Here is a 71,718-nt window from a genome sequence, read left to right on the forward strand (position 1 = left end):
CTTTCACATCCATACATGACTACTGGAAGAACCATAACTTTGACCACATGGGCTTTCTCAGTGAAGTGATGTCTCTGCTTTTTAATATGCTTTGTCATAGCTTTCGTTCCAAGGAGCAAGAATGTTTTAATTTCATGGAAGTCTGCAGTGATTTTGGGGCCCAAGAAAATAAAATCTGTCACTTTCCATTTTTTCCCCATTTGCCATGAAGTGATGGCATCCTTTATGAATACTGACACCAAATTCCTCAACAAAATACTAGCAAGTTGAATCCAGCAACATGTAAAAAGAATTATACACCTTGACCAAGTGACTTTTATCCCTGGAATACATGATTGATTTAGCATGTAAAAATTAATATATTACACTACAATCAATAAACTAAAGTACAAAATCCATATGATCATTTTAATAGATGCAGAAAGAAGATTTCATAGAATCCAGTACCCTTTCATGATGGAAAGGCTCAACAACTAGGAATAGTAGGGGACTTCCTCAACCTGATAAAGGAATCTATGAAAGACCCACAGGTAACATCATTAATGTGAACATTCACTTAATGGTGAAGACTGACTGAGCTCTTCCTAAGATCATGAGTACTGCAGGTGCTAGCTAGGGAAATCTGGCAGAAATGAAATGAAATGCACCCAAAATTAAAAGGAAGAAGTAAAATTATTTCTATCTGCAGATGATATGATATTGCATAAAAGAAATAGTAGGGCTTTACTAAAAAAAATTAAAAAAAAAACTAAAAAACTATTGGAATTAATGCCAAGTTGCAGGATTTAAGAATGATATAAAAATTGCCCTTCAATACACTTTATGAAAAATCTAAAAAAGTAAGAAAACAGTTTATTTAAAACAGCATCAAGATTAATAAAGCAAGATTATAAATTAATACTAGGAATGAATTTAGCAAAAGACATATACATTTTGTTCTCTGAAAACTGCAGAATATTGTTGAATGAACTTAATACCTAATAAATGGAAAGCTTTCCCATGTTCATGGATAAGAGAACTTGTTATTGTTAAGATGTCAATACTCCATACATTGATACAGTCAATATACCTAAAAATTGAACAGAAATTGACAAATGAATTCCAGAATTCATATATACATGCAAGGTACCCAAAATAGCCCAAACAACCTTGAAAAAGGAGAAGAAAAATTTGAAAGATTTATACTTCCTGATCTCAAAACTTAGTAGAAGCCTCAGTAACCAAGACAATTCAATGGGGGAAAGAATAGTCTTTTCAAGAAAGTGATGCTAGGGCAACTAGATTGTTGTTGTTTAGTCAGTCATGTTTGACTCTTGTGACCCCATGGACTGCAGCCCCCCAGGCTCCTCTGTCCATGGGATTTCCCAGCCAAGAATACTGGAGTGGGCTGCCATTTCTTTCTTCAGGGGATCTTCCCGACCCAAGGATTGAACCCACATCTCCTGCGTTGCAGACAGATTCTTTACCACTGAGCCATCAGGGAAGCCTTGGGGCAACTAGATATCCACATGTAAAAGAATAAACTTGGACCCTTCCTCAATTCATTCATAAAATTAACTAAAAAATGGGCCATGGATCTAAATTTAAGGACAAAGTCTATAAAACTCTTAGGGAAAAAAACATGGGGATAAATTTTTGTAACATTGGTTTAGGCAAAACCTTCTTAAATGCAATACTCAAACACAAGCAATGAAAGAAAAATAGATAAATTCAGTTCAGTCAGTTCAGTCACTCAGTCATATTTGAGTCTTTGCAACCCCATGGACGGCAGCACACCAGGCTTCCCTGTCTATCACCAACTCCCGGAGCTTGCTCAAGCTCATGTCCATCAGGTTGGTGATGCCATCCAACTATCTCATTCTCTGTCGTCTCTCTCTCCTCCTGCCTTTAGTCTTTCCCAACATCAGGGTCTTTTCCAATGAGTCAGTTCTTTGTATCAGGTGGCCAAAGTATTGGAGTTTCAGCTTCAACATTAGTCCTTCCAATAACACCCAGGACTGATCTCCTTTAGGGTAGACTGGTTGGATCTACTTGCAGTCCAACGGACTCTCAAGAGTCTTCTCCAACACCACAGTTCAAAAGCATCAATTCTTCAGCACTCGGCTTTCTTTATAGTCCAACTCTCACATCTATACATGACTACTGGCAAAACCATAGCTTTGACTATGGTTAATATAGTATAATAATATAATATCATAGATAAATTATATTTCTTAAATTAAACACTTCTGTACTTCAAAGAATACCATAAAGAAAATGGAAAGATAGTTCACATAATGTAAGATAATATTTGCAAATTATAAAGCTTATTAGAGATTTATCCAGAATATATAAAAAAAGAAACTTTTAGAACTCAATAATGAAAACAACCCAATTTTCTTAAAAGAGCAAAGGATTTGAATAGACATTCTTCCAAGGAAGATATACAAGTGGTCAATAAGTGCATAAAAATATGCTCAACATCATTAGTCATTAGGAAAATAGACCACCACCTCACATATAACCAGAGCCCCTTCTGACCCTCCCCTCTGTTGTCCACCATCACTTTGATCATCTCTGAGACCTGGTCTTGCCACTGCTGCCCTTCTCTGGACATTTGAGTCTCTCCCAGTCTCCTGTGCTCTCTTTCCTCTGGCCAGTATATCAACGTGTCCAATTCATCTGTGCTTTATGAACCCTTGGAGAAGGAAATGGCAACCCACTCCAGTGTTCTTGCCTGGAGAATCCCAGGGATGGGGTCTAACAGAGTTGGATATGACTGAAGTGACTTAGCAGCAGAGATATGATTCTAGCATTTCTACCACAGTCCTACCCTATTCAGGGCTCACAGATACTCCAGGAATGATGAGGACTGGTTGGAAGAGTAGAGATAACTACTCTACATGATACCTAGAATAGCTACTCCTTCTAACTCAGGTGGTCCCAGTTTAGACACACTTCTTTATTCCTGGTCATGTGCTCTCTAGGGGGCCGTCTGGAAGTCCTTACTGTCCTGCCTCTCTCAGGGTTCTCTAGTTCACAGGATAGCCTATATATTTCTGAACTCCAATTACAAACAAGGTTGAAGTTCTTTCTAACTAGTAGCGTGACCAATTCATTCCAGTTTGCTTAGGATTTTCCCAGTGTTAGCACTGAAAATCCCATGTTCCCAAGGCCTCCCCAGTCAGTCCCAGGCAAACTAGGGTGATTGGTGACCCCACCAACCTGGCTCCTGGACCCCAGAATGACCCCACTAGAGTAGCTGAACATCATTTAATTGCCCTCAAATCTTCTATGGCAGCTGAGAAGCTAATGCACTCAGTGCACACACAAGACCCTTAATGGGACAGTATTGCTTATCTTTATTGTTGTTGTTATTTAGTCATGTCCGACTCTTTGCGGACCCTATGAACTACAGCCCACCGGGCTCCTCTGTCCATGGAATTTCCCAGGCAAGAATACTGCAGCGGGTTGCCATTTCATTCTCCAGGAGATCTTCCCAACCCAGGAATTGAACTCACGTCTCCTTCATTGGCAGGCAGATTCTATACCACTGAGCCAGCCCATTGCTTATGTTTACATGCCGTCTACTGGCTAGACCTTGAGAATAAAATCAAGAAATTGAGAATTACAAAACACAAAAACTTTGGACCCACAGTCCATTGAAGAGTCTGACCTAAATCTGAAAGAAACAATTCTTCTTGGCCAACATGAAACACATCTATCCAGTTCTTAGCCAGGACTTGAAGAATCTTCAGGTCCAATCATTTGCATAAAAGCAAGACTCCCAGGGAAGTGAGCCAGGTGAGGAGAACAATCACAGATCATCACCAAAGACATTGGCAACAGACAGCCTGAACATCCTGGTGACCCATCACAAGAGATCCTGGAAGGCTCAATTCTTTAGAATGAGTGTCAACCAAGGAGAGAAAATTTTCACTCTAATGCCCTGAAGCTTGAAGTAAACAGGTTGGATTGGCTAAAGTGCATTCAATTAGGAGGTTCATTAACATTAGAATGAAAGCTGTCAAATAATAAAATACTAACTAGCCCATTATTCTCAGATGATACACTGTGAACAGAACTGATTTTAGGTAGTGGTCCTTAAACACAGTAAGATGAAGAACAGTCTGAAGTCAAGGTATTGCAGCAAAAACAAGCAAGCAAAGAACTCCCAAAACAAAAAAACAAAGTCCCCCCCACCCAATACTACTATACTAAACGCTTACTAAACAAATACATCTCTTCTGATACTAGATTTTAGAATAATTGAGAGAAATAATTTTGAATGGAATCGAGAACATTTTTTCCCATGACTTCCTTTTTTTCTGGGAATATTTCACAATTTGGCTCAAAGTCAGTTTAGGAAGCCTTCTTGTTTATGGAATAAGTAGGAGGTGAACTTGAGAACCACTGTTCTAAGGAACAAGTAGAACTCATTAGGACTTGTGCTTTGGCTTGTTTTAGATCTGGTTTCTTAAGTTAAACATTTCCTACCACCATGATCTTTGCTTTGCTCTTCATTTACCTTGCAAATCCTGTTATTTGCAAGCTCAAAGATGTCCAATTTATTGAGCATTTACTGTATGGAATGAGAGCTAGTTTCTCCTTCTTTAGCATGATCCTGTTTACTTACTACCCTAGGCTTCCATTTTTTCCCCCAGGTGGCTACCAGAGGGATCCAGGGTGGTTGTGTATATTCTCTGCAATGCATGGACTTAGTCCCATAGTCAACAAACCTCACTCAGCAACTAGGGAAGTGAATTATCGGCGATGGGGGAGGGGGATAGCAAGGCTGTTGCAAGTAAGCGTCCTATGACTCCAAATGGTGGCTTTGGAAAGAACCATCAGTTCTTCCCTGCTGGGTGGCTTGGCTTACCATCTGGAAAACTGCTTTGCCTAGATCCTATCAAGCTCAGTTACAACCCTTTTGCAGCAGGAAAGGTTTCAGGGAAATGGGTTGATGGTTTCCTACTGTAGACCCATTTGTTCTGGTGTTGGCAACAGGCAAAACTCAGAGCGTGGGCAAAATGTCCCACTATTTGCCCTGGTTAAGCCATATCCACTTTGTCCACCCCCAATATCCAGTCCGCTCTCTTTCTCTATTGGTTTACAACATGAAGGGTGACCTTGGCGAAGTTCTTAACCACTTATTCAATTTCCGTGGAAGTAACATCATCCCACCACACAGGTGTTGATCAGAAGAGGCCACATGCAGGTGGCTTGTAAAAAAGTGTATTGCTCTAAAGTATGTTCATCTTGGTCAATTCTTCCTGGAGGATGAAACAGAGAATTGAACTGAGTTCTGTAAATCTCCATTAGGGGGCGCCCTTTCATTCCAAATTCCCTCAGCTGTTCTAAATTCAGCAGGTTGAATGCCAACGCTTTTTTCTTAGTTTTAAGTGGCAAAGAAATGGAGGTGTACTCATGAGATGTACTCATGCTTCCTCAGTCTAGAAATTGGACACAGTTCTCTTTTAATTTTATGACCAGAAAGAGTCGTTTTTCTTTAGCAAACAATACCCTAGGAAATCTATTGATTTTGAAGCCTATTTTTAATGGGATAATATTACTGCCAACACTGCAGAAAAATAAATGATAAACAACATATTCATATGTATCAACTACAGTAGAGTGTGGTAATGGGGTGCAAGCCACTTGCGGCGGGGGGTGGCAAAGCCACTTGGGCAGAGACAGGAGTAGTTGTTTAAAGTTGATCTTATGTTAGGTGTTGTACAGATGTTATTTCACTTAATCCTCTATAACATGGGTGAGAAAACTATGACCCCAAGGTCATATTCGTCTGGATGACTGGTTTTGTAAGTGAAATGTTTCTGGAACATGGCCGTGCTCATTTGTTTACCAGTTATCTATGTGCCTTCATCGCAGAATGGCAGTGACCATATGGCCCACCGAGTCCGAAATATTTACAATCTGGTTCATTACAGAAAAGGTTTGCTGACTCCTGCTTTATAACCAGGTGAGACGGGAATTTCTGATGAATAAACAGCAACTCAGAAAAATTCAGTCACTAGCCAAATTCACAGTTAGAAAATTACCGAGTTAGACTTTGACTCAAAGTTGACCTTCTGTCCAACGCACTTGCTCTTTCTGCACAACAACCCCGGTGGGTGATCAAGTGCCTACACAGGCCTGGTGTTTCCCACCGTGGATCTCATTTATTATCATGATTTCCAACTGCTCTGTATTGTTTTCCAGGATCTGCACCATCTGATTTCAGCTTGCCTCTCCTGCTTCATCTCCTACCTCTCCCCCAGTGAGCCTCGCTCAAGTGACCTGGTGCCTTCACTGTTTTCCAAACACATCTTTTGCTTCTTCGTTCCATATTTCCATTTCATGATTTCACTACCTCCAAATGAATACCCTCTCTGCCTCTTGAGATCCTGCCTCATCCTTCAGGAATCCTGCCTTGACCGTCTATTCAGAAGTGATCTCTCTTCCAACATGAACAGCAGTTCTGTGTCCTGTTGATTTAGCCCTTATGATCTGCTGCCTTGGATACACTTTGATAGGCCTGTCTTATTTTCTAAAGGAGGTTATAAATCTCCTAAGAGTGAGAACTGTATGCACCCCACCCCCTGGGAGACTGTATCATTCACATAGGGACCATGTAATGGCACGCTCATTGATCCATGAACATTCTTCCACAGACATAAATTCTGTTCACTCTTCCACTCAACTCAGCATGTCACTAAAAGTGCAGTATTGGCATCTGAATATGAGGTGTGAATGTGATAAAGTGAAGAAAACTAGGGAAAGGAAATAAGCAGCTAACCCTTACTTTTTAATCTAGGATCACAGGATGGGGTGTCCCTTCTGGTACCTTTCCTAAGACAACATGGGAAATAGCAGCATGAGGTCTGGAGTCAGACCCTGGATTTGAAATCTGACCCTGTTACTTGTTGTTGGCTGTGTGACATTGGGCAAATTACTGAGCCCTCTGAGCTTCAGTGTCCTCACATTACAATAGGGAAAGCAGTAATGACGAATTGGTTTGCTGTGAGGAATGAAGGGGGGCTTGCCAGGTGGTGCTAGTGGGAGTGTCCGCCTGCCAATGCAGGAGACCACTGGCAGGTGACAGTCCGTATGCTGAAAAGCGAGATACACTTAAAGCTCTCTGCACAGTCTCTGCATGTATGAAGCTCTTAAATTATTCCCAGCCATTGTTTTTCCAAAGCTCTGTCCTTAAATGGGCACCAGATCTCAGCATTTAGGACTGACCCGGTCCTGTTCACCCTACTTCTGTGCATTAGCCATCATCCTGACCAGGTCAACAAACAACACTACAGACTTCAGTTCAGTTCAGTTCAGTCGCTGAGTTGTGTCCAACTCTTTGCGACCCCACAGACAGCACGCCAGGCTTCCCTGTCCATCACCAGCTCCCGGAGTTTACTCAAACTCATGTTCCCTGAGTCGGTGATGCCATCCAACCATCTCATCCTCTGTCGTCTCTTTCTCCTCCTGCCTTCACTCTTTCCCAGCATCAGGGTCTTTTCCAATGAGTCAGTTCTTGTGTATTATATGGCCAAAGTATTGGAGTTTCAGCTTTAGCACCTGTCCTTCTAATGAATATTCAGGACTGATTTCCTTTAGGATGGACTGGTTGGATCTCCTTGCAGTCCAAGGGACTCTCAAGAGTCTTCTCCAACACCACAGTTCAAAAGCATCAATTCTTCGGTGCTCAGCATTCTTGACAGTCCAACTCTCACATCCATACATGACTACTGGCAAAACCATAGCCTTGACTAGATGGACCTTTGTTGGCAAAGTAATGTCTCTGCTTTTTATTTTTTTATTTTTCTATTTTTTTTAAATATTTTATTTCTAAGGGGGGCAGCCTTCGCCTGAAGGGGGGGCTCGGGACGCCGCTCACATTGGGAGACGAGGGGATCCGCCCGGGCCGGCCCTTCAAGCTTCTTATTCCTCCCGCTGGGCTAGAGGCCCCCAGGAAGTGCAGGCAGAGCGCCCAGAGGCTGGAGCAGCCTGCTTCCGGCCGCCGCCGACCCCCCCCACCCCACCCCGCACCGCCCTCTCAGCTTTTTAATATGCTGTCTAGGTTGGTCAGAACTTTTCTTCAAAGGAGCAAGTGTCTTTTAATTTCATGGCTGCAGTCACCATCTGCAGTGATTTTGGAGCCCAAAATACATAAAGTCTCTCACTGTTTCCACTGTTTGCCATGAAGTGATGGGACCAGATACCATGATCTTAGTTTTCTGGATGTTGAGTTTTAAGCCAACTTTTTCACTCTCCTTTTCACTTTCATCAAGAGGCTCTTTAGTTCTTCTTCGCTTTCTGCCATAAGGGTGGTGTCATCTGCTTATCTGAGGTTATTGATATTTCTCCTGGCAATCTTGATTCCAGCTTGTGCTTCTTCCAGCCCAGCATTTCTCACGATGTACTTGGCATATAAGTTAAATAAGCAGGGTGAAAATATACAGCCTTGATTTGGAACCCCTTTCTCGATTTGGGACCAGTCTGTTGTTACACGTCCAGTTCTAACTGTTGCTTCCTGACCTGCATACAGGTTTCTCAAGAGGCAGGTCTGGTGGTCTGGTATTCCCATCTCTTGAAGAATTTTTGAGAGTTTGTTGTAATCCATACAGTCAAAGGCTTTGGCATAGTCAATCAAGCAGACGTTTTTCTGAAACTCTCTTGCTTTTTCTGGAGGAGGCAATGGCACCCCACTCCAGTACTCTTGCCTGGAAACTCCCATGGAAGGAGGAGGCTGTAGTCCATGGGGTCACTAAGAGTTGGGCACGACTGAGCGACTTCACTTTCACTTGTCATTTTCATGCATTGGAGGAGGAAATGGCAACCCACTCCAGTGTTCTTGCCTGGAGAATCCCAGGAACGGGGGAGCCTGGTGGTCTGCCATCTATGGGGTCGCACAGAGTTGGACACGACTGAAGAGACTTAGCAGCAGCAGCAGCTTGCTTTTTCTATGATCCAACAGATGTTTGCAATTTGATCTCTGGTTCCTCTGCCTTTTCTAAAACCAGCTTGAACATCTGGAAGTTCACGGTTCATGTATTGCTGAAGACTGGCTTGGAGAATTTTGAGCATTACTTTGCTAGCGTGTGAGATGAGTAGAATTGTGTAGTAGTGTGAGCATTCTTTGGCATTGCCTTTCTTTGGGATTAGAATAAAAACTGACCTTTTCCAATCCTGTGGCCACTGCTGAGTTTTCCAAATTTGCTGGCGTATTGAGTGCAGCACTTTCATAGCATCATTTGTTAGGATTTGAAATAGCTCAACTGGAATTCCATCACCTCCACCAGCTTTGTTCATAGTGATGCTTCCTAAGGCCCATTTGACTTCACATTCCAGGATGTCTGGCTCTAGGTGAGTGATCATACCATCGTGATTATCTGGGTTGTGAAGATCTTTTTTGTACAGTTCTTCTGTGTATTCTTGCCACCTCTTCTTAATATCTTCTGCTTCTGTTAGGTCCATACCATTTCTGCCCTTTATTGTGCCCATCTTTGCATGAAGTATTCCCTTGGTATCTCTAATTTTCTTGAAGAGATCTCTAGACTTTCCCATTCTATTGTTTTTCTCTATTTTTTGCATTGATCACGGAGGAAGACTTTCTTATCTCTCCTTGCTATTCTTTGGAACTCTGCATTCAAATGGGTGTATCTTTTCTTTTCTCCTCTGCCTTTCACTTCTCTTCTATTCACAGCTATTTGTAAGGCCTCCTCAGACAGCCATTTTGCCTTTTTGCATTTCTTCTTCTTGGGGATGCTCTCGATCCCTGTCTCCTGTACAATCTTACAAACCTCCGTCCATAGTTCTTCAGGCTCTCTGTCTATCAGATCTAGTCCCTTGAATCTATTTGTCACTTTAGCCCTTTGCAGTTTGCGGGGTCGCCAAGAAAGAAGATGATGAATGCCCTACCCACAGCAGCTACATTTTAATAGAGCCATAGGAAGCAGAAACACAGACCCGTCATCTCCTCCCCACTCTCCAAACACCATTTATAGCAGGCATGTGGTTCCAAACTGGAGACAGTTGGGAAAGAGTTGTAGTCTTACAACTTACTAGTTGTAGTCTTACTAGTTGTAGTCTAGTCTGTGCTAGTCTGCTAATATAATGCCTCCGGGTCTCTCACGTAGGGAACTCTCTGTTAACAACAGGTTCCCTTCATCCACCACCTCCAGGACAATCCACTTACTCATTTTTACTCTGTTGTTAACCTGGGGCTCCGGCTTAGCCCTGCCCACCTATTCCTTTCTTCTCTACACTTTCTCAGCTGTTATCAGTTCCACGACACACTTGAGTTTTCAGATTTAAAAACGGACTCTGCTGCAGGATGAGGATTTGGGGTTGATGTAAGCAGTGAACAGAGAGAGAAGTTCCTGGTATTAACCACGGCACTGAATCCGGTCTGAGTCAGTGAACTTGGGCTTTACAGCTCCAGGCTCTTCCCTTTTCTACTTGGTCAGCCAACTTTTCAATAAGGTCCTTGAAAACACCTGGTGTTTTCTGGTGAGCCTGGGGTTTTATTTCTGCTTCTAGTTAAAACTGCATTCTTTGGAACCATCTGAACTCTTAGAATAGTTATTCCCCTGGATTCTTTGCTTTTAAATTCCTTCACATAATATTTATCTCCAGAGACCCCAGCCTGGGATAAATGCTTATTCTGGTTTTCACATGTGTAAACCCAAATATCACAGAGATGTAGCTAAGGGCATAATCCCAACTTACCACCTGGTCAGCATTCCACTCCCCCTCCAAAAAAAAAAAAAAAAATTAGCAGTCTTTTAAGAAAACATTCAGCTATTTATTTAGCTGTGCTGGGTCCTATTGTGGCACATGGAATCTCGCCTGCATCGTCTGGGCTCTTTCGCTGTGGTACACGGCATGGCCTCTCTGCTGTGGCTCACGGACTCAGTCGTTACAATGCGCAGGCTTACTTGCTCCACAGCATGTGGGATCTTAGTTCCCTGAACAGGGATCAAACCCACACCCCCTGCATTGCAAGGCAGAATCTCAACCAGTGGACCACCAAGGAAGTACCCACCCCCCACCGCCTCCGCCAATCTTGATATAAGATGTAATAATAACTCTCCATAACTCTTCCTTTTATTTTTTAATGAGTACACAGGTTGACTAGGTCCTTTTTCAGTTGACGTTTTGAAGCCGTTAAACTGGTTTCTTTGTATCAATGGCCAAAACAAATAATCATGAATAAAATCTCACAGGAAAAAAAAATGTGCATTATTTTCTCTTCAAAGTTAAATCACTTAAACTTTGGACAGACCATGTCGTAGGCAGAAGAACATGCTGGTATCATCCAGACACACAAGACACAACCATCCTGGACAGAATTTCCATTTGCGTGGACCTGACTGGAGTCAAACAGTTCATGGACTGGTGTCAGTAATCTCTATAAATAACTATCGGTGTTAATGATTAAAGGAACCACTACCAAGCCCTTTGGCAATGGATGAAGTGTTTCTGGAAGCAGCCAGAAGAAACAAGCTTATACAGTGCAGGAGAGGGGAACAAAGTTAGCAAAAGAAGAGAGTGTAGGTGAAGTCCTGGACCAGAAAGGATTTCTGGCTGAGAGTAGTCAGGAATTAAGCCAGGAACTTGGTGCAGCTGGAGTACTGACTATAGGTCCAAAAAGAGTTGACTTGGGGGGTCAGGTCCAGCAAGAGGCTTAGTGAGTTTGTGGAGGGGGACTGCCCTCAGCGCCCAGGCACCCGAGGCCAGCCAACATGTAGCTCTGCACTGGGAAAACATGGAAGTGTGAAGTGTTAGTCAATCAGTTGTGTCCGACTCTTTGCGACCCTGTGGACTGTAGCCCACCAGGCTCCTCAGTCCATGAAATTCTCCAGGGAAGAATACTGGAGTGGGTTTCCATGCCCTCCTCCAGGGGATCTTCCCCACCCAGGGATCGAACCTGCAACTCTTGCATCTCCTGCATTGGCAGATGGGTTCTTTACTGCTGATCCACCTGGGATAATTTGCCCCGGTTATACATGCATGCACTTATCTTTAGCTCCTTAAAGTTTCCTTGCATTTTGTTTTCCAAGGAGACATTTGTCCAGGTGTAAGCACTGCAGCAAAGTGTTCCAGGCCCAAGCCTGTCTCACTCAGTCATGTCGAAGAGAAAGAGGTAGGTAGGTAGGTTCTACACCCATCCAGAGATTGTGAACCCACCCAGTACACACTGCCGCAAGGACACTCAGTGGGAAAGGCAGGGAGAAGACAAATGTGGGGCGAGATTCCTCCCACAAGAAGCTTTGAGCTTAGCTACGAAGACAGACCAATGATTTGCGCAAAACAGCTCATGAACCAATGAAAATAGTATAAAATAAAACACAAGTCTTTTGTGGTACAGTCTATCAGAACAGGCATTCACAAGGCTGGAAATATGATAATGGAAGGAGCAAAGAATTTAGAGTAAAAAAAAAAGAAACATCTGCAGAATAAAAGAACGGAGCCTCAGCCAATGAATCGAGGCCTCAAGGCGCAGATCCAGAGCCTGGATAACGTGGTGTTCCTTTAAATCAATATTGTTTAATAGAGGGGTGACAAAAGATGATGCCCATTTCCATCAGCGAAAATGAACTCTCTCTTTAGGCTCAAATGAAGGATTTGTTATTTGCACCAAGTATAGCATAATATTTTACTTATTTGGAATTGTCTTTTGTTTCACAGTTTTTCCAGCATTCAGAACTGGAAAGCGTTAGTCACTCACACTTAGCCATGAGCAGAGAAAACTTACTTGGATATAGTTACACAGACTTGTTCAAGATATGGTTCTAAGAAAATATTTTTCTTAAATCACTGGAAGGGTTGCATAGCATGTGAAAAGTGACTGTTATTTTTAATCTAAATATTTAATTAACTCCATTAGCATTCCAGACTTTAGCAAAGAATGTACTCATGCATCACTTATATAATCTATAATGTGAATATATATACATATATAAGTAAAGTTTTCTTTCTAGTACTTATTTATTGGCTTCACACCAATAAAACATTTACCACATTTCTACAGCTTTTGTTTTCTTTTCATTTTTTCCTTTCCAACCAGATGACTTTTATGTGAAGTATATTAAAGGAATTAAAACATAAATATATATATATTTAAATCTGTTTCCCTGCACAATGTCACATACTTTTGGTTTCAGAATTCAGCTGCCAATTTCAGGTCTTCTTGAAACTAGGGCAGGACTCTGATTACACCAAGAAACGGGCATGTGTAGATCACAGAAAATCTCAGCTAAGATAAATCTGCAGCCCTGGGATTGTTTTTACATTTCTATCCAAAGAAGCTTCCTTTTTGAGTGGGAAGAGAACCAGTTTACATTTCATCACTAGTGTTGAGAGTGTTGGTAGAAACGTGAGTGAAATGGTACAGAATCTCAGGCTTATTCCCAGGATATTTGAGTGCCTCTGTGGATTGAGGCCTGGGGCAGCTGACCCTGCCTTTCTGGCTCTTCATTTGTGATTGTGCTCATGCCACTGAAACTCTAAACCTCATTTTCCTTATCTCTATGGGGATATTAGTATCTACAGAATCTACTTCATTGGGTCCCCTGAAGCTCAACTGAGATAAAAAAATGTGAAAATATTTTTGTAAACTGGACAAAGTTGGCTATAGGTAGGCTGTTATCTTGTGAGAGGGGGAAAGTGTTAGACTGGCAAAGAAGGGCTCCAATGGGAATCCTGACTTATAGCACCCCTCAACGTCTTGCCAACACTTCTCTTGAATGCATGGCTCAGAATATATAAGGTAGTGAGGTATCGCTGAAATGAGTAATGGCTTGGAAGTACGACTCCAGGTCAAGTTTCATCACCTCACTACACTGAGATATATGAATTTGGGTAAATCACTTAATCTTCCTTGTTTCTTTATCTGTAAAAGTAGATGTTTGGACAAAAAAAGCCTTATACATTCTGTAAATATGAAAACCACGCTTTCAGACTTTCTAAGGTATTTGTTGCATCACTGAGTCGTGTCCAACTCTTTTGTGACTCCAGGGACTGTAGCCCACCAGGTTTCTCTGTTAGGATTTGCTGAAACATGCATACTGAAAGGTCAAGGACCTGTCGTCCTCACTGCGGGGTCCTCTGGTGTCATACACTAGGCCTGACACATAGTAGATGCTCAATAAGTAAATGTTGAATATAAGAACGACCATTCAATCACAGTAGTAAGTGATTTTATACTTATTTTAGTGTAACTTTATTCATTTCAACAAAGATGAATGTTTTAGATATAAAACTCCAAATAATTAATAAGGTAATTAATAAATACTTTTCTAAGGCATTACTTAAGTGAATCCATGAATCCAAAAAATGACTCTGATTTTGGTTTGAATAAACAGTGGTCATCCAGCCTTAACCAGGATATAATATTCAATTTCAGGATTTTCCGGAATTTGTCTATGTGATTTCTTCTAGCCCTAATGTGTGAGGTAATGCCAATTTTACTTCTATTCCTCCCTACCCTCATGCCCACCCCCTCATCCTCATTTTTACTTTCCAGGATGCTCTGCAGTAAATGCCAAGTCATTTCTAAGCTCAGAATCTCTGCATATAAGATTTCTTCAACTCTCCCTTCCTCTGTCACCTTATCTAACTCCTACTCCTCTCAGGCTCAGCTTGAAATTTTACCAGAAAATGTTTTCTGACCCCTAAGACTGGGTTGGTAGCACCTTGGATGCTACTGTCTGCATCAGGCTATTTATCACATTAGATTGTCATCACGCCATTAAGGTAAAGGGGATCAGAACACAGACACTGGAGCTTTACTGCTGGGCTTCCTAGCCCACTAACAGGCTGAGGTGGGCAGGGATTGCCTCTTAAACAGCCTCTGTCATAGCGCTGTTGAGCATATTAAATGACTGAAGGAATCGTGTATGGAAGAATATAGAACAAGATTTGGTGCCTAGTATCATATAACATTTGCTGATTCTGGTGTTACATGTTATCTGCTTGGTCAACTTGATCCTACAAGACTCCTCAAGAGTAGGAAGCATGTTTTATTCACTGCTGTACCCTTGCACTGCAAACGTTTCATAAATAATTTTTGAATAAATGGAATTATCTTTTCTGCTTCACTGGAACCATACTGGGGGACCCTCTTACTTGATAAACCTAGTGATGAAGCCACAATGCTTCAAAGAAAAGAGAGGCCCAATGAGTGGAAAGTACCTTTCAAGTCTGCTAATGCTAAAGCAATGCTATTCAAAATAGGATAAAGTTTTTGGTCGCATCATTTAAAAAGCTGTGACTAATGGTAAACTATAGGAAAATTGGCATACCAATGGAAGTGATCATTGATGCTGTTGCGTGTAGACACAGTAAAAGAAAACAAAGCTGTGTAACTCCACTTCCTCCTTCAACCTATAAGGACTGAGCCATTTTCTTTTCAATCTGTCTCACCACCCCAGTGCTGCATCCACAGCCCACATTCTTTAGTCAGCAAGGTTTACAGAGTCATTCAGTGGTAGAATTCTTGCCTGCCACGCAGGAGCCCTGGTTTGATTCTCAGCCAATGAATCATGCTCGTGTTTGGGCTTCCCTGGTGGCTCAGATAGTAAAGAATCCACCCGCAATGTGGGAGACCTGGGTTTGATCCCTGGGTTGGGAAGATCCCCTGGAGAAGGAAATGGCATCCTACTCCAGTATTCTTGCCTAAAGAATCCATGGACAGAGGAGCCTTGTGGGCTACAGTCCAAGGGGTCGCAAAGAGTTGGACATGACTGAGCAACTAACACACACACAGTGTCTGCAGGTCCTGGCTTATGCCTACTTCTTTAGCCTCAATCATCACCTCCTGCAGGACTGTCTGCCCCATCGCCTGTTCTACAGCATCTCCCTCACCTGATGTCCAGCTCCTCATTCAGAAAACCTACTTCTATATCCATTCCTCTGTTGAAGATGTGTACATACATCAGGGGAATAGTTGTTGTTTAGTCATTAAGTGGTGTCCAACTTTTTGTTATCCCATGAACTGCAGCATGCACGACTTGCCTGTCTTCCACTGTCTCCCAGAGTTTGCTCAAGTTCATGTCCATTGAGTCGGTGATACCACCTAAGCACCTCATCCTCGGCAGCCCTCTTCTCCTCCTGCCTTCAATCTCTCCCAGCATCAGGGTCTTTTCCAATGAGATGGCTCTTTGCATCAGGTGGCCAAAGGATTAGAGCTTCAGCTTCAGCATCCATCCTTCCAATGAATATTCAGGGTTGATTTCCTTTAGGATTGACTGGTTTGATCTCCAGTGAAAGATCCAATGGAATAATATGTGGCCAAAGAAAGAAAGAAATTGTGCCATTTACAGTGACATGGATGGGCCCAGAGACTGTCACACAGAGTGAAACAAGTCAGAGGAAAGTAAGTATCGTATACTAACACATATATGTGTAACCTGGAATGATGGTATAGAGGAACTTATCTGAAAAGCAGAAATAGAGAAAAAGGCATAGAGGACAAGCGTGTGGATACCAAGTGGGGAGGGAAGGTGGAGTAGATTGGGAGACTGGGATTGCCATATACACACTATTGATACTATGTATAAAATAGATAACTAATGAGAGTTTCTCTGGTGGATAAGTCAGTAAAGAATCTGCCTGCAATACAGGAGACCCAGGTTCCATCCCTGGGTCAGGAAGATCCCCTGGAGAAGGAAACGGCAACCCACTCCAGTATTCTTGTCTGGAAAATCCATAGAGTATAACAGTCGGACACAACTTGGTGACTAAATCACCACAATGAGAACCTACTCTATACTAATATATAACCTGCTGTATACTAATGTCTAACCTGCTATGTACTAATGTATAACCTGCTGTATACTAATGTATAACCTAGTGTACACTAATGTATAACCTAGTGTACACTAATATATAATCTAGTGTACACGAACGTATAACCTAGTGTATACTAACGTATAACCTACTGTGTACTAACGCATAACCTGCTGTGTACTAATGTATAACCTACTGTGTACTAATGTATAACCTGCTGTGTACTAATGTATAACCTGCTGTATACTGATGTATAACCTACAGTAAAGCACGGGGAACTCTGCTCAGTGCTCTGTGGTGACCTAAGTGGGGAGGAAATCCAAAAAAGAGGGATATATATATACTCCAATCAAAAAAGAATGCCTACCTCTCTTCTTTAAGACTCCACTCTGGTGTCAGCACTGGAAAGCAATCTCTGACAACCGTTTCTCCTGTGCCCCAGTTTGCTATGTGAGCTCAGTCACAGCCATCCTCTCACGTGGGGTCATTTTCCCACCAGACTGCTACCAGGACACGCAGCTTTCATTCTGGTATCACCGGGACCAAGCACTGTGCACGGAAGGGAGAGAACATACACTAACACAAGAAGTGTCCAACCAGTGAATGAACGGACAGACGGATGGATGGAACGGCACTGCCCTCCCCCTCACAGTCTCACTGTCAATGTTCTTATTCTTTCTTCTTGCCTCATGAGGCCTTAAATTCAGTCTCTGAGGTGTACTTCTGAGCAAACTTGGGTAAATGTAGTCTCTCAGAGACTCATTTTCCTTATTTGTGAAACAGAGACAATTTGTGAATCTAAGCAAATAGATGATTCATTGGTTACCACAAGTTCCCCGTAGATGATCACATATCTGCAAATAACAGCTTTGCTTCCGTGTTTTTAATATTCATACCTTTGATTTTTCTTCTCTTGTTGGGTTGCCATAGATTTCCAGTACCAAGTGGAAGAGTAGTAGTGATATTGGGTGGCCTTATTCTGCTTCTCATCTTAGAGAGAGGGTATCTTTCTCCATTCAGTCAAATACAGACTTATTTTAGAAGATTAGTGGGCTAAATATCTTTCTAATCTTTGGCATACATAGGTGACGGAAATCTATACCTTAGTCTGTTTACTATTTATTTTCCTGTGGCTCAAAATTTATTTTACTACTCTCCCCATCCTTCAGGGATAAGGGGTTCCGGGCTATATGGAGCTCAGCAAAACAATGACAACAAACGCAGTCTTCTGCTCATGCTCTGGGGGATAGGGGAATCATGTGCAGGAGGCAGACTATTTGAAAGCCAGCCGCCAGCCCAGCTAATCCTGGTAAAATATGCTCTTCCCTCCACTGCTTTCGATCAGATGGGAAATATTCTCACTTCCCACCCCCCCCCCCCAAATTCTCCTCTAGTGATTAAGATATTCAATATCTGAACACATTAGACTTTAACAAAAGATTCATTTTTATACAAAATACTTTACTAAAAAGTTTACTTTAAAAAAGTGTATTCAACGGGGACTTCCCGGGTGGTCCAATTGTTAAGAATTCACCTTCCAATGCAGGAGACACAGGTTCCATCCCTGGTTGTGGAACTATATCCCGCATTCTATGGAGAAACTAATCGCACATGCCACTATATCCCACACGCCACAGAGCAACTAAGCCTGAGTGTCACAACTAGGCATCTGTGCAGCCAAAAATAAATTTCAGAAAAAGAGAGAGAGAAAAAAGTGCATTAAATGGACTTCTAAGGCATTATACTAGTGAAATAAGTCAGAAAAAGACCAAAACTGTATGATATCACTTATAGGTGGAATTTTAAAATTCAACAAACGTACACACTACTACATATCAAATAGGCAAACAATAAGGACCTACTGTAAAGCACAGGAAATTATACTCACTATCTTGTATTAACTTAGAAAAGAGTCTGAAAAAGAATATATAGATACAGTCATATAAATATATGACTGAATCACTTTGCTGTGTACTTGAAATTAGCACAAGATTGTAAATTAACTATATTTCAATTAAACAAGAACAAACAAAAATATAGCAAACTAGTGAATCCCAGGGACTGGGGAAACTGGTGGGCTGCCGTCTATGGGGTCCCACAGAGTCGGACACGACTGAAGTGACTTAGCAGCAGCAGTGAATACAACAAAGAACTGACAGATATAGAGAACTGGTGGTTACCAGTAGGGAGAGGAAAGGGGGGAGGGGCAAGATAGAGAGAGATAGGGATTAAGAAATACAAACTATTATGTATAAAATAAGCCTACAAGGATATATTGTACAACACAGGGAATATAACCAATATTTTATGATAACTATAATGGAATATAACCTTTAAAAGTCACTACATTGTATACCTATAAGTCATATAACATTGAACAGCAACTATATTTCCATTTTAAAAAGGTGTATCTAAGAGAGGTTGCCCACAAGTGAACACGGATACTCCTCTCAGTTGCTTAAAAAATATTTATTAAATGTGCTCCACAGATATCTCTTCTGCTCCAAAAGCTGAGTACTGTGCTAGATTCTTGGGACAAAACTATGAATAAGACAGATATAGAACTTACTGTCATGGAGTTAGTAGGCTATTTGCAGGAGAGAAGGGAAACAGGGAAAACAAAGGATAAAATGTTTCAAATATGAAGAGAATAAAAGACTAACAGAGAAGATGGGGAGAGTGTTTTAGATAGAGTGGTCAGAGAAAGTCTCTATAATGAAGCGACATTTAGGTTTAGGATGAGAGAGAGCGCCCCTCAGAAAGGTTGCTACAGGAGTTGGGGCTGACTTTAGGCAAAAAACCACTAACAAGCAAATCAGTCTAAAGAATAACTGTAAGAATTGGAATTTTTTTTTTTTTTTTTTTAACAAAAGAACCAGTAGAATGAGGAAAATATGACCGAGTTCTCCCAACAGTCAGGCACGGACCGATCCACGTGTCTGTGTCATTTCAATCCTAGAAGGAGGCCAGTTTATCATACGGCCTGGATGATGGGACTAGAGAGTTGGCACTGTCAACATCAGGGGGTCTGCCGAGAGCACTTCATCGACAGTGTCGCCCTGTGAGTCTACCCCTTTCCTCTTCTCTCCTCTTTCCTGAGAATTTCCACCATGAGAAACACCGAGAAGCAGCCAGAATCTCCGCGTCAGAATTATTTCTCTTGAAACCGGCAGAAATCCAATTCGATTAGATAAATAATCACATTATGTTGTGTGTGTGTGTGTGTGGGGGGTGGATTTAGTCATTCTTGTAACTGAGAAGAACAGGGATAGATTAGGAAAGACTGAATAGAAGACCTCAAATAAATACTGTTTCCTCCCTCTTTCTGCTTTTCTTTGTCTTGACTCCACTTTCACTCCACTCCAGCATCTCCAGTTGGCGTCGTCTTTTCAATTAGCAATTCCAACAGGGAATGAGGGCTTCTTTAACCTTAGCGTCAGGGTCACATGCCCATGTCTGACCCCACTGCTGGTCTGGGATGCGGGAGATGCTGACTGGCAGGCCTGGGTTACAGACGCAGACCTGGAACTGAGGATGAAGAGACAGGGGTGGGGGAAGGGTGACAGCCTCTTACAGACAAATCTACAGTTCTTTGATCAGTTCAGCTATTTTCACTTTAACGATCAAGAAAGATTCTTATTGACTGTTTTCCTATGTGACCACAACTGCAATGGGAATTGAGGAGAGTTCCCCATTTTGGGACCACACTACTTTAAGCTCCCACTTACTAATGAAGTTCAGTGGTGTGGAGTTCTGCTGCACTCTAAACATTGACCTGCGGGGCTCAGTCTTTAAGGAAAGATTTTAGCGCTGATTCACCTTTCAGTCTTCAGCCTAATGACTGCCATCTTGACCTCTGCCTAGGGTGAATTTGAAGCAATGAACTGGGGGTGAAGAAGACTAAAGATTGGCCTCTTGAAGCGAGACTGTGTTCTAGTGTATAGCTCCTTTAATTAGGGTGACCTGTTTTAGAGCTGTCACTCCAGTGTAATTATTAATAGCACCCCTACTCACACTCAAAATTGTTCCATTTGGATGATAAATTATATGGTCACCCTACTTAAAATGGGGTTATTTCTTCCCTTTCTCAGACAGGAATGGCACAGTAGGAGGAGTCTGATATAGACTCTGCAAACAGTCTTTCCATTATCAGGGTTTTGTTTTTGCTTTTTAACCTTCAAGCCTTTGCTGTCACTCTGGAAGGAGCAGAGAATTTCATTTGCCCAACCTGGCATGGCTCAATACATCTGATTCTGGACCATTTAAGTTTCCTGGCTAGAGGCAGAAAAAGCATCTTTTAGTCAGACTGTAATTTCTTCCTCATTGCTTCTACATAAACCCAGGTTCAATATCAGCATGTCTGTTTCTTTAGAACATTTATAAAAACTACAGGGAGCCCAAATCTTTGAAAACCCTGACATATGTCAATCAAGACCTCTAAAACTCCTCCCTTGCAATGCTGGGGTCTGAGACCTTTCACTCAGTTTTTTGATTACCATATCACAAGTACTTCCAATTCTCCAGCCCAGTACAGAGGGGTCCTTTCCACTGCCACCCTTCCTCAACTTAGCCAATTGCACATTTAAGAATCTGCATCACAATACCCCATGACCAGCTAGCTCTATAGAACTCTCTTGGCAGTAAGAGACAGGACTTAACTCAAAATAACATAAGCCCAAAGAAAATGTTTTGGCTCATGTAACTAAAAAGTCTAGGAGTATTTTGGCTTCAGGCATAATCAACAATAGCATAAGGTTTTGCTTGTGATAGTATTCCCCACCCCCCCCCCCACACACATCTTTTTTCAGCTCTGCTTCTTCCCTTAGTTTATCCCTTCCACAGCAACAGAACAGATTCATTGGCACGTGTTGATCTTGTATCCACCATGATCTGCCACTCTCTAAACCACAATGACTAAAGGTTGGGAAGGGAATTATTTTCCCAAAGTTGCTGTTATCAAAAAAGGGAGATGGATGTTCTCAAGGGTAAGAAAAACAATAGTGGTCCACCTTATACTTGAAAGCTTAAAAAATGTAGGTGCAATTTCCCATTTTGAGGTGATGATGAGAACAGTTATCTAGTCTATGTCAAAGTAAAGTCAAAAAGAAAAAAAAAGCAAGAGTAAAATATTTGCTTACTTTACTAATGAAATAATACCCAAACCCACAGTCTTAAAATCTTAGACTTTTCTGAAGTTGCTGAGTGCTTTTGGAACTTGTCATCGAATTGGAGAACTTGACTTCCATCCTCTAACAGCTGTGAAGCCCTTCTTCCCCACTTTATCGGATTATCTATTGCCTTCCCCTGAGGACCAGGAGTGTGGGGGAGGGCCAATGACGAGGGAGAAAGGAATGTCATTTCTGTCTGGTCTCAGACTCTGCATATTTTTGCTGGGAATGTGCAGTTTATTAATTGCAACCTCAATATCTTCAGCAATGATCCGTAACAGGAATTAGTTAATTCAACAAGTATTTGTTGAATGCCTAATCCCTTACCCTTTCTCTCTTTTCTGTCTTCACCCTCTGTCTCCTAGTCCTTTCCCATCAGCATTTAAACATCCCCAAGGATCTCTCTTCTTAAAAACCAAATAAAACTCCTACAAACAGAGAATCCTCCTTAGATCCTACTTCCTTCCCAGCTACCCCTACCCTCTACACAACCAAATTTCACATACTAAGCATCCCGATGTACTATCTGCATTTTCTTATCTCCCATTCCCTCTTCTGGTCACTCCTGTCCTACTCCTGTACTCACTGGAACAAAAGAGTTTATGGAAAGAGCACCACTTTTTGGGAACACAGACATCTTTGTTAAATACTGTGGTAATTGTCTGTGTGATGTTAATTAGAGTGAGCTTCTTGAGGGTAAGACGCGAGTGCATGCATGCTCAGTGGATCAGTTGTGTCCAACCCTTTTCGACGCTATGGACTGCAGCCCACCAGGCTCCTCTGTCCATGGAATATTCCAGGCAAGAGTACTGGAGTTGGATGTCATTTCCAACTCCAGGGGATCTTCCCGATCGATCCAGGGATCAAATCTACGTCTTCTGCATTGGCACGTGTATTCTTTAACACTGCCCACCTGGGAAGCCAGAGGGTAAGATATAGCTTGTAGTTAAGTTACTCAGTAGATATCTTACTGTTGAATGTTATCAGTTGTCTACTCTAGGTATAGTGACTAGTAAGAGTTACACTGATCTTTGTTAAAGTAATGAATTAACTTAGGTTGGCAAAATAAAATGAGGAGCAGGTTTGATATGGGATATAGTGAAGTTTCAGGTATAATGAGCTGAAGTTAGAGATGTAGAAGGAGGAGGGTACCATATTAGAAGCATGGCAGAAAACAGCCTCAACCAAGGCCTGGTAGATAATGTTAAATGCTACAAGCGAGTATATAATTTTTTCCCCCAAGCTGAACCCTAGAAAAAGTCGACAGATTTGCCAAACCATCATCACCAATTAATCTTTTGGAAGAGGGGCACGCTTTCACTGGAATGTTACCAGACTGCAAACCATTAAGAAGTAGTCATTTGTAGGGAATGGAAAATTCGAGGATCACAGCACCGCTCATTTAGGTGGACAATGACACAGGGCCATGCAACAGGAACTCCTGGAAGGGAAGCAAGCATACCTTTGTGCTTCTCATCAATTCTACACCTTAAATTAATCCAGCCCGTTCCATGCCTGAGGTTAGTCATGTAGTCTCTAAGTGGCCTTTCCTTCCCATGAGGGTCGGGGGAACTACACAGGAATTTGTGGAGGATGTTACAGACTCTTAATAGTCTGAAAGCAGAGTTCCTCTGTTGTAGCCAACCTCTCCTTCCCTAACCCCTTCACAGGCTCTACAGTGGCCACCATGTCCGTTTTGTAGAACCCAGGAAACTGAATCCTAAAAGGTGACAGGAAAAGATAGGCAGAGAGTCCAGCAAGTTCCTCATTCAAGAGCACATGGGTTTTTACGTGTCTTATAGTTAATTCATGTAGTTTGCTTTCAATCTCTTAGTTGAATTACTTTTCTTGAAAAGATGCCTGGGACAAGACCAACATCGCAGGGAGGAATGCCACTGGGTCAGGATCTGGGAACAATCAGCTCTTCTGGTTTTAAGGATGAAGCGCCAAGATCTTAAGGAATTTAAATTCCTGGTGAGCAGTCAACTTCGTTCATTCGCCCCCAGCAGCATTCCGGTGACTTAAAACAGAAAAAAGAAAATCTATTAAAAAAAACCGAGCTGACCTAAAGCGAACCCATCCCCAACTTCTTCATTTCTAGAAAAAAAAAAAAAAAAAAAAAAAGGGCCTCTCCCATCGCAGTCCCCCCGCACACAGCGACAGATCAGCGGCAGGACTCTATTCAGTAGGGACTAGGGCGCCCGGCGCCCACCCGAGCCGCGGGCCAGGCGCTAGTCGCAGGGCGGGGCCCAGGGTCCCACCCGCCCGCCGCTCCCTTCCCGGGAGCGCTGCGGGGAAGGCGGTAGCGCGTCTCCTCCAGGCCCGGGGTCCTAGTCTGGCCGGGGCTGCCTCCTGGGCGCCCGCTGCCATGGTGGCAGGAAGTCCCCGGGAACTACAAATCGAGGCATGCTGGGAACATTCCCCCGCTCCTCCCAGGAAATGTCCTTTGTCCAGCCCTACAGGAAGCCCCAGTGAGGAGTCAGCCGGGCAACCAGCCAGTCTGCCAGCCAGCCCGCGGCCGCTGCAGCCGCCGCCGCCGCCGCCGCCGCAGCACAAGGGCAGTCGCGCCGCGGCGCGGGGCTTGGGCCCGGGCACGGTGCCCTCGCCCCTTGCCGCGCCCGCCGCCGCGCAGGTAGGAGCGTGGCTGCCGCTGGGCTCCCACGCCGCCCGGGGATGGGGCTGATCGGGACCCGACCGGACTGCTACGGGGATGGGGCGTGCGCCCCGGAGCGGGTGGCCGTGCCGCTGGGCGAACTTGTACCGTTGTCTGTTCCCCCGGGGCGCAGGAGCCCCGGGGCTGTGGGCGCGGGGTGGGGGTGTACTTACGGCCCCCCCAAGCCGGGACCAGGCTCCTTTCGGGGTCTGTGGCGACGGGCGGGGAGAATAAGGCTGAGTAGCGAGGGAGGAGGCAGCGTTTGGAGAGGCAGTCAGACCGTCCCGCCGACCACCGAAGGGGGCATCCGAGACCCTCGGAAAAAAAAACGAAGCCCAGGGAGGAGCTTGGGAGGCAAGGAGAAGGTGAAGGGCTTTGTGTGCGGCTGCGGACGGGGACCGACTGCACCCCCCTCGCCCTGTCTCCCCGCGCCCCCAGCCCCACTTGGGGCTGTGGACAGTGGGGATGGGGGACTCCGAGGAGGGCCAGCGGGTCATCTCGGGTCCTTGTGAAACGTGTGCTCCGTTTTCCTCTCGGCTGCATTCTATCCTGACTCGGAGCAGCGGCTTGGGCTGCCATCAGACGGGACAAATGGCACAATGGGGATGAGAGGGTAGATGGGGCAGCAGCAGCCCGCCGTCCTGGGAGTGGTCGCCGCCGTTTAGCTCCGGTAGGCTTCGCACCCCGAAACGCCCATGTCGCCGGTGTGGCCAGACTGGTACCCTCACCCGGGGGGAATGCCGAGACGAAGGACTGTCAGTGGAGGCACCGGGTGAAGCGTGATGGGAGGAGAGGACGAGTAAGAGGTGGAGGGGGAGAGTCAGCGCAACAGGGAGTCAGCTGAGTGTACCTGATGGCCACGTTTCGAGAATCAGATGGCCACTTCCTCTGGGACTTTCCGATTTTCCTTTTTCCTAACCGCCCCGGCCTTACCCAAATAATGAATCACCCACCCTTTCCTACGTGAGCTGGATTCAATCTGGTGGTGTTTCTCTTTGCTCTGATAGCTGGCCTAGTGTCCTTTACCTGTAGGTTGACTTGAATACTCTGCATCCCCGATGGCGTTATCCTCCTCTCCTGGGACTCAGGGTGTGGTGAAGGCGGTTGGATAATGGCTACTGTGATGGATGAGTGGGCAACTTTAAACACAGCCCAGGTGTTACTGCTGTGTAGATGAACTCCCTCTCCTAAACAGCCCGTTTCTCCTTTCTGCCCCCACCCTCGCCCCCTACTTATGTGTAGTTTACTGCTCCACAAGTATTTTTACCCTCTGAGCCACCAGGAAAGCCCAAGAATACTGGAGTGGGTAGCCTATCCCTTCTCCAGCAGATCTTCCCGACCCAGGAATCGAACCGGGGTCTCCTGCATTTCCGGCGGCTTTACCTGTTCCGCTACCAGGGAAGCCTTCTTCTCTTAAGCCAACATAGGGATATTATTTAATGTGGCATATGTTTTAAGAGCCAAATGAATCTTGAAAGATGGCATTTGGGTGGTGAGGCAGGAGTATCCAAGGCTTGTGATGATGTGGTAGGCACAAAGCCCTGTCTCCTATATAAATAGCTTGTGGGGAAAAACAAAATCTTTTCCACTGGCTTCTCTAGAAGAGATGAGGCATCTGGAGTGACTTAAGAATGGAGTGAGGAAAAACCCAGCTGTTGAGGCTGAGGACATGAGGATGGAGAAATAAAGAGAACATGCTCTGTGAATTCAGAAGATTTCCAATTGGAGCATATTGGCTGTGTGTGTGCGTGTTGGACGTGGAGGTTATCGTTGGGGGAAATTTGATATTCAAAGTTTAGCTGGGCCCCAAGAAGAATATGATGACACCATAGTGGACAAAGGTCATAAATGGGAAGTCAGGCTACTTTTTACAGAAAGAAGAATATAGATGGCCTTCAAAAATGACTGAGATTAAGGGAATGGATGGAAAGAAATCAGGTTGAGAAGCACTGGTGATGGAACTGAATTGGCCTGGGACGGTGACCTCGCCAAAGGTTGGATGACTAAGGATGATGGGGTTGCATCACATTTCCTCTCCTTCCCCTCAAAGCTCTTTGGATTTCCTCTGAAGCTGCACATTTGCCCAATTTCTCGTGTCTAGTTAAGGCAAGGAAAAAGAGTAAAAGCTGGTTAAAGATGATAACTTAAAGCAAGAAAGAGCTTGCCTGTTCATGTAGAGTGAGGGAAAAAAAAAACCCTGCAATGTCATTAAGAGGTCTGGAGCCTGATCCTATGTTAATGCCATTTGGGCTTTTCCTTTGATCTGTGCTCCGACTTCTTTTTTTCTTTTCCTTCATTCTGCGCAGCAACCCCTTCCCTCCCGCCCCACCCCTTTCCTAACAGGTTTCTTAGTACATAGTATGCAGTGTTAATGTAATCAGAAAGGTAACTGCAGAGTTTGGCATTCAAAACCCTCAACAATTCAGTGCTTACCTACCTCTGTTCTCCACTGGACCTGGGCCACCTCATATTACCTATCCATTCTTGCAGCAAACAGCTCCCTAGTCTGAGATGCAGCATTCTTCCACCTGTGTGTCTCCATCAACTTGGAACTCCATGCCTGTTGGGCATCCCTGCCCTGCCCTGATTATTGTCTCCAAATTCTCGCCCAGCTGGTGCAGAAGTCTTATAGAATTTTCCCTAGACCTCCCAGTCAGAATCCATCGTATCCCCATTGTACTCTGCATCCTCTGAAGGATACCTGTCTCTGGTCTGCCTTGTGATAGCTAGATGTTCTCCTTCTCCCCTTCAAAAAGTAAATCCCTGAGGGCAATGGCTGTGTACCGTATACTTTAAACCTAACAAGTGCACAGAGGATGCTATTTGAAAAACATGACTAAATGAAGGAATGAGTGAAAGAACTGAAAGAATACATATGTCTTAATTTATCTCTTTCTGTGAAAAAGAGGATGAAGCCTTTGTACAGACTTGTGAGGATTCACTGCAGATGTGACTCTAAAGCATCTAGACTTTTTCGTTTTGTTCCTGTCTTGGGAGACCCTAAATGGATCTGTCACAGTGTCTAGTACAAAGACACTCATTAAAAGTTGTTGAATAGGGTCTTTGCTAGCCTAAATTTTTAAACTCTGTAGGCAGGATATAAAATGGATTAATCCCAAGGGGATAACCAATGACTTTTGCCATGTTCTTGGAGGTGATATTTTCTTCTCAGTTGTGAAAGTTCAATGTGCTTTCTAGAAAGTAGCACTACAAAGATCATCCTGCTATTTGCAACTAAGCCAATGACTCCCATCATGTCCCTTCGACTTTTATAGCTCAAGCAGTCTACTAGGATTAAAATGTGGCTTGTAGAAGTTCAAGACAAATCAGACTTTCAAACATTCCTTAAAGACATTGCAGTTTTGTAGTTGCTCATTTATCTCTAACTGGAAAGCTTTTTGTGCTTTTTTTTTAATGTGATGACAAGAGTTACTGTGTATTGAACATTTATGTATCAACTATTGTTGTTTAGTTGCTAAGTCATGTCTTACTCTTTGCGACCCCAAGGACTACAGTCTGCCACGCTCCTCTGTCCATGGGATTTCCCAGGCAAGAATCCTGGAGTGGGCATTTATTTTTCTAAGGGATCTTTCTGACCCAGGGATTGAACCCTCATCTCCTGCTTGGCAGGCAGATTCTTTACCACTGAGCCACCTGTTTTTTATGCTTTTTTTTTAATGTGATGAAGGAGTTACTGTATATCAGACATCTATGTATCAGCTATTAAACTAGAGAATTTCTAGTCTTTGTCTTAATCTGTCTTAATCTGATGATTTACATATTGCAATCATCTCTGTTTTAAAAAGGAGGAAATTGGGTCTCAGAGAGAAATTAGGGATCTTGCTTGGAGTCCCAGGTGCTGGAGATAGACTGGAATTTAGGTCTGTTTTCAAAACAGGTGTGTCTTTGTTTTCCGTGGGAGAAAACTGCTGGATCTATGTTCTTCCTCTGAGGTTCTTCACTTTACAGATTTTCTTCCTGGAATATTGTTGGACTTCTAAATGCATCCTAATGGATCTCCTATGAGAGGCCTGGGTTTTTCATACATTCATTATTTTTATGCCTTTATAATCCCATGGCCTTCATTTGGAAAGACCAGGTTCAGAATCCATAATAAGACCTTTGGGCATAGAACTGTTTCCCTGGAATTCTTTCCCCCTTTCTCCCAGCCTATTATCTGAATTCTTTCTGTCTTCCCTCCAGGCCAAGTCTTACCCTTTCCCCCTTCTGTAGCCTTTCTTGACCACTCCTGGCCGCATTCTGGCTCTCCTCTCACCTTTGGCATTGCCTGAAATGCCTGAGGCTCAGTGTCTTCTCGAAGAATGTAGACTTGAATGAGCGCCATTTGCACTTGTTCAGCAAATGCTGGAACATTTGCACGTTCTCTGCAAGGCAGGGACTGCAAGTCCAGAACACAGCCCGGCATATGGTGGACTTTCAGGAATTGTGAGTTGGTAATGAATTGGTAATGATTCAAAATGCAAAAGTGTAGGCATGAAACATTATTTGCATGTTGCCAGTTTGTAAGAGAGAGGTCAGAGGGTCATTTTGTTAGTTATTATAATTTTCATCCTTTTCACCAGACTGCCCGAAAAATTAAGCACCCTCTGGAAATAAGTGAGAGCAGATTTGGGTATTGCTCAGTTGTACGAGCTTGATCAGTGCCAAACGATGATGGTGTTTTATTGATGTTGGGTAGATAGGCTTCCCTCGTGGCTCAGCTGGTAAAGAATCTGCCCACAATGTGGGAGACCTGGGTTTGGTCCCTGGGTTGGGAAGATCCCCTGGAGAAGGGAATGGCTACCCACTCCAATATTCTGGCCTGGAGAATTCCATGGACTACAGTCCATGAGGTCGCAAAGAGTCAAACCTGACTGAGCGACTTTCACTTCACAGCATGGGTGGGGTCACAGCTTCAGTACCTTCCTCCTTGCTGTCATGCACACCTTCTGCCATATCTCCTAGGAGAGGCCTTTATGGTGCACATCAGAGAAAACTGGAGAGGTTTCCCTGCTGCTGCAGATACGGGGGAAAAAAGGCTGGAATGAGGAAGGAAGATAGTTCCTTCTGTTTTTACCTCTGAGAAGAGTAGCATGATTTGTATGGGGTATGGAATTGGGTTTTATTGCATCTTGTATTAATGGGGATGTTAAAAAGATCAGCCGCTGCTCCTCTGTGGGTGAAGAAGCTTTGCCACAAGATGGCTTTGCCATCTCCTGAGGCTGGCTGAGCCTTCTTTTCCCTGACCTCAAGGCCCCACAGTGCTGTGGATGCCTTGGTATAAATACAGTGTGTGTGGGTTCTTAAAAGCACATCAGTCATTTTACACGAGGATAGGACAGTTCTTGGGCTTCCCAGGTGGCACTGGTGGTAAAGAACTCACCTGCTAATGCAGGAGACCAGAGACTTGGGTTCAGTCCCTGAATCAGGGAGATCCCCTGGAGGAGGGCATGGCAACCCACTCCAGTAGTCTTGGCTGGAGAATCCCATGGACAGAGGAGTCTGGCCGGCTACATACAGTCCACAGGGTCACAAGGAGTCGGGCACAGCTGAAGCAACTTTGCATGTACACAGTTCTTGGGGTCCCTGCACTTGTTCAGCAAGTCAGGCACAATATATCCAGAGGCTGGCAACAGTGTCCCAGTCGGATGTGTGGAGCACCACCTGCAATTCTTTAGTTTCCCCTGCCTGCAGAGGGTCAAGTCTGGGTCATGTGCACACAGCTCTAATTTGCTAAAATGTGTGTAAAGGGGAAAAGAGCCTACATTCATTCAGAGAGGCATTTGAGATATATTTTCTCTCGTCAGCATCTTACCCAGACTTGCAAAACAAGGACCATTCTTCCTGGGTTTTATTAATAAGAAACGTATCACTTAGGTCTCAGTGTCCTGCCTATTCAGGAGGTTAGCTCATCTCTGGTACTTGATCATGCTTAAACAGGGCACCTGGGAAGAACACCTTTCCAGTTATTCAGCTTTTTTTCCCACATGTAAGAACCTTGGTGAATTTCATAGAATCTCTTAAGGACAAAAAGAAAAAAAAATCCCTCATGCAGGTATTGACAATGATTTCTGGTAGCAGTAAGTAGTTTTGAAAGCAGTGGGTTTTAGAAATTTTTCAAATGAATATAATCTCCACAAGGCAGAACTTAGTGTAATAGGTAGCACATGGTACATGTTTTAAAAAAAACATTGCTTAATGAATGGATGTATTATACTTTAAAACATTTCACTTTGATGCTTTCCTAATATGATGGCACTGCCAATGTTTTATATTGAGATATGGCAAAGGGTGTAGCTTATGTGTGATATTAGATGGGGAAAGGACCTTTTATAAGGACATATACATTTTTTAAAAAATAAATTTTATTTTTTTCATCTTTTAAATTATTTTTAAAATATTTATTTATTTGGCTGCATTGGATCTTAGCTACAGCAAGCAGAATCTTTGATGTGTCAGGTGGGATTTTTTCCTTGTGGTGCAAGTTGTTTCTCTAGTTGTGTCTTGTGGGATCCAGAGCGCTTGAGCTTCAGTAGTTGTAGCACCCAGGCTTAGTTGCTCCATGGCTTGTGGGATCTTAGCCCGCCGACCACGGACTGAAGCTGTGTCCCCTGTATTACAAGGGGAATTCTTCGTCACTGGACCACCAGGGAAACCCCTTAGACTTTATTTTTTAGAGCACTTTTAGGCGCACAGCAGAATTTTTAAAAATTTTATTTATTTGTTTTTGGCTGTGCTGGGTCTTCGTTGCCGCGTGGGTTTTCTCTAGTTGTGAGTGGGGGGCTGCTCTTCGTTGCATGCCTGGACTGACCGCCGTGGCTCCTCGTATTGCGGAGCGCGGGCTCTAGGGGGCGTGGCCTTCCGTAGTCGCAGTTCCTGGGTCCTAGAGCACAGGCTGAATTGTTGTGCACACCAGCTTAATTGCTCTGTGGCATGTAGGGTCTTCCCGGACCTGAGGTGGAACAGGCGGTCCTGCGTCGGCAGGCGGATTCGTTAACACTGAGTCACCAGGAGAGCCCTCGCAACTATATAGAGCAGAAAGTACAGAGAGTTCCCATATGCTGTGTCTTTTCATGATTTGATAGCTCATTTCTTTTTAACTCTGAATAATATCGTTTGAAGGTACCACAGCTTATCCATTCACCAACTATGGGCATCTCGGTTGCTTCTAAGTTTTGGCAGTTAAGAATAAAGCTCCCATAAACTTCCATTCGTGGAGATGTAAGTTTTCAACTTATTTGCATAAATAGCCAGGCATACAATTGCTGGATTTCACCGATGCAATGGACATGAACTTGAGCAAACTTTGGGAGATGGTGAGGGACAGAGAGGCCTGTCCTTCTGCAGTTCATGGGGTCACAAAGAGTCAGACAGGACTGGGCAACTGAACAAAAACATGCTTAGTTTTCTAAGAAACTGACAAATTCTCTTTCAGAGTGATTGTGTCATTTTGCCTTTTTTGTCAGCAGTGAACAAGAGTTCCTGTTCTTATACATCCTCACCAGTATGCAGTGTTGTCAATGTTTTGGCTGTTTTGCTATTCTAATAGGTGTTCAGTTGCTCAGTCATGTCTGACTCTTTACAACCTCGTGGACCGCAGCAGGCCAGGTCTCCCTGTATCTCACCATCTCCCGGAGCTTGCTCAAACTCAAGTCCATTGAGTCAGTGATGCCATCCAACCATCTTGTCCTCTGTCACCCCCTTCTCCTCCTGCCCTCAATCTTTCCCAGCATCAAGCTCTTTTCCAATGAGTCATTTCTTCGCATCAGGTGGCCAAAGTATTAGAGCTTCAGCTTCAGCATCAGTCCTTACAATGATATTCAGGGTTGATTTCCTTTAAGATGGACTGGTTTGATCTCCTTGTAGTCCAAGGGACTCTCAAGAATCTTCTCCAACACCACAGTTCAAAAGCATCAATTCCAAAGCACAGTCCAAAAGCACCACAGTTTAAAGGCAAACAATGAGATACCACTGTTATTCTAATAGGTATGTAGTGGTATATCATTAATTTACAGTTCCATAGTGACACATGAACCCGTGCCCCCTGCATTGGAAGTGTGGAGTTTTAACCACTGGACCTCCAGGGAAATCCCTGCCTATTTTAAAATTAAGTTACTCATTTTCTTACTGTTAAGTTTTAAGAATTCTCTGTATATTTTGGATAACAGTCCTTTATCAGATACGTGTTGTGCAAATATTTTCTCCCAGCTTAGGTTCTCATTCTCTTGATATATTTTCATATGTATGAACTTATCTTTTTCTTTTTGAAAAGTATACCGGATCTATTTTAATATGAAACAGGTTTACCGCAGAAATGAAGACAGATAGTGTGAAATAAACTTGAAGAAATGCTCCCCTACTTTAAAAAAATTTACTTATTTCATTTATTTTTGGCTGTGCCAAGTCTTCTTTGCTGCATGTGGGCTTTCTTAGTTGCAGCTAGTAGGGGCTACTTTCCAGCTGAGGTGACCAGGCTTCTCATTGCGGTGGCTTCTCTCGTTGTGGCGCTCAGGTGCATGGGCTTTGGTAGTTGTGGCTCCCAGGCTCTAGACCACAGGCGCAGTACTTGTGGCCCACCAGCTTAGTTGCCTTGAGGCATGGGAAATCGGACCAGGGATTCAATCTGTGTCTCCTGCATTGGCGAGTGAATTCTTAACCACTGGACCACCAGGGAAGTCCCCTACTGTTTTTTTAAAAAAAATAAGGTAAATGCCAATTAAATTTAACCAGGCCGTGGTCACAGCCTTTAATTAGCTTGGGGGCAGTTACTATAGGAACTCCTTTTATTTCTGTTTCCCCATTCCCTCATAGGTACTTGTGTTTGTTAATTGAATTAGTGGCTTAGTGAATATTTCTGGTCACCTACTTCCTAAGTGGCACATACCCATTTAAAAAACTTCTTTAAGAACCTATGTTTGTCTCATAGCTTAACTATGGACCCTTAGGAAAGTGTTTCTGTAGGCTGATGACTAAGTGAGAAGAGAAATCAAGATGTGCAGATCCTTCCTGTCAGAGCCAGCAAACAAAACAGAATCCCAAAGCCCATGAAAACTGCTGGAGAATAAACTTTGGTCTGAGTAGACACTCTAATAATAAATATTGAATACAGATTTCTCCTGTATTTGATTGTGCTTCCTGTTGCCCTCTCCTCCCAAGCAACTTTTTATTTAGTCTCCTGACTACTTTGTAAAAGTTGAATGTTGATCTTTGTTCATCCTCAATTAATTGCTGTTGGTTCTAGTCCTGTCTTTCCTGCAGGGATGGGAGAGAAGCTGTTGTCCCGTCCGACTAGGAGAGCCCAGGAACATTTCCACCGTGGATCCAGACACAGCTCTGGGCCACCTCTTCTTTGCACCACTGAGTTGCGTGTTAAAGCCTTGGAGGCGAGGCAGGACACGCACAAGACTATTTGATGCCAACAAGGGCTGCTGTCATTTGGCCATGGGACTCGGGATTCTCTTCTGAGAAGGTTCTAACTTTTGAAGCTAATCACCACTTTCATATCTACCTGTGTAGCAGGATAATTAAGCATGCTTGGCTCCTGGTGCTGACAGGTTATTGGATCCAGTTAGGAGAGCTAGCTTGTTTCCAGGGCTCTCTGCCTGACATGATATTGGCCAGATTGCTAGATTTCCTGGTCCTATTAGTCCTTCATTTTGAGACTGAGGAAGGAAACAATTAGCCCTAACTTTATCCATTTAAAGAACTATTTGACAGTTTGGGAATGACAGATGTAATATAACATACAGAATGAATATAGATATATTCTAATATATATAGAATGAACAAACAAAAATATCCTACTGTATAGCACAGAGAACTATATACAGTATCCTGTAGTAAACCATAATGGAAAAGAATTTGAAAAATAGACATGTATATACATGTGTATTTTATATATGTGTGTGTGTGTGTGCATGCACATATATATATATATATATATATATATATATATATATATGCATGCATGCTAATTCACTTCATTCAAGTCTGATTCTTTGCAACCCTATGGACTATAGCCCCCCAGGCTCCTCTGTCCATGGGATTCTCTAAGCAAGAATACTAGAGTGAATCTCCTCCAGGGATCTTCCCAACCCAGGAATCAAACCTGGATTTCTTATGTCTCTCCTGCATTGGCAGGCAGATTCTTTACCACTATTCTTTACTACTTTACCACTATTCCCACTATATATGGGAAGCCTTACATATATATATAAAGTGAGTCACTATGCTATACAACAGGAATTAATACAATATTGTAAATCAACTATACCTCAATACATTTTTGTATTGAAGAACTATTTGAAGGCTCATTTTGTGGGGAATCATGAAATTGCATAAAGCAATATGTTCCCACCAGGACTTAGAGTTGGGAGCTAGGAGGGAGGGAGAGAGGGCAAATGATAAGTTACAACTTATAACTATGATTATATTTTTAAAACTAACATTCAGTTCAGTTCAGTCACTCAGTCATGTCCAACTCTTTGCAACTTCATGGACTCCATGGACTGCAGCATGCCAGGCTTCCCTGTCCATTACCAACTCCCGGAACTTGCTTAAATTCATGGTGCCATCCAACCATCTCATCCTCTGTCATCCCCTTCTCCTCCTACCTTCAATCTTTCCCAGCATCAGAGTCTTTTCTGATGAGTCATTTCTTCGCATCAGCTTCAGCATCAGTCCTTCCAATGAATATTCAGGACTGATTTCCTTTAGGATTGACTGGTTTGATATCCTTGCTGTCCAGGGACTCTCAAAGAGTTAGGCAGAATGAAATAAGGAAGAGTACCCTAAAGAATCATATACAAAGTGAGATAATCATAATTCTCCTCGAGCATTTAACACTAATCTGATAAGGTAGACCCAGTTGTTTCTCTCATTTTGTAGATGAAAAAGCCCAGGCTCAAAGAGATTGAGCTAGAGACTGGATTCACACAGGTGTTCAGCTCCAGACTCTGAGCTTTCATCTCTTTATTGGAGGATAATTGCTTTACAGTGCTGCGTTGGTTTCTGCTGTACAATGAAGTGAATCCGCTCTATGTGTATATATATCTCTTCTCCCTTGGACCTCCCTCCCCATAACCCCTTCCCAGCACTCTAGGTCATCCCAGAGCACCAGCTGAGCTTTTAACCACTACTGGTATTGCTTCCCACTAGAAAAGGAGAGACTTGTTTCTCGAGAGAGACAAGCACAGTGAGAGAGGAGAAACACAAGGTGCCTTTTGGGAGGCTTGAATCATGCCTTTTTGGTTGAGGTTAGCTGGCAGAAGTCAGGGAGAGGTTAGAGCTTTCTGTTACATTGTCGAGGGCTTGGAGTTTGCACTTCTCTGCTTCTCTGGACAGAATGGCAAAGTCAGAGGTTTCTGAGCAGGAGAATGGCGAATGGTAAATGGAGTGGCAACTATGTTTTAAGATGCATCCGGAAGCGTCTACTACAGTAATAAGGGAAAATAGAGGAGAGAACTGAAAAGGACTTGGCAGCTGATTGGATTGAAAGGGGTGAGGGGAGGGGCCAAAGTTGACTCCAGGGTTTTAAACCTGAGTAAGAACAAAGAGGCTTTTAACAGAAATGGGCAGCTGATTTGTAACAGAGATTTGGAGGGAGAACTAATGTTTTTCAATATGACCAGTGCCAGATCCTTTCCAAATGGAAATTCCCTTTGAGTTTTCAACAATCTTTCAAGGTAACTTGTTGCTCTCATTGTATAGATGAGAAAAGTAAGACTCGATTTGGTGAATAGCCATCCTAGGAGCATAGAGTGTATAAGTGACAAACTTCTGTTTGCAGCCAGATCTGCTGATGCCATTACCTGTGCTTTCCTTCCTGCCCATCCCTCCCCGCCCCATGTCCCGAGTCCCATGTAACATACAGAGCAGCACTTCAGTATGGAAGGGACATTGAAGATCCTCAGCTGTGATGCTTGATGCACCATTCGAAATATGGACCCAGAATACAGGTCAGGGGTTGGGGGGAGAGTTTTGTATTCGTGGGGTCTCTGGACAGAGGAGGTATTTACTGAAAACTAGGGGAAGGGGCAATGTGACTGAGAGAAGAGGGAGAAAAAAATGTAAACAGCACCATGGAAGGTCGACCTGTTGGGAGATAAGAAGAGAAGCAGTATGCTGAGGGAAGTGGTGAAGCCTAGAACAGTGGATGCTAAGGAATGAGAGAATTTCAAGGACAGCATCTCAACAGGATTTCTGTAGGCATCTATTGCATCTCGATTATGTATGTCCAGCACGTTCCAGTGTTGATGGTGAGATCATAGAAGAGACTGAATGTTGGATTGGAAGATGGAAAATTATAGCTGATACTGATGTGAGCCAGACTCAGTGTTAGAAATGACTATGATCTACTGAGATGGTACACATCTGGGAAGACCGTGGTTCACTAGGAAACTGATGTGTGTGGTGATGAGGTTAGAACTGACGAGGGCTCACTGACACCAGCTCTGCTTTTCCCAGTAGCTTGTAAGACCTGTTGGCTTTGCAGAAGGAAATGCTATATTGTTTGATAACTGGCTTTAGGCATTTAAAAAATGAAAAGGAAGGAAAGTCTCTGCAAAAGAAAAAGTCTCTCCTTTCCATGAAAGGGTTTCATAGTTTGAATTTTTAAGCCCTTTAAAAATACTTTTAATTGCATGATGGAAATGCTCTGTTAAGATTCTCTTTTAAAATTTTAATTTTTTTGCCTTTTGGCCACACTGTATGGCACGTGGGGATGATTTCCAGACCAGGAATTGACCTCTGGCCTCTGCAGTGAAAGTGCTGGATCCTAGCCACAAGGCCACCAGGGAACTCCCTAAAATTCTTTGAAAATGACATAGTCAGTACCAGTTGTTCAGGTTGACGCTCCATAGGTGTTCTCTTCTCTCCAGCTGTCTCTCTGTCTTCCATGATGACTTCTTTTTCAAATGCTGTACCAAAGACATAGAAGTATTCAGTGTTTACCGTAACACTCCCATTGAGTCAACGTTAATTCAGAACGACGCTTTTTTCTGGGCAACAAGATGTCTTTTTTCTCTAAGAAAGACGGTAGGTAATCCAAAATCTGTTAATTCGGAGATCTTTTCTGAGGATCACATTAAAAGTTTGAAGGATATCTCTTATGTTTTTTAGAGGGAAACTGTTTAAAATCAATTTGAGAGGGGCGGGGGAAGCAAGAGTCCAGAAGAGAACAAGAAAAATAGGAAGAAAGAAGGAGGTGTCAATGAATGCTGTCAGCAAAGCCAGAGCACTAAATCCATGAATATGACAGAGTTGGTTGGGAGAGTCTGGTGTAGGGGAACTGGTACTTAAAAGGAATCGGGTAACCTGAGCGGTAGTCCCAATTCTGCCACCAACTCCCTGTGTTAGTGAATTCAGAAAAGGCCTTTATCTTCTCTGGTCCTCATTTTCCTTATCTGTAAAATGGTGGATCCTTTAAAGAAATGTTCAACAAAAAGACGTGAGATCTCTCCTCTGTGGATGGAGTCTCTTCCCTTAGCTTCTGGTTGGCTTGCTCCTTCCACCTGGCCCCCTTCAGCACCACCTTCCACACAGAGAATGCAGAGCTATTAAAACAAGCAAAAGGGTAATGGTAGAAAAGAGGGTGAGTCTGAGAAACTGGATTTGTAGGCATGGGCCATGTTGGATGAGTATGGGTGGGTGGTACCCTTCCTTAATGGCCCTTTTGTGTGACCTGGGCTCTTTGCACTGAGGAGTTTGAGTTTATCCCAGAACTCCCTTCTTCACATATTACTATGTATTTGCAGGCAGGATGACTTCGTGAACACTCTGATGATTTGTTAGGAATAAGTTGGTAACTCTGGCCAGATTTTAATTCGTTTTCTTTTGAGAAGAGAAGGATTAACGAACAAAGTGTTTTGTGTCCTGGGTAGGTTATGGCTTGATTAATGTGCTCTGACTCACTGCCCAAATAAGCTGCTGATGGGAGCCATAAACCCAGGGTCAAACTTGTATAAATTAGCCACATCCCAGAGAGGCGGTGTGTTAGAGGCTGGAAGAGCAATTTAACATCCTCTCAGTGCACCTGCCACCTAACACAAGCGATCGGGACATGAAAAGCAGATGAACTACTGATGCCTAGTCGCCAGCCTGAGTATTTCAGCCAAGCACCATAGGCTATGCTAGGTTGAGTAGAAAGGGGATTAGAACACAAGTTGAGATACCAGGGATTTAGGTTTCTGTCTGTGCTCAAATGGTGCATTCATGGGTAATTCACTTACCCTTTCAGGGTCCCTGTTGCCTGACTCATCTGTCATATAGGATGCTAGACTAGACCAGGGTTTCCCTGGTAGCTCAGCTGGTAAAGAATCCACCCTCAATGTGGGAGACCTGGGTTCGATCTCTGGGTTGGGAAGATCACCTGGAGGAGGGCATGGCAACCCACTCCAGTATTCTGGCCTGGAGATTCCCATGGACAGAGGAGCCTAGCGGGCTACAATCCATGGGGTCACAAAGAGTCGGACACGACTGAGTGACTAACCACACACGGACTAAACCAGCAAATTGGGTTAAGCAAGTTGCATTTGCCATGTCCCTCATTCTGCTCCATCCTTTTTGAAACTTACTGACATTTTTGTTGGTGCTAATGCCTGATTTACTGTCACTATCATCTCTTCACCACCTGCCCACCAAAAGATCTTGTGGCATATAATAATGAAACTGCTGTTATTCCTCTTCCCCAAAACTGCTCTGGATGTTTTCTGAAATGATAGGAATGCATCATGAATCCTCTTAATAGAGGTTTATATCAGGGATTTTGCTTTGCTTTTGTGTCCGGTATCCTTTCAGAGCCTGAGGGAAAGCTATCGGCTTTCTCACCAGAAGAAAGGTTCTGCAGACACGTCATGTAAGGTATCCAGAGTTCATGGACTCTCAGGGCCCTCAGGCTAAGAACCCAGGCCTAAGAAAAATACCATTATTCTGTTTCAAACTTGTTTAGGACTACTGCTCTCTCCAGGAAATGCCAGGAGCTGGAGGTAAAAGGACATAAGGAACCCAAACAGCCTGAGACTGATGATTGACTTAGGAACTGTGATGTTCAAGCTATAAGGGGGGCCCCCGGACACTCTGACCTCCTTTCCACTGCTTGGATGAAAGTTGTGTCCTGTCATTGCTTCCATGCACCACAGACTTACCGTGTACTCTTGGTTAAGGTGGAAACTATGCAAGCCTTTAGTTTATAACATGAAGTGGGAACATGATCTCTTCTAGGTGTTCTCTTTGTAACGTGGTATCTCAAGTATATTTGGATGGCGTCCTTAGTGTTTCCCTGAGAAGGACACTAACTTAAAAGTCCTCGGGTTGGGCTAATAAAGTAATTCTGTTCCTGCCAGGGTGCATCTCATGGAGATAACATTTTCATAAATCACTAGTGTATTAGCTTCCTTTTCACCTACACACATTTTTTTATCCCCTTAGAACAGTGGTCCCCAACCTTTTTGGCACCAGGGACCAGCTTTGTGGGAGACAATTTTTCCATGGACCCAGGCAGTGTGGGGTTGTGGGGGATGGGGGTGAGGGGGGGCGGGAAGGATGGTTTCAGGATGATTCAAGCATATTACATTTATTATGCATTTTATTTCTATTATTATTACATCTACTCCACCTCAGATCATCAGGTATTAGATCCCAGAAGTTGGAGACACCTGCCTTAGGAGAGCATTCTGGAGATAACCAGTTATTGATGTACTTCATCTGTTGGACCCTTGCATCGGTTTGTGGGCTTGACTTTACTGGGGATAAAGCATTCCTCTACCAAAGCTGTCACAGCCAGGGCTCCCAGCCAGGTTTATTTTCTCTATTCCCATGCACCACCACCCCACCCCCATTTTTGGCCTCGCTACTTGGTTTGTGGGATTTTAGTTCCCCGACTGGGGATAGAACTCAGGACCTTGGCAGTAAGACTGCAGAGTCCTAACCACTGGACTGCCAGGGATTTCCCTCCTCTTCTCTCTTGAGTGTAGAGTGGCTGAACTAATGGTGGAAATAAACAAGCACTGGCTGTGGTGTTCAGAACTCCTTTGAGTTCTTAGGAAAAATGCAAGTAGATGAAAGCAGAAACAGTTTTCTGATTCTATTTTGTATATAACAGCTGTTCCTCTATTTCATAAAGAGGGAAAAAAAAAAAAAGATTCCAAAGCATGAAACTTAAATTTCTTTCATCTTTTCCCCTACTAACTCTCTTCTCAATACCCATGAGCTCTATTCAGTGTTAAGTATTGTAATCACTCCTAATTTGGCACACTTTGTAAAATACAGACTAACCCTTTTGTGGAAGTTACTGATATTTTATTATGGTCTGCTCAGAATGTAAATAGATATATGCGTGTGTGCTGTCCCTTTAGTCGTCTCTGACCCCAGGCTCCTCTGTCTGTGGGATTCTCCAGGCAAGAATACTGGAGTGGGTTGCCATGCCTTCCTCCAGGGGATCTTCCTGACTCAGGGGTCGAACCTGCATCTCTCTTTTTTTTTTTTTTTGGTTATTTTCCTGAACCTGCATCTCTTGTGTCTTCTGCAGTGGCAGGTGGGTTCTTTACCACTAGTGTCACTTGGGAAGCCCTCAATGAATATAAGCCACCTTGAATTTCAGGGAAAAATGATTTATGTTTTCTGTTTTTAAACTTTATTAGTAAGTTTTCTAGTGAATGCAGAAATAAAATCAGATCTACCACCACCTAGCTTCAACAGAGATCAGTGTATGCCAGTCTTATTTCATCTGTATATACTCCCCTCTGTCCTGGAATTCCAGACATATCACTTCAAATAAAGCAAATTCCAGACATAGCATTTCACCTGTAAATATTTTCTTACATATTTCTTAAAAACACAAGAGTAATTCTTCAGTATCAAATAACTAACCCTCATTCACAAGTCCACAATTATTTTATACTTTGTTTTTTAGTTTGTTTATTTGGGATACAAATAAGGTCTATACATTGAGGTTGGGTGATACATTTCAAGTGTTTTAACTTGTATGTTTTTCTCCTTTTGTATTTTGCTATTTTTGTCACCATTTTTTTATTGTTGTTACCACTTTTGAAGAAACTGGATTGTGTCTTAAATTTTTCTATGATCTTGGTTTTGCTGATACTGCTATTTTTGAGGAAATAAGAGTAACACAAGTAAGTGAATTTTTAAAAGGTGTAGTTAAGTATATGTAAATGTCATTTTATGCTGAAAACAGACTAGCTATGGAGTTTAAAATTTTATTAGGCAGAAACACTGAAGGATTAGGTGACATCACTACCATTTTTATTCTTGCTTTCTCTTCATTGGAAGACACCTTGGTAAAAGGTTATATGGAGAGGTGTCAGCCACTGCTGAAATGAACTGGGCTGAAACATGCCAGCCATTCTTCATCAGTGATGCCAAATGGTTATTTTAGGCAGATAATTGGAAGGGCTGTTTTTCCTGTTGAATTTGCCGTGGGAAACTCAGGTGGTTGACCGTATGCCTCAAACCTTTTGGTCCCAACATTCTTCTCTTCCTATTCACTGTGAAGAACATTCTCTTGATGGCTGTTCATTCCAGTGGAATATGATCACAGAATAAATTGGGTTGGAAAAGACTTCCTGAGGTCACCTGACCCCATCAAATAACCTTAACAAGGAATTCCAGCCTCAGCTCTCCCAGAACAAAGCTGTTTGTTAACAACTCTCATATTCCCCAACCTCACCGCTGTGCATTCTGTGTTCTCTTTTGTCCTTCAGTGAAACAGATTATTAAATTTCTCTTTCTGCTATGGGGGAGGGATGCCTATACACACACAAGTGTCTGTAGATCTTTAATTAAGATTGATTTTGATTCTTCCCCCCACCCCCCACCCCCGGCCTTGCCTTCTACAGTGCATATACCCTGAGACTCCATTCCACTCTCTGTATATAATAATAGTTTTTATGAAAAATAAGATGTTTTCATGAGTAAACGTCCACATAGGACGGGATTATTGCAGACTGTATTTTTAGCCCCGGTGTGATGGTTAATTTTATGCATCAACTTGACTGGGCCAGTAGGTACACAGATATTTGGTCAAACATTATTCTGGGTGTTTCTGTGACAGTGTTTGGATGAGGTTAACCTTTAAGTTGGTAAACTTTGAGGAGTCACATAACTGGGCTTCCCTGGTGTCTCAGTGGTAGAAAATTGGCCTGCAATACAGGAGACATGGGTTTGATCCCTGGGTTGAGACGATCCCCTGGAGAAGAAAATGGCAATCCACTCCAGTATTCTTGCCTGGGATAATCCTGTGGATAGAGGAACCTGGTGGGCTATAGTCCATGGGCTCACAAAAGAGTCAGACGTGACTTAGTGACACGTGACTTAGCAACAAACTTTGAGGAACGCAGACTGACCACCATAATGTGGGTGGGACTCATCCAGTCAGTTGAATAGAGGAAAAATCTGATTTCCCTGAGCAAGGAGGGGCTCTCCAGTAAACAGCCATCAGACTGGAACTGCAGCATCAGTTCTTCCAAGTCTCGTCTGCTGGCCCATCCTGCAGAGTTTGGGGCTTGCCAGTCTCCATAAGCACACAAGCCAATTCCTTATAGTAACTCTCTTTCTCTATACACATCCTATTGGTTCTGTCAAACTGGTTCTGACAAATAGTGTGGGGGGAAAAAAGACAAGTAAGTATATGCCCCAAATGTATCTGGCTGTTCTCGAAGTGATGTTTTATATTAAAGAGATGGAGAGATCACTGGAAAAGCCATTAGAAAAGTGAGATTCTGGCCGTAACTTTTCTAGCAAACCGTCTTTCAGTCTCTGATCTGGTCACTTTCCCTCTCTGAGCCTCTGTTTCCTATCTGTGGAAGGAGTTTCAGCAGAGGGATTCCCGAGTGTATGATTCCATGAAGTACGAACATTGAACATTTGAGCCAGCTGCTGAGGAGTTGTGTGTGTGTGTGCACTCAGTTACGTCTGACTCTGCGACCTCATGGACTGCAGCCCATCAGGCTCCTCTGTCCATGGGATTTCCCAGGCAAGAATACTGGAGTGAGTTAGCCATTTCCCTCTCCAAGGGATCTTCCTGATCCAGGAATCAAACCTGTGTCTCCTGGGTCCTCTTGCAATGGCAGGCAGATTCTTCACCACTGGTGCTACTTGGGAAGCCCGCTGAGGAGTTATCTGAATTCTTCTGAGAACTGCCCCGGTGCTAGATAAGAAGAAACTGCTGAGGCTGTAACACAGGTAGTGGTGGGAGATGATGCCAGGCAGAGCGGAGAAAAAAATCTTGAACAGAAGGATTTTCTGTGCATCAGGTAGAATATTCTATTTCAGTTAAATGTAAAATATGGATGGTAAACACCTGCGTGAAACCCTTTAGCTTCTGTGCCTTCCCATCTTAGGGAGGATGGTCTAACTTTGAAGGCGCTTAGGATCTGTCTCTGCATTGCAGTAATTTTTATTTTGTGCAGAAGGCGTGGGATGGTGGTGCAGGCTTGGCAGCTGTGACGAGCTGAGGCCCTTCGGCCAAACTGAGGGGCTCTGGCCCAGCCAACAGACAGGAAATGCCTGACCCCAAGGACATATGTGCTATTCTTGACCATAAAGATTGGAAAGAATCTCAGACTAGCTCTGGCCAACAGGGTTGTAAATGGATTTCTCTGTTGCCTTGGTTTTGAGCCTTTCTTTTTTTCTACTTGGGCTTCCCTCTCCAGGTTAAAAAAAAAACAAAAAACCAGTAACCACAAGGAGGAAACCATATTATTTTAGCTTCTCCTGTCTGGAGAGTGGTCAGTACTTAGCTGCAGTAATCTTTTGGCTCTGTCTGGAATTACCATGCACCTCACCGCAGCAGTCTGCCACTTGGGAGGTTGGCATGTGGGACTGGACAGTCTGGGTGTGTGCCTGGGAAGTCAGCTGCCCCTTGGGATGTGGACCCATTCCCGGGGTTCACTGGAGGCATCTCCCCCCTGTACGGGGGTGGGGGGTGGGGGTGGGGGGGTGGAGTTCTTTGCCCTTTGCATCCTTTCTGACCACAGGCTTACTCAGGAGGAGGCAGGACTCCCATGGCCATAACCCCCTGGTTGATTGTTTACCCAGTTGATGCTTGAAGGCTGACAAATGATTAACCCCCTGGAATTCCCAGTTAGACCCCAGTTACAGTCATGAGTTCAGCCTTGGGAGCCACAGACTTAAATTGTTTTTCCAGCATTTTACCCAGCCGGGCGTCCCTGCTGGACTCTGCGCTGGAAACTCTCCCGGGGGAGAGCTTGGTGCGCAGGGGGCGTGGGAAGTGAAGGGAGGAGGCACCCGGGCTGTGGGGGAGGCGGGAGACTGAGCCGCTCCGAGGTAAGGAAGGGACCCGCCACAGCAGAGGGGACAGGAAAGGAGCTGCTCCTGGCCGGCCTCTTGGCCGCTTCCTTCCCCTGACATGACAGCCCCGCCGGCCTGGCTCCCGGCCGTGGCCTTGCAGCGGCCTTGGCACATGACTCCCCATCCTGCCTGAGAACGGGCCGGGAGAGGTCTGTGCTCAGGCGGCGGCTCCCCCAGCTTGGTCCCGCCTGCCCTGCCTGAGGCTTGGGGGTGGTTAGGGGGGTGGGGAGCTGCAGGCGGACCCGCTGCTGGGGTGAGGGGCGTCTGTCCTCTTCCCTGGGAGGAGGAATACGATGGCAAGTAGATTGGAGAGGCCTGACAATACCTCGGAGCCCTGTCACCTGGAGCTCAGCTAGCGAGCCTAAGTTCTTGTCACATGGAAAACTGGGTGACCCTCAGTGCGCACCCCACAGAATTACTCAGATGAGAGGGATGCCCTCAAGTGCAGGGTCAGCTCCATTGGCGGTCCCAATGGAAGCCCTCTGGCCACAGGGGAGCTGGGAGCACCGCCCTCTGCCACTCCCATCCCCACCAGCAGGTGGCGGGACTCGCCAAGGCCGTGCACAAGGATCCGTGCACAAGGCCCCAGAAAAGGAGAGTCAATGGCTCATCCATAAGAAGGTGGGGGAGAGGTATGTGCTGGTTGGCTTCCACCTCTTGGCAGGAAGGGAGGATGAATCCATAAAGTGGTGAGGCTTCTGCTATTGGAAAGGAATGGCTTTTGCCTTTCTAGAGGCCCAGACAGGGGCTACTGGGAGAAGGTGCCAATAAACTCGGGCAGGTTAAATTCGAATTCTGGCCCAGCTGCTGGCTTCACTTCCCCTCCTTCCACTTCATTCTCTCCCACCCTCCCTCCCTCCTTTCACCATACTTGATCACATTTACTTCCACTCGGTAGCAGTATCTTCAGACTGATCTTTCAGATGGGGTTGAGTTTGTCTGGCAGGCACTCGAGCCTAGTGACTTTGCAGAGTTAGAAACATTACTCTATTTTGAGATGTGGGGAGGGTGTGGGTTGAGAAGAAAGGAAGATGAACATATTGCAAATTCTGAAAACGAGGATCCGAGCAGTCTTGGCAAAGTTGGCTGATCCCACCCTGAAGTGATCGGACCCTGGTAGAAGGTTTCTGTGGTGGTGCTGGTGGGTGTTGAGGGAGCTAACAGCTTGCAGTGGGTGTCAGGTAAACAAGCTGGGGCTGGAAATATCTAAGGAAACTGACAGTGGTGCCTCCCTGGATTCACACTCCTTCCTTGTCACATGACTTCGAGAAGAGGATTCAGGCACATTCAAACCCAGTCTCCTCATCGAAGAGAAGTTAAGAGGGGCAGATACTTAGAGTCACATAGCACAGTGTCTGTTGTGGCCAAAACCAAGGCTCACCCTGCTAGTTCAGTGATTAGAACCAGATGGCGCTAGTGGTAAAGAACCTGCCTGCCAATGCAGGAGGTGTAAGAGACGTAGGTTCGATCCTTGGTTCAGGAAGATCCCCTGGAGGAGGGCATGGCAGCCACTCCAGTATTCTTGCCTGGAGAACCCCTTGGACAGAGGAGCCTGGTGGGCAACAGTCTACAGGGTTGCAGAGTTGGACACGGCTGAGTGACTAACATATTCATTTTTTTCATTTTCCTCCTCTCTCAAGATGAAATGCATACCCTGCTTCATTAGGTTGTTGTTAAGATTAAACGATGTTAAGTCCCTAGAAATGACCAAGAGATGGTTTAACATTTTAATAAGTAATCTTCTGATTTTCCTCTCCGAACCTGTGTAAACGTGTATAACGATATGTATGCTAGTGTGCATATCCTAATAAACGGGATTATTTTTAAACCAGCTAGTTTTCATCTAATAATACATTGTGACTGCCTTTCCTTACCTCTAAATAGCCTTCTCTGTTACTTGATAGCTGGCTAGAACCCTGTGATATGATGGATGGAGCTGAATCCATATTCTGGTTTTGCACTAACATAATGCATTTTTAAACAAATTGGAGTAGATATTGTACCATGAATGTATCTCTTGAGGTGACAGAAGCTTCCCACTCTTCTCAGAACATAAGCTAATCCTCCCTCCCCTGGTGTGAATAAGGATCTGGACATCCTCCCTTTGGGAGCTCAGAGCCTCCTTAACTCTGAATAGGGCAGCATTATGAATTTCATACACCGGCCCTAAATGGGGAACTCACACTCTGCCTCTCCTCCTGTCTCCCCACTTAAATCTAAAAAAAAAAAAAAAGAATGTTTATTTATTTAGTGTCTCTGGTATGAACTGTCTCTTGGTTCCCAAGAAATCACAATCAGAAAGTCTACTGTTCCAGTTTTGCTGTCTGGTGTGTTCTCTCAGAAGGCGCTCTGTCCTTCTTAAAAGGCTTAGAGGTAAAAACACTATGATTTCCTGCTTCCCAAGGTAGACCCTTAAGCCCTGCCTTTCATGGTGGAGAGCAGCAGTCATTTCTGTACCATTCTGGGTACCATACCCTGCCATTTTAGTTTTATGAGTTTCTGGTGATGCTCATTCTTATTTGATTCCTTTGCTTTATGGATATAAAATTCTTCTTGCTGGTCTTAGGTTGGCAGAAATCATTGATTAGGTTCCCTTTAAGTTCCCCCCACCTCTGTGCTGCTTTTGCTTTTAGTCACTAGCAAACCAGTAGGTCACAAACCTTCCTCTTAACCTCTCCATCCCCCATCTTCAGGGTGTATTACACATGTTGACTCAAGGGGTATAGCTGTCTATTATAGAGATTGAGCTCCAGGAGACAAGAGAGTGATGGGTAGAAGTGATTTAGGGTCAAGAGTCCCTTGAGGGATAGACCTCTTAAACGGTTTATGGTTTTAAAGGGATTTTCTCCTATGGCCTAATCCTGCATTTGGGACCTGGCGTTGTAACCACTTAACACATTCTAAAGGGACTCTGCTGTGTTTCAGGATACTGCTGAGTGACCATCCTCAGTCCCAGCCATTTTCCTGCAATGTTTAAGAGAAAGGCTTGATTTTTCCCTCTAATTGAGGGAGTATATCATCAACTCTAGATGGTGCTGGTGGTAAAGAACCCACCTGCCAATACAGGAGACATAAGAGACGTGGGTTCCGTCCCTGGGTCAGGAAGATCCCCCGGAGGAGGGCATGGCAACCCACTCCAGAATTTTTTCCTGGAGATTCCCAGGGACAGAGTAACCTAATGGGCTACAGTTCATAGAGTCACAAAGAGTCAGACAGACTGAAGCGACTTGGCACACACATAGCACACACATCATCAACTCTGAGGATAGATATAATGTGTTCTTTAGGGCCATGAGCCCGTCAAAATTAAGGAGGGGCTGCGGTGTCTCTGAGGTCTGTTGAAATGGCATCAGGACTTAGAAGAAGACTCTGAATTCCACATCTGGACTACTCAGAATATCAAGTTCAAGTATTTTCCAAAGTGCTTTTTTAATGTTTCCTGCTGACACTCTCCCTGAGAGAAAGGTTAAGTAGCATTATCCTCCTTGCACTGATGAGGACACTGAAACAATAAGAGGTTTACTGACTTGCCTGGGGCTCTGGGGGAAGGCTGGCCCCACTGGAATGGCAGCTGCCCGTAACTCCTGCTTTCCATGCCCAAGAGTCTGGTTGCAGAGCCCAGGCTGCCTCTGGGAAGCCCTCTCAGTGAAAGCAGGCAGGAAAAGCTGAAGTAGCTTATTCAACCATAATTTTTTTCCAAACATTTTTTTGATGTGGACCATTTTTAAACACTTTTCTTGAATTTGTCACAATATTGCCTCTGCTTTATGTTTTGGTTTTTTGCCTGCGAGGCATGTGGGATCCTAGCTCCCTGACCAGGGATTGAACCCACCCCCCCACCCCACATTGGAAGGCAAAGTCTTAACCACTGGGCCACCAGGAAGTCCCACTGCTCAGCCATATTCTCGCAAGTCCTATTTGGGGACTGCCGAGGCAGAGAAAGAGCTGGACACTTCAAAGTCAGTCCAAGATCTTTGACCTATAAACTGTTTTGCTGCCTTGAGCTAAGCTGTAAGAGTGATAGATGGCAGGGGTCAATTATTTTTGGCTCAAGTGCTCAGACTTGGCAGGGCGCCCTATACATTTGATATATAAACCTGACATCTACAAAAGGTTTAGGAATCTGATGTCATCTCTCTACAGCTCACATGATGGCCTGTTCTGTAGAGGGGCTCTGTAGATGGCAGATCCTAGAAGATCCACCTCATGTTTTAAAGAGAATTAATTGAAAAGGAGGCTTGTCTGGGTGGCAGAGGAACAGTGTCAACTCGCGAGGCCACATGCCAACTCTCACTGGACTACAGTTCGATCCGCTTCCATCCATGAAGTGGATGGGTTTCCCTGGTGGCTCAGACAGTAAAGAATCTGCCTGTAATTCAAGGGACCTGAGTTTGATCCCTGGGTCAGGAAGATCCCCTGGAGAAGGGAATGGCTACCCACTCCAGTATTCTTGCCTGGAGAATTCCACGAACATAGGAGCCTGGCAGTCTACAGTCCCATTGGGTCACAGAGAGTCAAACACGGCTGAGTGACTAACACTTTCATGAAGTGGATTATTCTGTTAAAATGGCTCTATAGCTTTAATGATGGGGTAACAGTGGTATTCCTATTTTACAGATGAGAAACCTGAAGCTCCAAAAGGGGACTGCACAAGCCTAAGGCCAACTTGTAAACAGTACCATTCTGGGTACCACACCTTTCTGTTTTAGTTTTGCCGATTGTGCCAAGGGATGTTCCTATTAAGGTCGATCTACAATTAAGGTGCATAAGTAAGGCAAAATATGTAATCAGGTTCTAGAGATGGCTTCTGATACAGAGGGTCCCTGCGTCCCCTCCACCTGTCCCCAAGAGACCTACTAAAGCGTGAACTTCTTGGCTCACTACTCACAGGAAGCAGCAGGTCCTCACTGCAGAGCCAGGTGCTGCTGCTGGGAGTGACGCAGTCTTAGACGAGAAGTCAATATACTGATGCTTGTTATTCTTGTGTCGTGACTGTACTTTTCCTCTGGTTCCTTCCAGACCCCCTCCTAATTAGCTAACATCCTCACAAAGACTGTTGTGGGTTTCAGGAGGTCAAGATGCCCGCCCCGCCACACACCCAGTTTTACTGAGGTATAATTGACAAATAAAAATGGTGTATGTTTAGAGAAGGGCAAGCTTTAACAGGAGTAAAGAACTCATAGAACTTTGAGGCAGCATGATTAGTTTAATCCCCAGTTTCTGCCAATCTGGCTGAGACGGCAAAGAATCTGCCTGCAGTGCAGGAGACCTGGGTTTGATCCCTGGGTCAGGAAGATCCCATGGAGAACGCTGAGTGACTATCACTAACACCAGCAAGAAAAATTTTATATCAGTAAAGAAATCAAATAAGTGTCACCAGAAACTCATAAAACTAAGATGGCAGGGTATGGTACCCAGAATAGCACTGCTTACAAGTTGGCCTTAGGCTTGTGGGGTCCTCTTTTTGAGCTTCAAGTTTTCTCATCTGTAAAATGGGAATACCACTGTTACCCCACTATTAAAGCTATAGAGCCCTGCTAATAGAATAATCCACTTCATGAAAGTGTTAGTCACTCAGTCCTGTCTGACTCTCTGTGACTCCATGGACTGTAGCCCGCCAGGCTCCTTTGTTCATGGAATTCTCTAAGCAAGAATACTGGAGTGTGGATAGCCATTCCCTTCTCTGGTCAGGGTATCTTCCCAACCCAGAGATTGAATTCGGGTCTCCTGAATTGCAGGCAGATTCTTAACCGTATGAGCCACCAGGGAAACCCATCCATTTCATAGATGGAAGCGGATCGACTGTAATCTGGTGACATTTGGCATGTGGCCCCATGAGTTACCACTGTTCCTCTGCCATCCAGACCAGCTTCCTTTTCAGTTGATTCTATTTACTTTAAATCATGAAATGGGAGCCTCTAGGATCTGCCATCTAGGGCTTGGAACTCTATACATTTTATTGGACTGTGCCATCAATTTTCACGGCAATCAAAGCCAGACCTGGTGAGGGGATGAGGCCAGACCCACATGATCTTGATCTGTGTTTGTTTTGTCTGGAGCAGGTATCCCTGGTCACCTCCCTCATCCTGTTCTTCCTGGATGGAACAAGAAGACAAACAGGGTGTGTGTGAAGCCCAGGACTCGCAAGACAAGGGCATGGGCTCTGATTTTGAGAACTGTGAAGACAGGGAAGGGGACCCAGACGAGAGAGGAATGGGCTCTAACCCACAGGATGCAGACAAGAGAGAAGGCCACCTGGAGCAGGAGATGGGCTCCAACCCACAGGATGAAGCTCTGAGAGGACGCTCAGAGGACAGGGAACTGATGTCTAACATCTGCACAGGTGAGCAAAGAGCTGGGGAATTTCCATGGAAGTTGCCCCATTCACATTGTTTTCTGCCCCATTCACATTGTTTTCTAGTTCCTTCAGAGTGATAATCAGGGGCAGCATTCTTAGGAGGCAGCTTTCTAGCTGCTGCTGGTGCTAAGTCGCTTCAGTTGTGTCCAACTCTGTGCGACCCCATAGACGGCAGCCCACCAGGCTCCCCCGTCCCTGGGATTCTCCAGGCAAGAACATTGGAGTGGGTTGCCATTTCCTTCTCCAGTGCATGAAGGTGAAAAGTGAAAGTGAAGTCGCTCTGTCGTGTCCGACTCTTAGCGACCCCATGGACTGCAACCTACCAGGCTCCTCTGTCGGAGACCATTAAGCAGATTCTGTACCGCCTTACAGCATCTTTCCAGGTGGTGCAGTGGTCAAGAATCTGCCTGCCAGTGCGGGAAATGCAAACAGACACAGGTTAGATCCCTGGGTCAGGAAGATGCCCTGGAGCAGGAAAATGGCAACCCGCTCCAGTATTGTTGCCTGGGAAATCCCATGGACAGAGGAACCCGGCGGACTAAAGTACATGGGGTCACAGAGTCGGGCATGACTGAGTGATGGTACACACACCATCTTAAGTCTGAGGAACATCTCTTTTCTTTAGTCTGGTCTGGGGAGGAACTGTAGCTGGTAAACAAGGGTGAAGAGGGTAACTCACTGGCGTGCACTTTATAATACAAAATATTGCTATAAAATGACACTTGTTAACAGCACAAGAAGGAGCGCAGGTAATACTGGGTCCTACCATCCTGAGGTTGCTGGAGAGTTATATGAGTTGCTTAGCACAGATCCAGATGTTTACAGTTACAGTCATCATCCCTGCTTGCAGATAAATAAACCCAACGGTAAGAGACTTGCCTGGGTTCACATGGCTAATACCCAAAGTGCCCAAGGGCTCTCCTAAATCTTTGCTGTTCTTCATCTGGAAAGAGAATACTGGGCCTCCATCCACTTCCTTGGTTCCATCTTTGGGCTTTTGTTGCTTGATCCTGCTCATGCCCTGGGAACTGAAATGAGCTGAAATACCTTACAATCGGGATCCTGAGGTGACAGTTCTTCCCCAGGACACCTCCCAGACCCCCTGTGCCCTCCCCTGCAGTGCACAGAATGTCTTTCACATGCCTGGGGATAAGCAGCCAGAGGCAGATAGATGTGTGTTCCGGGTCAGCCTCCAGGCTGGACTCACCAGCTAGCTCCAGATCCTGCCTTCACCTCCCCTTTTCCCTACTCCCCACCCATTCCCCGCCCCCCGCCCCAAACACACACAGGAGAAAAGCCCTTAAGTTGAGATGTGTTTGGTTTGTTGTTCCACCTTAAGCTGTTGCAGACTGACCAATCATACTAAAAAACAGACCAGTGAGTTAGGCCAGGTGGTTCTTGTGGTTGGCCAGAGTGATCTTGTCTTTTGAGGCTAGGGCCTTGAAAGGGATTGGTGGCTCATAGAGTGGAGCAATCTCTTCTGAGATCACAGAAAGTCCCGCCTGGCCCAGAGTTGACCATCTCAAGCGCGCCGCCAGGGCTTCAGGCGGCCACGCTGAGCAGAGCCCCAGGTCCAGTGGTGGGGCCTAGGCCCAAACACAGCTGCTTGAAGAACTGGAGAGGCAAGGGTCAGATGAGCGCTCTCGCTTTAGGCCATCCCTGAGTCTCCAGGTGGGAAGGAGGCTGAATTGGGGGTTGAGTGGGCAGGGATCTTGGAGAGACATATTAAGAGGTCCCGGGGGAGATTTACCTGTGGCCCACACTCTGTGACAGGCTTCCTCTGGGTTTACCACTTGAGCGCCAAGCGTAGTCACCCCCATGGCCGCCTTTTCTGTTGCAGAGGGGCTGCTGAGCGAGGAAGATGGGGTTGCAGGCCCTGTGGAAAAGGAAGACCAATCTGGCGTAGCTGAGATGGCCATGTTCCCAGGGCTGTCTGAGTCCGACAGCATTTCCCGGAGCCCCCAGGAAGAGGAGGAAGAGGAGAGCGCAGGGGAGAACCGGCTAGAGGAGGAAGAGGAGCAGCCGCCCCCCGCCGTGCTTCCCTGGAGGCGGCATCTCTCCCTGGGGAGTCGGCACCGGGGCGACAAGCCTGCCCACCGCCGTTTCCGCCGCCTCCACCACCCCATGTCCATGGACCTCGGCGAGCTCGACAGCCTGATGGCCAGCATCATGGACGCGCCCACCATCTGCCCCGACTGCGGGGAGAGCTTCAGCCCCGGCGCCGCCTTCCTGCAGCACCAGCGCATCCACCGCCTGGCCGAGGCCGCCGCGGCCGCCAGCCTGGAACCCTTCGGCTTCGCGGGCGAGTGCGAAGCGGTGGTGGGGATGATGGGTGTGGGCGGGGGCTTCGCGGCAGGGCCGGCGCTGGCCCGGCCCCCGCGCGAGAAGCCCTTCCGCTGCGGGGAGTGCGGCAAAGGCTTCAGCCGCAACACCTACCTGACCAACCACCTGCGGCTACACACGGGCGAGCGGCCCAACCTGTGCGCCGACTGCGGCAAGAGCTTCAGCTGGCGCGCCGACCTGCTCAAGCACCGGCGGCTGCACACGGGCGAGAAGCCCTACCCGTGCCCCGAGTGCGGCGAGGCCTTCAGCCTCAGCTCGCACCTGCTGAGCCACCGGCGCGCGCACGCGGCGGCCAGCGGCGCGGGGCCGGCGGCGCTGCGGCCCTTCGCCTGCGGGGAGTGCGGCAAGGGCTTCGTGCGCCGCTCGCACCTGGCCAACCACCAGCGCATCCACACGGGCGAGAAGCCCCACGGCTGCGGCGAGTGCGGCAAGCGCTTCAGCTGGCGCTCGGACCTGGTGAAGCACCAGCGCGTGCACACGGGCGAGAAGCCCTACATGTGCTCCGAGTGCGGGGAGACCTTCAGCGTCAGCTCGCACCTCTTCACGCACAAGCGCACGCACTCGGGCGAGCGGCCCTACGTGTGCCGCGAGTGCGGCAAAGGCTTCGGGCGCAACTCGCACCTGGTGAACCACCTGCGCGTGCACACGGGCGAGAAGCCCTTCCGCTGCGGCCAGTGCGAGAAGCGCTTCAGCGACTTCTCCACGCTCACGCAGCACCAGCGCACGCACACGGGCGAGAAGCCCTACACGTGCATCGAGTGCGGCAAGAGCTTCATCCAGAGCTCACACCTGATCCGCCACCGCCGCATCCACACGGGCAACAAGCCGCACAAGTGCGCGGGTTGTGGCAAGGGCTTCCGCTACAAGACGCACTTGGCGCAGCATCAGAAGCTGCACCTGTGTTAGGGCTGGGCCCAACGGAGGCTGCCCGGGGCGGGGCGGGGGTGGGAGATCACGTGGGGACTAGGTGTCCTGGGGACAGACCCTATAGAAACAGACGGGGAAGGGGGGCGGGAGGCACAATCTGAGAACGACTGCGGAGCCTTTTAGGTGTTAGGAGTCCCGAAGGGGTGGGTTGAATAAGAGTTGTTCTTTGGGAGGTGCTGTATTTTGCCTGCCTCCTCCCTAACGGTGAAATGTTTGGGAGATGTGCTTGAGCGTGGTGATTTCATCAAATGCACGCTGTAGGGAGTCAAGAGTGTGGAGGAGCAGGCATTTTGAGGACTTACAGGAAGAGGAGATATGGGGTGGGGGAGGCTACAGATGGCAGGCAACACAGTAGGTTGGGCCGTGATGGCCTCTGGGAAGCAGGGAGTGGGTGTGGATGGAGTGAGAGTTATGGGATAAAATCAAAGGCAGGTATGAGTAATTCTATCCTGGCTTCACCAGGTATTAAGCCACTGTTTGCCCTGTTCCCCCCACATCAGCTGCAGTCCCACAAAAAGTAGAGGAACTTTGTCAGTCCTACAGGAGTGGATATTTTGTGTACTCTTCCCTTCCTTTCTCTGAGCCACAGCTAGCTGCTATTTTGAGACGTCCAGGGGAAACTGGGCAGAATTTTCAGCTACACACCCTCATTTCCAGGGCAGAAGCTCTGAGGTTTAGAAATTCATTTGTAACTGGTTTTCAGATCAGGGAGCGCTTGGTACTGCTCCTGGTTCTTTGCTACTTTAAAGTAATCTAGCTTCATGCAGGGTTAGGGTGGTCTATGTGGATGAATACCCCCGCCCCCGGTGGCAGGTGTGATCCAGGCCCAGTGTTCTTTCAGGTCTCCTCTGTGGTCTTTAAGTGCTGGGAAATGGCCAGCCATGTGTTTCTTTTCCTTTCCCAGGTCAGCTTGATGCTTGTTTCAAGTGAAACTCGGGCCATTAATGGTGACCCTAGTGACCTGCTGCAAAAGTCAGTTTGCTCAGAGTTTTGCTGGCCTTCTGGGAGAAATCCAGGAAAGCAAGATGTTCCCGTGCTGGGGCGCAAGGCTCCTGTGTCTCATGGGTATCTGTGTACCTCTCCCCCTCTGCAGTGACTGGGGAGCTATCCCAACTCCCACCTCCACCCATATGGTTACGGGCTCTAGTCTGAGCAGAAATTTCTCTTTCCTACACAGGGAGGCACAGTAGAAAACTCAAGACTACACAAGGAGGGCACAAGCAGGGATAGGTATGGATGCAAAATTGCCAAATAGCACAAGCAATGAATGTTGTCTGGTGGTTCTGTACATGCCAAAATAGCACTTTTGTATTTGTAAAGTGCTTCATGCTTTTGAATGATTGTTAGTTGTTTCTCACATCTTTGTGAGGTAGGACAGTATTATGACCCCTGTCTTAGGGAAGGCCAGGGGACAGGAATGCGACAGGCGGTTCTGAAGAGAGGCAGACAGCAGTGTGGATAGGCGGGTCTGACCTATTGTGCTCTCTAGTTCAGCTGCTAGGAAGACTCACCTGTTGTGATTTATATAATAAGGACACTGAAAATTCTTATGCTTGATGGAAAAACTTAAGGCTAGTCTAGAAGGGCCAAAGATGTCCTTGTTGACAAAGCTGGTCTTTGTCATGTAATTAGAGTGTCCTAGATCTGTTCCATTTCTAGTCGGGGCTATAGATGACTCTTGTATAGACTTCAGTTACCTATGCTGAAAATCCCTCCCGTAGGTTAGCCTTTAGAAGGTAGAGTTGTGGAAAGCGGTTTTGTTTTATTAGTGATTGTTACCCTCTACTTTTCATGAAAGCATCTTCACAACCTGTTGGACACACTTGACAAGGAAAAAAAAATCCACAAGATCGTTTTTGTCTTTTAGCAAACTTTGTATGGATGCTGGTAGGTTATACTTGGTCAGTTGTATTTTAGCAAAGAACTTCTTTGGGGACTGTAGGAAAGCATGTTTTTGCCATCATAACACTTAAAAAAAAATCCTGAGAAATCTGGGTTTGTATAATGCCTGTTGATCTTACTCTCTAAATTGGTTTATTGTTATTCACAAATGCAAATAGATTTTTAAACTATAGATAGTTTTGGAAGATACTAATTCCTTTTTATTTTGGTTGAGAGTAATCTGAGCAAAGCAAGTGTCCATTATTTATTCTGACTCTTGAAGTCTGAATACTAAGTGTATAAGACTCACATGAAAATAATATAGCCAATTTGTAGGTAATCTTATTCCTTTTTTTTTTTTTTTTTTAAATGCACATCTACCTCTTCCAGCTGTTTTAAGTTCTTTCAAGTCTGTGCCTATGAAATCTCATCCAACTTTTGGTTATTCATGGGTTTATGATCCGCATTCTGGGTCACTTGGTCTTTTGCTGACATTTTCATACTATTGCAGTCTCATCTGCAGCAGCTCTCGAGCATGGGTTCAATGGGAAGAGGAGGCTGAAACTAATGTTCAGTAATTTACTGGCAGCGGAAATCTCTGGATGTCACTGACCTCCTCTGTTCTTTCAGTTACCATAGATAAGAAAGCCAGCTACTACTTCAGGATCCCTTCTATGAGTGCATCCCTTAGCAAAAGAAAACAGTCCAGCCACCAGTTCCCTGCTCATGGTGCATCTAAGATGTGATTCCATTTTCCTTACAATTCTTCAGGGAACATAGCTGCATTAAGTGAGGTTAAATGCATTCAGGAAGTTTCTTATATTTAGTTCTAGAAAATTAGTATTTCTAAAGCAAACCCTGGTAACTGTGGTTCACCCTTAAAAATGTTCATCTGAAGACTCCTTCTACCAACTCATTCATGATGGTGGAGGCAAATGTATCATTTGTTTCCTGGGGAGCTGGGTCAAGTGCAGGCTGCACTTTTCTGAGAACAGAGAGCAGGTTTAAATAGGTTACATGGCTTGATTAAATATTGAGCTCTGAGTTGGAAGAAGATAAGTTAACCCCTTGAGCCATGTGGCCTCTTTAAAATCCTGAGGCTATACATATGTGAAAAAGTACAAATTAAGAACCTGTGTTCATAGACAATCGGAACTGTGTTTCTGAAGTTTGTGCACATTTTCCTTCACTGTAATGTTATTTTACAACTGTTTGTTATAATAGTGAATAATTTAATGATCCTAAAAGTAACAGGTTTTGTGTGAATGTGTGCTTGTGTATGTGAGAATTACCTTATTTTCAGGTTGTTTTATTTAAATGATGGTTCCTTGGACAGCATTCTGGTGTTCAGCAACCAATATGGAATATTTGTCATTAAATCCAGATCAGTCTTTTACCATGTCAGTCTTTCTTCTTTACCCATTAAATAGCACTTGTCACCCATTAAATAGCACTCAGTTCAATCTATGGAAGTTATGCTCTGGTAGAACAAGGGTCAGCAAGAAGCCAAATCCAGCCCCTCTTTGTGTGAATAAAATTTTGTTGGGAGACTTCCCTGGTGGTCCCGTGGTTAAGAATCCACCTTTCAATGCAGAGGACTCGGTGTGATCCCCGGTCAGGGAACTAAGATCCCACCACAACTGGAGAGCCCAAGTAGCAAAAAAAAAAAAAAACAACCACAAAAAAAACACTGCAGCAAAAGATCCTGAGTGCTGAAACTAAGACCCAACAAAGACAAATAAATATTTTTTAAAAAAATTATTGGGGTGCAATTCTACTTAGCCTTCTTTACATCGTGTCTATGGCTGCTTGTGCACTAAATGGCAAGGTTGAGTGGTTGTGACAGAGGCTATGTGACCCACGATCCCAAGATATTTACCACCTGAATCTTTACAGAAAGTGTCTGCTCACTCCTGATTTAGAATGTCTAGGTGGATCCTAGATCATTCTGGAATTGGCTGATGTCTTAAGTAGTCTGCCCATTCTCACCAATAGTTCAGAGCAACATTTCTGCACTAATGTGGCTTTGGGCGGTTGGGAATGTGTTAATTTTATACTGTTGTAGCAATTTCCAAAGATCTGTCTTCATTCCTTGTAAGAAGCAATCTGTGGGGATTTTTGGCAGTAGGCAGGACTACAGTGACAGAGGAGGGAAGCAGTTTCAGGTACCATTTCTGATCTGTAAAAACTGTATTCCTGAATCACACAACAAAGTATTTTCTTTCACCCAGTTTTCAAAAATATAGCTTAATGACTCCAGATAATATGGAATGCAACTTATCAGCTAGACTAAACTTGCTCAAAGTATTTTCTAGCTAGTCTCCATCCCTGAAAACAATGACACAGTAGTTTGAAAAGAAGGGGTTCTCAAGTAATAGAAAAGAGCATGAAAGGCAGCTTAATTTCTTTTCGTGATCGCAACTACCTCCTCAAGTGAATATCCACAGCCCTTGCGCTGCTGAGCAGGGCCAGCGACTGCTGGGTTCTAGTCCTGTAAGGAGGCAGTTTGTGATTGCAGCATTTCTCCCTGAGCCTGACTATTCTGGCTCGAAGCAACCACCAGTCTCATTCCTAGTCCCCGGGAAGCTATGTTAAACCAAGCATTTGAAGTACGCGTTCAGTGCCTTATGGGAACACAACAGTAAACCTGGCCTTAGGTGATGCATGGTTGAGGGGATGCTCAACCTGGACTTCAGTTAGGGCAGCCTCGATCCATGTTCCAGTTAGAGAAAGTATGTCTAATCAACGTGGAATTCTCCAGGTTTGATTCATTTCAGACAGATTTTCTTAATATAACATTAACTGCACAGTAGGATTACCTTGTTAGTTGCTAAGTCATGTTTGACTCTTTGTGACCCCATGGACTACAGCACGCCAGGCTTCCCTGCCCTTCAGTATCTCCTAGAGTTTACTCAAACTCATATTCATTGAATCGGTGGTGCCACCCAACCATCTCATCCTCTGTCACCCCCTTCTCCCACCTTCGATCTTTCCCAGCATCAGGGTCTTTTCTAGTGAGTCGGCTCTTCCCATCAGGTGGCCAAAGTATTGGAGCTTCAGCATCAGTCCTTCCAATGAATATTCAGGGTTGATTTCCTTTAGGATTGACAGGTTGGATCTGGAGAGTTTTAAAAACAACCCTATCCCAAACAAACAAAACTGTTCAAGGCACTGGTTAACTGGTCTGGGGTGATGTCCAAGTACATCATGATTTTATAAAGGCTTCCCAGGTGATTTTAATGGGTATTTCATGGAAACTCAGCCATGACTGAGAGGTCTGTAGGATGAATTAAGCACCTCCTTTCTTCCTTGGGGATTATGGTTAGGTAAGACTCCTAAGCCGCAAATCCTTTTGTCTGCCTTGGGGTACAGAGGGGCCGGTCAGATGCAAAGGGTATTGTCAGACAGAGCAGGCTCTGCTGCCTGTCTGCTCTTGGTAGGCCTGTTTCACACATGCCTTCCCCAAATAGTTAAAGATAATAAGTAAGAGTCAGGAAAAATGCCTGTCTGCTGTTCCTCAGATAATGCCCCAGGGGCATCACTGGCTGCCACCGGCCCTTCTGTATTTGCCAACTGCAGAAAGTCTGCCTTCCTTTCTTTCTGACCTTCATCCCTTGTCTCAGCTCACTTAACAAAGCAAAATTCCACACATTTCTCTTTTTCTCAGCTGCACTTGGCAGTCAAATTGTTTCCTAAATTTTGCTGCCGGAGGGAAAGAGGAGGAGGTCCCAGCTTGAGCAGACGAGTGTCATGCTCTTGTCTTTCCCGGCCGGAGCTCAAGGTCTGCAGTTCGCTGCTGCCTGCCTGTGTTTCAAGGTCACTTCTGCTAGCCCCAGACACATTCCATTGGTTTTCAATTTCCAGCTGTCCCAATGGGATCCAAGTCACACTGTTCACAGCCCTCTGTATCCGTCTATGATGAGGTGACCCACCTCATCACAGTGACCAAGATGCTCAGCTTTGGAAACCAAAGAGGTGGGTGACAAAGTGTCCCAAGTACCAAGTTGTCCTATGCTTAAGAAGGTTGAAAAGGTATCAGTGTGTGTGCAGTGCTCAGGTGGGCATTCCCACATATGTATTTGGAGGGATTTCATCCTGACTGAAAGAACTGAAAGGTTCCAGGCCCCCCAAGTTGCTGGAGACTAGGGAGTCAGTGGAAGCATTCAGAGCAGACATTTATCTGCAGAAGGTGCTCCTTTGATTTCCCCTGCAGGAGACAGCCTTCCCTGTATACCTATGATTAAGCAAGAGCTGTTTTGCCCACTGCTGAAAGACATGTTCCTAATCAGGGCTGGCTGTGTAATTTTAAGGGCTCTGCAAAATCTAAGGGGGGCCCTCCCAGTAGAGCATGAAGTCAAGCACGGGTCACCTCTCAATCCACATGCCGGTGAAGATGCCCTGCTCATAACTGCCAGGGACTTCACACTCCAGCTGGTGGGGGGAGGATTCTAGATCCCCAGCCGTGAGTAGGCTCTCCCTACCTTAATGGCCAGGGTCTGTGCCAGGAGGGCCAGTAGCCCACCTCATGCCCACCCTCTGTCTCCAGCATCTATTTTGGAAGAAGGGCTGACTTTGCTGGTGCAGTTTCTTCAGTTTATGATGGAAAGACTGCGTATGAGAAGCTTCAGTTCTCTAAGACAGACTGGTGACTGTACCAGAGTTTGTGACTGACCTCAGGGCCCCCTGGGCTTCCCTTGTGGCTCAGATGGTAAAGTGTCTGCCTGCAATGCAGGAGACCTGGGTTCGACCCCTGGGTTGGGAAGATCCCCTGGAAAAGGAAATGGCAACCCACTCCAGTACTCTTGCCTGGAAAATTCCATAGACAGAGGAGGCTGGTAGGCTGGCTATATAGTTCATGGAATCGCAGAGTCAGACACGACTGAGCAACTTAACTTATCACTTATCAGGGCCCCCTGCCCTTGGGAACAGAGTGGTCAATCCACTTTTTCTTGGATTCCATCCCAACAGAGGCTCCATTCTGTCATAATGAACCTCTTTCACGCCTTGAAATACCAGGTCCCCTCCCTGCTCAAGACCTCTGGGATCTTGGGCCATGACAAAGGAAAACGACTCCCCCATGAACTTCTCCCAGATGCCCCCGATGCTTTTTAAAATTATTTATTTATGGCTGCACTAGGTCTTCGTTGCTACATGCGGCCTTTCTCTAGTTGGAGTGCGAGGGCTTCTCACTGTGGTGGCTTTTCTTGTGGAGCACCGGCTCTAGGGACGTGGGCTTTAGTAGCTGTGGTGCACCGGTTTACTTGTCCCTTGGCATGTGGGATCTTTCCAAACCAGGGACTGAATTCATGTTTCCTGCCTTGGCAGGTGGATTCTTAACCACTTGGGCCACCAGGGAAGTCCCCTGCCTTGATGCTTCAAGAAGCATTTGCTGTAGCTTGAGGGATTGAGCTGTCCTTACCCTGAGTCACTTGGGCTTCCCCCGTGGCTCTGTGGTAAAGAATCCACCTGCAATGCAGGAGACACACAGGTTTGATCCCTGGGTCAGGAAGATCCCGTGGCAGAGGGCATGGCAACCCACTGCAGTATTCTTGCCTGGGAAATCCTATAGACAGAGGAGGCTGGTGGGCTATGGTCCTTGGGGTTGAATAGAGATGTGACTGAGCACACACATTCCAAATCACTTAAGGGAGTGGGAGACTTTCTTATGAGTTCAGCTTTTCAGTAAAAGTAGGATCCCCTTATTTCTGTAGTACAAAAACTCTGGGCATGAGGTTGTTTCAGGTTGTGTATCTAATTTCTAAAACCCTTAAAATCTTAGCAGCTAAGTTTTTCCTTCACAAAAGCCTTTTCCCTCTCATAGTCTCTTCATTTACTCATCACTCACTCACTCTTCATATTTCTACCCCTAACCCCCTAAGAAGAAGTGTGGTTTCTTCTCTTTTTCCTGATTCTCATAATGAAGGTCCAACTTCTTCAGGTTCATTAAAACCCTGACATTATCACTGAATTCTTTCTAGAATTGTCATTTCCTCTGCCTCCCTTCACTCCCCACCTCAGCAATTCAGTTGTTTGTGTGTGTTTGTCTGTCTGTCTGTTCATCCACGTGTCATCAGTCCATCGTGTGACCATTTTGTGACAGACAGAGGGCCAGGCATAGGGGACATAGAGATGACATGGTGAGTTCTCACCCTCAAGAATATAACCGTGTAGCGAGGGAGGCAGAATATATGAATAGCAATTAGATATCCACATGGTGCAGAGGTGATAAAATGGGAAGCACTGAATGTTAAATAAGGAGTTGAGAAGGATGTGGCAGGAGAGGTGGGCGAGCTCAAAGCAGAAGGAGCACCATGCGTTGGTACAGGAATATGTAAAAGATGGTACACGCCAGCAGCTCCCAATCTGGGCCTGTTATTGGAGCATAAAGTTGGAGAATCTGGAGACAGGGCAGAGATTGGTGGGAATTTAGTCTGGAGAGGTAGGCAGGGGCTAGCTCTTAAGATTTTTTCTTTTAAAACTGAAGTGTAGTTGATTTATAATGCTGTGTTAATTACTACTATAGAGAAGTGATTCAGTTATGCACACATACATATATATATATATATCTGTGTATGTATATATATGTGTACATATAAATATACATACATACATATATCCATGAAGGAGGAAATGGCAACCCACTCCAGTATTCTTGCCTAGAAAATTCCATGGGCAAAGGAGCCTGGTGGGCTACGGTCCATGAGGTTGCAAACAGCTGAACACAATTGAGTGACTTAACACTACTACTACTACATACATATGTACATTTGCGTATATATATACACATACCTACATAAAAATGTATATATGTATGTGTGCATAACTGAACCACTTCTATACAGCAGCAATTAACACAACATTGTGTTAATATATGTATATATATATATATACACACAGTCATTTTTAAAAATTCTTCCATTATGGTTCATAATAGTGAGACAGGCCTGGGACCTGGGACACTTTGTTGCACTGTGGCAATGCTTGCACTTGGACACACCTCTCCTCAAGAAATAAAATACAAAGGAACTATACAGGACTAGGGACTAAAAATAGCTGTGGTTTGGTTGGGGTAAATTCCAGATCCAAAAGATACAAAGAAATAAAAAAAACTGCCACTTTTTGAAGAAACTGGAGGAAAAGTTGGGGGTGAGCAACATGCCCCCTGCACGCAATACCACCAAAAGGGTGGGCAAAACACCCAAGCCACCTCTTAAACCCGACCCCTGGACACACCCTACCCTCACCCCATAGAAGAACAAGCTTGCCCCCTCAGCAGGGGAATAAGCAAGCAAGGGAACGTGTTGTTTGTCCTTGTTCACCTTTGCCGCCGCAGGGACCCCAATAAAGCCTTGCCTGAATTTCTCATCTGGCCTCTAGTCAATTTCTATTGATTGGGACAGGCCAAGAACCCTGTTTGGTTGCAACAGGATATTGAATATAGTTCTTTGTGCTCTACAATAAGACCGTGTTGTTTATCCTTTCTATATATAAAGGCTTACATCTGCTAACCAGTTATCCTCCCCCTCCTCCTCCCATCTTGGCAACCACCAGTCTGTTGAGAAGCTTTCTATGTTGTCCTAAGACACTCAGGATTATCCTAGGAGTCCTGAGGGTCCTTCACTGGATGGTTTCACGGAAGAGAGTGACATGGTCAGTTTTTATGTTGGATGGATAACTCTGGCAAAACTACTGAGAATGAATTTCCGGATAATGACTCTGAGGCAGGGAGGCCTGACCCAGGCTGGGTTACCAGGGAGGCAGGCAACAGCTTCGGGAGGTGTCTGGGAGGTGAAGCCGATAAGACTGAATGATAGGCTGGAGGGAGAGTAAGGGAAGGCCACTGAGGTCTCTGGCTTCAGAAAGTGGGTACATGGGGTACTCACTCAGGCATTGCCCAGAGTAGTGTCTGTTCTGCCTCAGGCTGGCCTCAGCTGCCCTGTGTGTTCCCTTTGTTAACACTATGTAAATCAAGCCTTTATTTCTTGCCTACATTCTTGAAGTAGCCTTTTAATCTTTTCCAATCCATCCTACACATCGCTGCCAAAGTAATCGTCCAGGGACAGCTGAACAAGAATCTTCAGTGGTTTCCCGTTGCATATTGAATAATCTCCACATTCCATAGTCTGACTACTGATATTTGTTGTTGAGGGGCGTGGGGAGAGGTGGCAGGTATGGAGACATGCTCCTTGTTCTAATTTTCCAGAGAAGGTGAGGCATGTGACATGTAGTTAAATGTCAAATGGTCTCTGGAAGGGGAAAGAAGGCAGTCTCCTATAGGTGACCAAGGGAACCCACCAAGTTTTTCCAGGTGTGTCCTCCATTCTCTCCCGCATCTGGTCTTTCCACACGGGTCTCTTCGCTGCCTGAAAATGACTCCCCTCTCTCACCTCTGTATCTTTCCTGTCTCTATCGCCTCTGGCTGGCATACATCCCCCCACATTTCTGCCTGTTGAAGTCCTACCCATCTGTCAACATCAAGGCCCAGTGCAAGGGCTCTGTGGAGTACCCTACCCAGAGAGGACCCTCCAAAAGCATTTTACCTTTCTAAGGGCACTTGGTACATTTTACTGTGCACAGAACTGACCGTGCCTCCTATTTTAATCGCTTCCAGTAGACTGAGAGCAGAGATGCAAAACCAGAAGCCTTAGGTGTCAGTCCAGCCCACAGCCCATTGTTTTGTTATTTTGAACTTTTTTAAAATCAAAATTAATGTATTAAAAATTATAACCTATATCAAACATACAGAAAAGTACAGAAGATAATGTTATATATACTCAAGACCTAGCGCCAAAAATGAACAGATTGCCTTCAACACCTCACTGCCCATTTTTAAAGAAATAAGCTATTACACATAAAATTTGAGCACAAACCCACACTGGTCCCATTCCCAGAACTGGTCTTCACACTGTTTTTAAAATTTAGAATTAGTTGACAGTATTTAGAAATCAAAAGATTTCACATAAAAAATTAGGAAGCTTTGCTTTCCTTGAAGAGTCAGAAGATCTGGTGATTTGGGGTATATTCCCACTTGAGTCATGGGAGGGGGGGTCTGTGACTGCTACCCCCCTGAGATGAAGTATGTGCTCCCCTGCACACCACACTCCCCACCACTCCCTGAAGCCTCTTAGCTCTTGCCTGCCTCACTTACACATGGTACCTGGCTCCTGCAGGCATGTGAGTTTGCCATCTTTATGTAAGAGCTTTGAAGTCAAAAGCTTTTTATTACTGGAACTGAACCATAACTTGCTGAATGACCTTGAGCCAGTTATTGACCTCTCTGTCTCCATTTCCTCATATATCAGGCTAGGATAATAAGCGTACCTACTTTTGGATGTTGACTGAGTATTATTATATATATGGGACTTCCCAGATGGCACTAGGGGTAAAGAACCTGCCTGACAATGCAGGAGATGAAAGAGATGCAAGTTCGATCCCTGAATTGGCAAGAGTCACTGGAGGAGGGGATGGCAACCCACCTCAGTATTTTTGCCTAGAGAATCCTATGGACAGAGAAACCTGATGTGCTATGGTTCATAGGTTCACAAAGAGTTCAACATGACTGAAGCGACTTAGCAGGCACAGGTGGTGCTAGTGGTACATGACCTGCCTGCCAATGCAGGAGACACAAGAGATGCAAGATTGATCCCTGGGTCGGGAAGATCCCCTGGAGGAGGAAGTGGCAAACCACTCCAGTATTCTTGCCTGGGAAATCCCACAGACGGGCTGCAGAGCCTGGCAGGCTACAGTCCATGGGTCTGCAGAGTCAGGACTGAACGACTGAGCGCACACACACTCATATAAAGTGTGTTAGAACCATACTTGGTTCATAATTTTGCTGGTTGAGGTTCCCTTTCTTTTATCCAAAACCCTCAGGGCTAGATATATTTTTGAATTCAGATTTCTTCTGGATTTTACCAAGGTAATAAGAGTATGTATCATATATTACAGTACACCCCAGCAAGATCCAGGTTAGCAACTTGTCATTAAACACACTGAAATTTCTGCGGAAAAAAACCTAGAGTACATGTGAAGTGTGATGCAGACTTAAATTGCTCCATCCATTCTGGGGTGGGCCAGGCTGCCTACAAGCATTCAGGCCTTCAGGGAGAAGGTAGGTCTCAATCCCAGAGCTCTCAGATTTTGACGCTTTTGGGGGTATTTGGGATTTCTTGTGAGAGGAGAAATTGTGAGGTTGGGTTTTGTCATTGTCCTCATCTGTTTGTTAATAAAGTAACTGGGAATACTGTAGTTGTCCTGCAGTTTCCACCACAGCTGTGTGGTCTGCCTTCCTCCAGCCCCTTCAGGTCCTTTATCGCTTTTCTGCCCCTCCTTCCCCAGGCCAGTCACCCTCCCGCCAGCTCCATCTCGGCCCTCTGAGGCTTGCCTCCTCAAACTTGGGGGGCAGTCTAAACTACCTAATCTCCCCGGGCAAACCCTTCTCACCCGGCGGACCTGGGTCCTCTCTCCCCTCCTCCGCCCTCTCCCCTCTCCCAGCGCCGCCCCCGCCTGCTCCGACCACTGCTCAGCTGCTTCCCGCTGCCTGGACCACCTCACTCAGTTCCTGCCTAAGTCCCAGCTCTCTCCTCCAAGACCTAGCTGCGGTCCCACCTCGTCCTTGAGGCTTTTCCCAATAACTTCTGCTCAGCTCCGTTCTGCAGACCTAGTATCCAGAGCAGTAACCTGGTGGCTGAGCACGTGGCTGGCTTGCGTCCACTCGTTCAGCCGTACCCCACGCGGTCACCCAGGTGTGGGGGGCGGGCGGGGCGGGGAGCGGGGCGGCGGGGCGGTTTCCCTCTTCCCTCCGGGTCTCTGCTGCCCCCGTGCGGTGCTTCCCCGTAGTGCACCGAGGGCTCCTGTGCGCGAGCTCGGACCACCCCGCGCGGGTGTCAGGGAGCCCAGTGTCCGTAAGGACGCGGCTTCGTTGGTCAAAGCACTGCCAGGTCTCTTTAGCTTATTCAGTGGAGACCAACAGCCGGCCAGATCCGCTCTCCTCTTTCTTCTCTCACACCAACCCCGCTTGCCCTTTGGTGACAATGCCACCTCCCTCCCCTGGGAGGACAGCTCTGGCGGGTTTATGTTTGTGGGATTTCATGAGACTGAAAACGGCCAGAGGGAATTTTTGTCTCAGACTCCACCACCCTCCTTTCCTTCCTTCCTTATCGGCATAAACATATGAGGGTTTGCACATCGTACCCGGCTGGACAGAGGCTGCCTCTTGTGTTTTGTGTCCTGGGGGAAGGCAGGAAGCGGGTGTTCCATCTCTCACTTTGTCTCACCCCTGGGACCATTTACTGATCTCCCAGGGCTGATCCTCTGTCCCTTGGGTTGTTTTTTTTTTTCCCCCTTTGGGGTTTTTAAGGTGATAGAAACCCATTTCTCCCAGCCAGAGTGCTTTTTCCCTTTTCTCCTTAAGAGTGAATACTTAAACGAGCTTCGCGGTATCAAATTCAACTGAATTCATAATCTGCAAATTCCTTGGGTAAGAGAGAGGCCATCTTGGTGTTGGGCGTGACTCTTGTTGTGGCCGGGGCTCACAAAGACAGGCGACCCCCTGGTCTAGAAGAGACAGCCCCACCTCCCTGCCCCTGACCCCCCAGGCCACCTCCTCTCCTGCTGCGGGTCACACGGTCCTTGATGGTCTGACAGTGTCTCTTTTGACTGCTTGTCCTCCAGTCAGTTAATGAGCGTGTCATCATTTAAGTCCCCAAACATGTCTCGATTGGCCTCCCTTCCTTGGGGAAACTGAGAAGAATGAGAGGGCTAGAGGCTCGGGAGAGATGGAGGAAAGGAACAGAGGCTGAGAGAGGGGAGGGAAGAGAGGAGTCAGGGTGAGGGAGAGATGGGGAGGAGGAAGGAGGAGGAGGAGCAGGAGCTAAATCTGGAGGAGCTAAATCTTGACTTTGGCACCGAGTGGGAAAGACATTTTCAGGGACATTCACATCTGTTCCCTTTACTTGCCTGGGACCCCGTCATGTGGCTTCATTGTGTGATTTGAAAGAACATGGGATTATTTGCTTCTGAGTTACCAGAGTGGCCAAGACACACATACATCCAAGTGTGTTCTAGGACCTTCAAGGACGCTGGCACTAGCCGTGGAGCTGGCTGCACCTCTGTGTCTCCCTCTCCTCCCAGCTGCCAAGGGTAGGGAAACCTCCCAGATTCCGTGAGGGGCTTTCCTTGGCCCTAGGGTGTCTCCTGCACAGGACCGGGTAAGAAGGAGGTGACCCAAGAGATCTGGGCGCTCCCAAGAATCAGTACCCCATGTCCAGTGTTCCCGCTGCACCCTACAGCTCATTCGCCAGCAGCAGACACACTTCAGTGGCAGATAAGTGTTCTCAAGTTTATCTGGGTTAAATGTCCCAGTCTCTCACTAGTTAGTGTGATTGTGAGCATGTTTCTTTATTCATAAGAGGGAATAGTCAGTCATCCCTACCTCGTAGGTTTCTGGTGAGGGTTAAATGAGTGATATATGTGAGTCATTCAGTAGGTGCCTGAAACATAGTAAGTCCTCATCAACCCTATTGTCCACCTCCCAACACTCTGCCCAACCCGGTCCCACGCTGCTTCTCTGAATAGAAAAGGCTGATATCTGGAAATGGAAGGGAGAACAAAAGAGAATGTATTCACGTAAACCACAACTTCCTCCCGATGAGTCATGAAAATGTTGATAATGTTTATTGAGCTGCATGAAGGAATATGAACTTTTAAAAGAAATGCTTTCACATTTAACAAAGAAAGTGGAGCTAAGAGACAAAACTCGAAGTTAAAAGAAGCCCAAATAACTCAGAATCTGCCACTGAGATTTTGATATCAGTTGCAGCAAATCACCTTGTCTGTCCCCTGGAGGCGGGTAGGGAAGAAAGCTTCCACTTGGGCCAGCGAAAGACACAATTTCTGGAGGCGGAAGGCAGATGAGCATCTTCTAAAAGGGAGGCAGGAGGACCCAGGTTTGCGTCTGTGTTACTTTCTGTATTAAACCTCAAGGGGAGCACTCGATAGACATCTGCTAACCATACCCACATGTCCACATTCCCATCATTGTCACTCCTAGGTCAGTGAATCTTTGTTTTCAGGGTCTCCTTGTACTGTTTCACCAGGGAGCCAATCCACTCCTTGGTTTTCTGTTTGGCTTCCTCCCAAGTGTAGAGGGGCTCATATCCCAGATCTCGCTGAGCTTTCTTGTAGGAGAAGGTGAACACGCTGTTTGAAAGAGTCACTAGGTGGCGGTTGAAGCAGGGGCTATATTTGTAAATTGGACTGAGCAGGAAGCTCACTATTTCCAGCAGGAAGGCAAGCCAGTACTGCAGAGAAATAGGAAGGCTCATCCGGGAATCCAGGCAGAAGCCCCATTCTTTGCTCAAAGTGTAATTGAGGTCATCGTAGCTTTGGTGAGGCGTGTCATCTGAGATGTAGTAGAACTGTCCTTGGATGTTCGGGACCTTTTTGGGGTCCCGCAGGGCCCTCAAGGCCAGAATGTGGGCCCAGGCCACATTGCCCACATAGACTGGGTTGACTCTGGAGAACCTGCAGTGATTGGTCAGGATGCCGTTGTTCTTCAAGGCTCCGTGCATGTAGGCAGAAAGGAATGCGCTCCCCTCCCCGTAGATGTACATGGGCCTCAAGGCACAAGTGTGCAAGGCGCCTCCATTCCTCAGAGCCCACCCGTTAGCTGCCAGCACTGCCTTCTCGGCAAGCTTCTTGCTGTACGGGTAGGGCGAGGACCACGCCGATTCGTGATGCTCTTCTTCATGGCCGTCTTGGATGATCTCCCTGTAGGAGTTGGGCCCAGCCACCTCTATGGTGCTGGTGTGGATAAAGACCGGCACGCTGGCCTGGACACAGGCCTCCAACAGCAGCTGGGTACCTGCCCGAAGGAAGCACAGTGTCAGTGTCCGGACACAGCCCAGGCCAGCCCTGCCATGCCCCGTGTCTGCCCCTGGTCCTGAGTGCAGTGGCCATCACATCCGAGCAGTGCATGGTCTCTGGCTAAGATCCAACCATGCTAAAGCCATAGGACAAAAGCGGAAATGAAAAAATGAAAGGAGAACAAGACTTGGGTTCTGGACTGCAAGCATTTGGATTTCATGGACTTTTGGGATTTACATGGAACATGTTTGTACTCTTTATGTTGGAAAAGAACGAGTTGTCACCTTATATTTTGCAGAGTAAAGAGATTTAAAAATGATCTTTTGTCATCTCCAGCACCTCATTAAAGGTGGGCTGAAATGAAAAAGTAAAAGTGTTAGTTACTCAGTCATGTCCGACTCTGCAACCCCATGGACTGTAGCCTGCCGGGCTCCTCTGTCCATGGAATTCTCCAGGCAAGAATACTGGAGTGGGTGCCATTTCCTTCTCCAGGGGATTGTCCCGACTTAGGGATTGAACCTGGGTTTGCTGCATTGCAGGTGGCTTCTTTACCATCTGAGTCACCAGGGAAGTCCTAAAGACAGCTGTTGTAAACTTAAAAGATTAGGGGGCCATACTCTTAGAATAGGGACAACTCTGGTCCATAGGAGGACAGTTGAAGGACTCACATCACACACACACACACACACACACACACACATACACACACACGAGTTGTATGTAAGTAATGCGAGCGTGCATGCTAAGTTGCTTCAGTTGTGTCCAACTCTTTGTGATCCTATGGACTGTAGCTCACCAGCCTCCCTGTCCAGGGGATTGTCCAGGCAAGATGCAAGTAATATATACTCTTATAATACATTGAATTGTTGGTATTTTCTTATCTTTTTTTGAAGACCAATAAAAAAATTGTCACAAGGACTTTTTGTCACTGAGCAAATGAATGGTGGGTTCTGGGGAGAAGCTGGAGATCCAGACTGTTTCTGATTTTGCTTCTTGCAAAGGCCACTCTTAATTTTGGCTATGACTTTTTTTTACCGAGGTATGAAAAGTTGGGGTGGTAAACCTTTTATCTATACTAGTCTTCTGGAGCCTGTCAATGGCCTTATGTGTTGAGCCTGGTGAAGAACCAGAAAGGAGTGCGCCCTCTGCTGGTAATATATGTCATGGGCGGATCTTGTAGACTTCCTTAACCTGGGGAGAATTTCAGCTCCTAGAGGTAACCCAGAGTCTTCCCTACAGGAAAGAAATCATTTCCTGGAAAAAACATCATTTTGGAGTGGTATTTTTTTTAAAAAAAAAAACCTTTTAATGTCTTTGTGCAATTTGATTTTCAGGAAAGACAGCCTCATTAAAAAACTTAAATCTAAAAGCAGAGATAATTCAGAGCTAAAGGTAAAGAATCTCCTGCCAATGCAAGATGTACAGGA

General features: G+C 45.4%; 2 protein-coding genes across 7 annotated transcripts in view; one reads left to right on the forward strand and one right to left on the reverse strand.

The window, feature by feature from the left end:
* Positions 1–24,403: 24,403 nt before the first annotated feature.
* On the forward strand, positions 24,404–57,826 carry ZNF697 (zinc finger protein 697). Of its 5 annotated transcripts, XM_043459475.1 has the most exons (4): positions 24,404–24,570; positions 31,714–31,812; positions 50,979–51,259; positions 53,115–57,826. In XM_043459475.1, coding segments are annotated over exons 2-4 (1,692 nt in total). In that variant the 5' UTR covers positions 24,404–24,570; positions 31,714–31,810; the 3' UTR covers positions 54,524–57,826. The 5 variants fall into 5 exon arrangements, with proteins under 5 accessions (XP_043315410.1, XP_043315418.1, XP_043315403.1 ...); XM_043459483.1 differs by lacking the exon at positions 31,714–31,812 and having other exon boundaries at positions 24,405–24,570; XM_043459468.1 differs by lacking the exon at positions 24,404–24,570 and having other exon boundaries at positions 31,359–31,812.
* An 11,242-nt stretch (positions 57,827–69,068) lies between these two features.
* LOC122435367 (3 beta-hydroxysteroid dehydrogenase/Delta 5-->4-isomerase) overlaps positions 69,069–71,718 on the reverse strand; it is a 9,876-nt gene continuing 7,226 nt past the window's right edge. For both annotated transcript variants that reach the window (XM_043459509.1, XM_043459497.1), the window contains one exon: positions 69,069–70,289. In XM_043459509.1, coding sequence (XP_043315444.1) covers positions 69,478–70,289 — 812 coding nt within the window. In that variant the 3' untranslated portion in view covers positions 69,069–69,477. The remainder of the gene's footprint in view (positions 70,290–71,718) is intronic.

Source organism: Cervus canadensis, chromosome 2 (assembly GCF_019320065.1).
Source record: "Cervus canadensis isolate Bull #8, Minnesota chromosome 2, ASM1932006v1, whole genome shotgun sequence".
NCBI lineage: Eukaryota > Metazoa > Chordata > Mammalia > Artiodactyla > Cervidae > Cervus > Cervus canadensis.

Coding starts and splice junctions, on each gene's coding strand:
- ZNF697 (XM_043459463.1), top strand. CDS start 45,340: ATGAGAGGGATGCCCTCAAGTGCAGGGTCAGCTCCATTGGCGGTCCCA. Junction 45,549..50,978: donor CATAAGAAGGTGGGGGAGAG/GTATGTGCTGGT, acceptor TGTCTGGAGCAG/GTATCCCTGGTCACCTCCCT. Junction 51,260..53,114: donor GATGTCTAACATCTGCACAG/GTGAGCAAAGAG, acceptor TTTCTGTTGCAG/AGGGGCTGCTGAGCGAGGAA.